Source organism: Nelusetta ayraudi, unplaced genomic scaffold (assembly GCF_046127955.1).
Source record: "Nelusetta ayraudi isolate G7.1 ecotype Tasmania unplaced genomic scaffold, CSIRO-AGI_Nayr_v1 ptg000102l, whole genome shotgun sequence".
NCBI classification, from domain to species: Eukaryota; Metazoa; Chordata; class Actinopteri; order Tetraodontiformes; family Monacanthidae; genus Nelusetta; species Nelusetta ayraudi.
The window spans coordinates 230,001-287,500 of record NW_027466152.1 but is presented as its reverse complement, the minus strand read 5'-3'; the positions used below and the strand labels follow the sequence as shown (position 1 = coordinate 287,500).

General features: G+C 47.3%; 1 protein-coding gene across 2 annotated transcripts; it reads right to left on the bottom strand.

Moving 5' to 3' along the window:
* Nucleotides 1-4,111: 4,111 nt before the first annotated feature.
* slc39a10 (solute carrier family 39 member 10) lies at nucleotides 4,112-26,221 on the bottom strand. 2 transcript variants are annotated; one of them, XM_076048484.1, is made up of 11 exons: nucleotides 26,074-26,221; nucleotides 20,439-20,544; nucleotides 15,809-16,930; nucleotides 15,314-15,491; nucleotides 10,127-10,302; nucleotides 9,727-9,891; nucleotides 9,249-9,357; nucleotides 8,847-9,152; nucleotides 8,018-8,098; nucleotides 4,769-4,959; nucleotides 4,112-4,307 (listed from the first exon to the last, which is right to left on the bottom strand). In XM_076048484.1, exons 2-11 carry the CDS (start codon nucleotides 20,442-20,444, stop codon nucleotides 4,155-4,157), a joined length of 2,487 nt encoding a protein of 828 aa, XP_075904599.1. In that variant the 5' UTR covers nucleotides 20,445-20,544; nucleotides 26,074-26,221; the 3' UTR covers nucleotides 4,112-4,154. The 2 variants fall into 2 exon arrangements, with proteins under 2 accessions (XP_075904599.1, XP_075904601.1); XM_076048486.1 differs by lacking the exons at nucleotides 20,439-20,544; nucleotides 26,074-26,221 and adding an exon at nucleotides 19,421-19,543.
* Nucleotides 26,222-57,500: the final 31,279 nt, after the last annotated feature.

Genomic DNA, 57,500 nt, shown 5'->3' with positions numbered 1-57,500 from the left:
GTGTGTGTGTGCGTGTCTGCCTTTGAAATGCAAACGCTAACAGCGGATTGTTGTGCGAGCAGACGTGCATTTTCCGCTGCGACTCAACAAAGTGTTTTTGTTTGTTCCGGGTTTGTTGGTAGCGTGTTTTTCCAGCGGCCCAGTTTATCCCTTTAACATCAGCCCGACTTCCTGGAAGCCCCCAGAGGCGTCTTCCTCCTTACTGCTGCGCTTCTTTTCCTGTTTTCTTTTCTTTTTTTTTTTTTGGAATTAATATCTACGAAGATGCATTGGGAACTTCAGCTCGGTGTTCTGTTGCTATTTTCCTTCTGAATTCGGGAGAAATCCATCAAAATAAAATAAAAAAAAAAATCGACAAACTGCGAAGGCAATATTGTAACAAATGAATCCCCAAATCAGAGCAAAAAACTACAGTCAAATGTGAAAATATCACAAGTTTCTTTCCCTCAAGTCATTCTTTTTTTTTTCCCTTTGGTAGTTCATCACAGTGGTGGGGAAACTATTTGACTGGTGGGCTTGTAAAATGTGACCGAGGAGGTAGCGGAGCAGCAACCACATCCATCACGGCGGCTCCTGACAGTCGTCACTCTCATCAGGAGCTATTGTTGTTTTTTTTGTTTTTTTTTCCCTCCTCATTCTTTTCTCGGCTCATCAGCGACGGCGTGACGAGTTAAATTTGCCACTTTAATTATTTCACTTGTCAAACGTGCCGAGTTGATTAAGGCGGCTAATGAAGAAAAACGCAGCTAATCACACAGGAATTTATCTCGTCATGTGACCCGACGGCTCCCTGCATTAAGATAATAATAATAATAATAATAAATGTCCAGTTCATCATTTGACGACAGAAGCAACATTTGACTCTTTATCGCTGAATTCCTGCAGCAGCAGCAGCAACTCGTCTTCCCACACGGCTGTTTTCTGCATATTTATTGATTTTATCAATAAAAGTTTGTTATTTTATACGCAGAGAGAGAGAAAAAAAGGTAAAAGTAGGTGAATAAAAAAATGATTCTCTTTGACTTCCTGTCAAATCTCTGGTGTGACAGAAAGCTTCCTCACTGGCGGAGCACAATGAAAAACAAACTTTTTACGCCCCCCCCCCTCCTTACAGAAACGCAGCAACAAAACAGGAATGTTTAGGCCGTTTATTGTCCATTCTGAACAGGGGAGAATGCAGCACAGACAGGCAAACAGCAAAAGGATGTCACATTTTTTTCTTTTTTTTGCATTGTATACCCAGACGACGAAATGAACAGAAAGACACTCACAAAAAAACAAAAAAACAAAAGCAACAATCATGGACCTTCATCTCACGTTTCTTCATCGTTTCTCTCGTCAGGAGCAGGAAGAGACGCTCAGTGGGGCTCAGCATGAGTAGGGCTGGAAGTTCAAGGACCTGGAAGATGTTGATAAAAAAAAAAAACTAAACTAGAAGTAAATAATGTTAAAGAAAAGCAGTCCAAAAAAAAAATAAAATAAAAAAATGAACAAAAAAAAAAAACTCATTTCAAGAGATAAACTTACATTCATGTTTAAGTTAAACACCTGTGCGCATCGACAGCAAGTTTTGTTTTTTTTTTTGAAAAAAAAAAAACAATGGTGCGGAAGAGAAGAAGAGGAAGAGGGAGAAGAGAATTTTTGCCGTATTTGAATTTCTATTCCTTTATTTTTTTCGAGATGGCGGTTGACACAAAGTGCAATTCGCCCCAAAGCACATCTCTCCTTTCACAACAACAACAACAACAACAACAACAAAAGGCCGTCCGCATTCGAAGCACAAAGTATGAAAAACAACAACGACAAGAAAAAACAAGACACACGCACACTGGACGCGATGTCGGTACCGTTTGACTGGTCATGCCTGATTCACACAGCGAAGACACGAGACGACGGACGTCACACAGTGACATGATTAAACGAAGCCGCTGGTTCTCTGTAGTTTGTCTTTTTTAAACTTCCTTTTTTTTTTTTTTTTTAAACGCGCGCTTCGGGTGGGGGGTGGGGGTGGGGGGGGGGGGCGCTGAGGCTAGTTAGCTTAGCTTAGCAAATGGTGGCTGCAGGGGCGGGGGGCAGCCAATGGAATGTTATGGTGAGGGGGAGTCGGGGGCGGGGTCAGTATCAAGCGCCAGCCACTGAAAAATGCACTCTGGCCAGTGGGCCTCATAACTAATGAGGAAGAGGAGGAGGAGGAGGAGGAGGAGTAGGAACGCTGTCTTCTGATTGGTCGGACTTGCCGTCAGCACATTCACAGGTTCCGTTGCAAAAGCACAACTACAACTACTATTATGATTATTATTATTATTATCATTATTAGTTTTTTCTTATGATTAGTATCATTATGGTGACTATTGAGGTCTTTTTCTCCCCGGCTATTTCCCTCACTAGAGCTACAGTACTGAGAGCAGCAGCTGCTGCTGCTGCTGCTGCTGCTGCTGCTGCTGCTGCTGCTGCTGCTGCTGCGGCAGCCTAAAACCAATCTAGAGAGTCTTCACCGAGAAAGACAGCAGCTCGTCTTAGCCGCTTCATATTTTGAAGCTACTGACTCTTCAAAAAAAAACTAAAGGAGAAGAAGAAACGACAATGATGGAAGAAATCAGAGGCCGACAGATTGTCCGGTCCTTCAGACACGACTAGTTTCTAAACAACAGAAAACTACAAACTTCCTATTGGAGGCCTCGGCGGCCGAGGTCAACTCGTCACTCCCTGTTCTGGTCTGGTTGAGGTGGAATTAACTTCCAGTTTACAGCACTGGTTGGTTGGCTCTGGACCTTCTCCATGCGTGGAGTCGGGAAAGAAAAGACACGGAATGAGATGATTGTACTGGAGAATGTAAACACGTCGTCGTCATCGTCTTCTTATTCGTGATAGCCGTTAGCCGAGTGTGTGAGCTGGCGGGTGGCGCACAGCTGTTTCCTCAAGAGTCGAGTTCACTCTTGGTTTTTGCCGCAGTGAAGGTAAGATTTTTTTTTTTTTTTTGGTCAGTGGCCATTTCCATCCATCCATCCATCCATCCATTCTCAATTGCTGCACCTCCTGCTGCTCTCCTGCAGGTGGCACCAGTGTCCGGCTACGACCTGAGCCACAGGACAGAGAGGTGGGACGGGGCAACTTCCAGGGTGGGTTCTGGAGAACCTTCTCGCTGTGAGGCCACTGCGGCGTTTGTGATTCAAGAAAACAACAACAACAACAACCAAAACAAAAAATGAAACAAAAACCAAAAAAAAAAGCACCATTTGCTCGTCACTACTTGGCTGATTTTGCAAATGCCAAATTCCGTGGTCACAGTTTCAGCGCATCGCTTGTTTTGCGCACCAAGTCCCTTTTGAATGGAAGGAGAAAGGTTCAAGTGCAGTACCGTGACTGGCCACTCGGGGGAATTAAAAACAAAAACCTTCCAGCAAGAAGGAGCTTTTCACCGCCGTCCAAGTCGCCTTAGTCGGAACGTCTGGAAGGAGGCGGAGCCCGTGTGACCGCGGCGCCCTCCAGTGGCCAGGGCTTGGCACAGAGACGCACAACACATCGCACACATTAGGGGGAGGAGGTGGTGATCACAAGTAAGATGATGGATGATGGATGATGGATGGATGATGGATGGATGATGATGGATGATGGATGTGGCGTTGAAAGATGGCGTAGGCGGACGTACGAGCCACAGACGATGACGACACGCTGATGATGCAAAAGAGGCGGAGCTGCTGCGTGGGAAGGCCAATCAACTACCAGCGGCTGTTTGTTTGTTTGTTTGTTTGTTTGTTTCCTTTAGGATGAAGTTTAACGGGAAGAGGAGGCCGTCTGTGTTCCGAGCACAGACTCGCTCTCTCTCTTTTTTTTTTTTTTTATCTCCCCCTCCTGGTTTCACAGTGAGCGGACAGACTGAAAGTGGCGGAGGAGGGAGGGACGAGGAGGAAGAGGAAGAGGAAGAGGAAGAGGAAGAGGAAGAGGAGGAGGAGGAGGAAGAGGAGGAGGAGTGTAAACATTGGCCGCAGCTGCTCTGGAATGGAGGCGGGAGGCCGTGGATGAGACTCACACTGCTGCATGCAAGGCTGAGTGAAGAACAATACTGATATGTCCAAATCTTCCCCTCCCTCCCTCCCTCTCTCTCCCTCTCTTCTTCTCTTTGTCGGCCGCCGCCGTCTCCTCCTCGTTCTCGGCTAAAAGCTAAATTCAAAAACGATTTGGTCCTCAAAGATGGCGATGAGCAGCATGATGCCGAAGCCGGTCAGCATCCCCAGGTTCTGCAGGACAAAGTGTCCCACCTGGCAGCGCTTGTGGTCCTCGCTGTCGCCGTGGAGCATTTCTGGCAGCTGCGGGAGACACGGAGAGAGGAGACCGTCCCCAATCACAAACAAGCGGTGTGGTTTCCACCCCCCAGGAGCGACGATCAGTCTCGAAGGCTCCGCCCACCCACAAGGAAACGCTCAGTCCCGCTAAGCTAGTCGGCTCTTCTGTTGTTTTTCTACACTTTGCAACCGTGTCAATTTTCATCAGATGAAAACATTCATGCAGGAAGTCAGGCACTGGAAACTAGCAGTGGATCCGGTCAGCGTTCATTATACCATTGGTTACTATGGGCTGTATTCACTCAGAATGCTAACAGCTACCAGAGTGAGCGATGGTCCGCCGGCTACCTGGCCTTCATTCATTCACGTGTCGATTTCACGTTGATTTAACAGGGACAAACGCATACATGTTTGCGGTCAAGAACGGTTGCTATATTTTCCTCTTCGGTCCACTCTAAAGGGCGAGGGGGCGGAGCTCAACTCACCATGTCGACCAGCGCCACGTAGAGGAACATGCCGGCGGTGGTGGCGAAGATCCAGCTGGTGACGTTGTGCGTGTACTGGCCCACCGCCGTGCCGATTATCATGCCCACGTAGGCCATGAGCGCCGACAGCAGGTTGTAGATGATGGCCTGCTTCACCGACATGCCGGCCTTCAGCAGCACCGCAAAGTCTCCTGGAGGGAGAGAGAGGGAGGGAGAGAGAGAGGGGGGGGGAGGGAGAGAGAGAGAGAGGGAGGGAGAGAGAGAGAGAGATAGTTAAACCTCTTTGCAGGCTTCCAACAGGCTTCTTACTCCTGACGAGAGCTCGTATACGTCGCCCGTCGTCGTTCCTGAAAAGCTGAAAAGGAGAAGAGAAGAAGCGACGAGGTGTCGACGCGTCCAATCCGTGTTTACTTCTCCGCCCCTGGATGTGTGAAAAGCTCCGGGTGGGGCGCAGCTCGACGCGGCTGCGGCGCCCCGATCTGTCGCTTTCAACTCCAAAGTCCCGACTCTTTTTACCGAGAGCAACTTTTTCAAAGCGTCTCACCCCCCCCCCCCCCGCCTGCTGACGGTCTTCAAGCAGGAGGTGCAAAAAAACAAAACAAAAAAAAAACCCTAACTTTCCAAGGAAAAGTCTCTTTGACTCTCCTGCTTCCCGCCCGGCTGCTGATTACGCATGCATGCCGCGGCCTCTGTAACCTCTTCAATCACGGCTGGCTGGGGCCAAGCACGAGCCCAGGCCTCCTCAGCAGAAAAGCCCCGGATTTGGGAGAGGGATAGAGAGAGGGAGACAGAGGGAGAGAGAGAGAGATACAGAGGGAGAGAGAGAGAGATACAGAGGGAGAGAGAGAGAGAGAGATATACAAAGAGAGGGAGCGAGAGGGAGAGAGAGAGGGAGAGGGAGAGAAAGAGAGGGAGAGAGAGAGAAAGAGAGAGGGAGAGAAAGAGAGAGAAAGAGTGAGAGAGAGGGAGAGAGAGCGGCAGACCCACATTTCTTTCAACCAGCGACCTGCTTTCCTCACTAATTTCCACAGCGACTATATTAACGTTCCAGTCTCAGCCGTCAATCAAAAAAGCCAGAGGAGCCGCAAGCGGAAGTTGCGAGCACACACACACACACACACACACACACACACACACACACACACACACACACACACACACACACACACACACACACACACACACACACCTCTCCTCAATGCGCCCCCCCCCCCCCACTCCTCTTCAACGCACTGAGGAGTTTCCTGCTTCCTTTTGCTGCATCCGAACCCTTCAGAGGCTCCGACACGCCTGCCACCGCCTCATCTACCGCAATTAACACAGCCGTCACCGCCAATTAGCTTCACTCTGGGTGGTTAAAGAACCCTTCTCATCATCATCGTCATCATCATCGTCGTCGTCGTCGTCTTTGCCACCCAGCTGCCAGGCGCAGGCGTCGCTTTTAGCTCTTTTTTTTTTTTTGTTGTTGCTTTTCGCGCTCCAGAGGAGCCGAGAGGTGCACTCGTCAAACCGCCGACTTTGTCTGACAAGCAGCCCTACAGGGCTGAAGGCGCGACTGCAAGTGCTCCTCAGGAAGAAGGGAAAAAAAAAAAAAAAAAAAAAAAGTACGAGGACGAGGAAACAAAACCGGGCGCCGGATCAACAGGAAATGTGAAATTGCGCGGCAGAGGAGGATCTCTGGAGTCTTCCGCTGTGGTTAACCATCTGGAAATGAGAGCAGCGCCGAGTAAAAATAGCAGCAAAGGGACGGAAACGTTGGAGCGGAATCAGATTTCGTTCCTGGAGTCTCACTGATGCCCCGCAACAGACAAATGTTGAAACAAGGCAGACTTTCTCTCTCCTGCAGCGGCGCTTAAACGGAACATTTCCACCTGTAACGACTTTTGACAGGTTCTTTTTTGTTTTTTTCTCCGCCTTCCCACTCCTGCTCCTTAAAAAATAAATAAATAAATAAATAAACGAGAATAACAACAGTAGCAGCAGCAGCAGCAGCCGGGGCCGCCGGCAGTCAACACTGATGCACTGATGCATGCAGGGACATGGCGATGATCACTGGCTGGCTCACACAACTCTGGTGCTAATTCACCTGGAGCTCAAACAACAAGGCCACAGGAAGGACGGAAAAAAAAAAAAAAAAAAAACGGCAACGGTGACAGAGCATCGTTAGTCGTGATCTGCGGCGGCGGCAGCGGCAGCGACGGACGGGTCCTAGCGTCTGCCGGCACTCGCCGGCCCAATCTCCCACTTGTCACAAACAAACAGGTGGAGGAGCAGCGGTGGCCAAGACTCAGTCAAAGCCAATCAGAAGCCTCGAGGAGGGGAGGCTGCTGCTGCTACTACTGCTGCTGCTACTACTGCTGCTGCTGCTACTACTGCTGCTGCTACTACTGCTACTGCTGCTGCTGCTACTACTGCTGCTGTGGCTGCTGCTACTACTGCTGCTGTGGCTGCTGCTACTACTGCTGATGCTACTACTGCTGCTGCTACTACTGCTGCTGCTGCTACTGCTGCTGCTGCTACTACTGCTACTACTGCTACTGCTGCTGCTGCTACTACTGCTGCTGCGGCTGCTGCTACTACTGCTGCTGCTGCTACTACTGCTGATGCTACTACTGCTGATGCTACTGCTGCTGCTGCTACTACTGCTGCTGCTACTGCTGCTACTGCTGCTGCTGCTGCTGCTACTGCTGCTACCGCTGCTGCTACTGTTGCTGCCACCGCTGCTCTTTTTGAGCACAACTGAATTCAAGTTTGTGTGACTGATGAGACAAAAGACACTCGTCTGTTGAGGAGCAGCAAGAGCAGGAGGAGGAGGAGCGAGGGGAAGAGGAGGAGGAGGAGCAGGAGAAGAAAATAGAGTAAGAGGAAGAGAAGAAGAAAGAGGAGAGGGAGGAGGACAAAGAGGAGGAGGTTAAGGAATCCCCTGAGGTGGAAAGGGAAGAGGAGGAGAAGGAGGATAAGAAAGGGGGGGTGAAGGAACAGGGTGAGGAGAAGGGGGGAAAGGAAGAGGAGGAACAGGAGCAAGAGGAGGAGCAGGAGGAGGGAAGTGGAGCAATGAGAGGGGAGGGATTTTCATATTTTATTTTCAAGTCTCGAGGGGGAAGAAGAAAATGAAAAGTTTTGGCCCGGCTGAGAGGAAGAGGAAGTCAGTCAGACGCCTCGTCCCGTCATCAAACACCAAGACACGGCGGCTCTGGTGGCTCTGAGACACACTGAGTGTGTCTGCAGCAGGTGTGTGTTGTCACTCACCCAGCTCGTGAGGTAATTCGTGGCAGAACACGGCCACCGAGGTGCTGATGCCGCCCGTCAGGTTGGCGCTGAAGGCGGCGCCTGCGGTGGAGAGAGGGAGGGGGCGGAGTTTAGTTTCTGCCTGTCAGGACGCTGCAGAGAGTGACTCAGCGTTGACCTTTAAACCACAGCGGTCGTTTCTGAGTCGGCTGAACCACAATGACCAAAGAACACAGAGTGACTGAAAATATTTGTGTATTTTTTTTTTCCCCCTTTCTTAACACTGCTGTGCTTCCTATATCTATAATATTGTACATTCTACACACTGCCTCGCAGAGGGGGTTTTACAATAACAGTGAAAAAAAATAGTTGTGTGTTGGATCATTCTCAGCAGGAGGTTCCACAAGTCTCCACGTTCTCTGATGTGCTACACAAAACCTGACTGTGCGGGAAAAAAATACACTTTGGCAAAAATACTTGAATACTTGAATGGGAGGATGGATGGATGGAAGAATGGAAGGATGGATGGATGGATGAATGGATGGGTGGAAGGATGGTTGAATGGATGAAAGAATGGATGGAAGGATGGATGGATGGATGGAAGGATGGATGGAAGGATGGATGGATGGATGGATGGAAGGATGAATGGAAGGATGGATGGATGGATGGGTGGAAGGATGGTTGAATGGATGAAAGAATGGATGGATGGATGGATGGATGGATGGATGGATGAATGGAAGGATGGATGGATGGATGGGTGGAAGGATGGTTGAATGGATGAAAGAATGGATGGAAGGATGGATGGATGGAAGGATGGATGGATGGATGGATGGATGGATGAGGCTCTCACCGATGGCCATGCCGTCGCTGAAGTTGTGCATGCCGTCGCCCATGATGACCATCCAGGCGATGCTGGCGATGCCGGCGTCCTTCATCTCCTGGTCCGAGTGGCAGTTGCCGCCGTGCGAGTGTCCGTGGCCGTGCTGCTTGCGTCCTCCGCCCGGCGACTGATGATGATGATGATGATGATGATGATGGTGGTGCCCCTCCTCTTCCTCCTGCGCCCGGGCCTTGACGGGCGAGTCGGGCGTCTCCAGCTTGCTGAGCTGCGTGTCGTTGTGGCCGTTGTCGCAGGAGGCGCCGCCGCCGTAGGTGTCTGACCAGAGGAGGGGGAGGAGGGGGAGGAGGGGTCGATGAGGAGGAAGGAAGCAGTCAATGAATAAAGGAAGACGGTGACTTTGCCGCCTCTCACCGTCAGTCAGCGGCTTGAGGTGCAGCCACTCTGCGTCCGAGCGGCGGTTCAGCTTGTGATCCGACAGCTTGCGGCCGACCTTGCCCTCCATGCTGGCTTTCTTCCTGCCCTGTCAGACGAAAACAACAACAACAACAACAACGATGTGTTCATGTCCGTGTATCATTCATGCAATCCTTTCTTCAGAATAAAACCAGAACCAGAAAAAAAACGGAGAACAAATCGTTTTTTCCAGTTCCCAATTTTGCGTTCAACTTGAAAATGGACAAAACTGATGACAGGCGATCGCCCAATTTGGATACTTTGACTTGAGGCAAGGGGTTTGACCCAGAAGTTTTCCCCTAGATCTGCATGACAGCATTTTTTTATATGCACGTGAGAGAGAGCAGCAGGTGGTCTGATAAGCACAAGAAGCAGCAGGAAACCAAAAAGGAGGTGCAGAAGCGTCTCCGGCTCCGTCCGTCCGGCCCGCTCTCACCTCGTGGTCTTTGTAGTGCTTGAACATGCCGATGCAGTGCTCGATGATGAAGAGCAGGTAGATGCCGGCCAGGGCGGTCAGGCCCTTCCACACGCCGTCGAAGGCCGTGGCCAGGTCGCCGCTGTGGCTCGACGCGCCCTCGCTGTGGTCGTGGTGGCCCTGAGACTGCAGCCGGCAGGAGGAAGAGGAGGAAGAGGAGTTCAGTGAGTCAGTGCACAGTCTTACCGAGGAGGAGGAGGAGGAGGAGGAGGTGTAGATCAGCTTTTCTCAACTGGTGGCGTGTTGAGATTATTTTCTGATGTCCTCTAATTTCACTGATGGTGCACGAGTTGAGTCCCAGGAAGACGACGCAACAAAAAGCCAAAGACCCTCAAAAATAAAACTGCACGAACGAACTCACGTGAGGCAGCAGGTGAAGGAGGGCGTCGCCGCTGAGCGTGCCCACCGCCAGGGCCACCAGGAACGTGAGCAGGAACTTGAAGCAGGACTGCCTGAGGATGGGGACGAGCACCACGCCCAGCAGCGACAGCAGGCTGATGATGGTGATGGACACAAAGCCCGACAGCCACACAATCACTGGGAGAGGAAAAGAAAAAGAGGACGACGACGACTTTCAGATGTTTTTTTTCCTTCAAGTCTGATAGAAATCTTTGCAAATTCCCAGAATTCATTTCAATCATCGCTGCGGAGAAACTGAAAGGCGATTGGTCGTTCCTCGGACATTCCTTCAATGCCGGTTCCAAAACAGCGAGGGTTTTTTTTTTCTACTTGTATCCAGCAGGGGGCAGTAATGAATTGATTTAATCAGAGGAATTGTATTTTTTTTTTTCCAACTGCATTTCAAACAAGGATTTAATTTGTAGCAGCGACATGCAGAACAGGTTTCACTTGAACACGTTTTGTTCAGTTTCACAACCACAGTGTACAGAAAGACAAACAACAATGACAGCAATAAGTGACGCTGGGTCTATTCAGTGGGAGGGTGGGACATTTATAGTGCAAGTGAATTGTTTAAAAAGCACATTTGATTGTTTTTTTGGAATTCTGAGGAGTTCTGATCCATCTTGATATCTTCGACACGTGGCCCCTTTGTCTACGGCTGCGTTACAGCATTGCTGCCATCTAGTGCAGCAGCCCTTTATCTCTGCAAAAGATGAAGCTCTTTTAATTATGGAAGACGCACTTCAACATAGATCCCCAAAACCTCATTTCTGTGGAACAAAAGGCCGGACGGTGGTGTCTGACCGCTGGCCGACGTGTGGTGCGACAACCCGACAGCACCGATAAGGCTGCAGAAAAAAAAAAAAAAAAAAAAAAAGAGCCAGAGATGAGTTCAACCCGGGGGGGGGGGGGGGGGGGGGGGGTAGTGACTAATGACGGTAAACACACTGCCTCTCCTGGTCTAATCAGCCCCAGGTGGCACCCATCTCCCGAGGAGACAGTGCAGAAACATGTCGGGGGCTTGATGGAGTGGTCTTCAGAGACTCTGAATCAAGCTGTTACTGTCCCATTAACCAGCTGCAGGATTAAAAAAAAAAAAAAAAGAAAAAAGAAAAGACTGAGAAAACAGGAGGCTGCAGTTCCACAGGGGAGAAATACTTTAAGTCAAGAGAAGAGGCAGAGCCTGATGCTCCAGTGCTGATTACTTCACCACTCGTCATTATTAGTTTGATAGAAACTTGCCAAACAACACACACACACACACACACACACACACACACACACACACACACACACACACACACACACACACACACACACACACACACACACACACACACACACACACACACAACCCTCTGAGCCATTTGGCACTTTGGCGGTGCTGATCCCTGCAGTCTGGAGGTGATGACATCACAATATAAACAGACAGCACGGCTGAACAAGGTCAAAGTAAAATGTCAAACCGGACAAACTTGTGCTCCAGTTTGGGACCCTACTGGTTTCACTTCCACTCGACGGGTCGATGGTTTCACACTGGCCACTTGTGACTCGCTCAGGAAATCCAAACAGCCACAGCGGGGGAACTCTCGGGTTCAACTTGTTTTTCCAGGTCACCGACGAGCGACGACGCGGCAACCCGACGGCGAGCTCGCCAAGTTTGGAGATGAGTCGACAAAATGCGGTTAACCAGAATGAGGTGAACTCAGAACAACTTCAGATGAGCTCTGAAGCTGTGAGGATGGGAGGACAAAAGGCGCAGCACGATCTGCGAGACGAGCCCGGGACTCGGGGGACTCGCTTAGGTCCCCTAGTGGAGGTGCAGTGTAACATGCGGCCATGATATGAACTTATGTCACTTCTAACCTCTTTTTTTCATCGATGTTTAGTGTTTTATTTTTTATTTTTTAATAAATCACTGCCTTTCTTCCAGTGTGCAAAACTGAGGTCAAAGGTGCCTTTCGCTGATTGATTTTCTATCGGCTGAGGGAGCGGAATGATGCGTAACTCCTCAGGGGAAGGACGGCAGGGGGGCGACTGTACATCCGTAACACCCCTGCAGCTCATCCCCCTCTCCGTCTCATTATTCTCAGACGGTCTTTTCTTTTTTCCATCTGTTCCTCTAGCATGTGTAGGTGCGAGACGGGGAGGACAAAGGGAGTGGTGGTGGTGGTGGAGGTGGGGAAGGGACAGTGGGAGATAAGAAGAAGAAGACCCACTGCTCTATGTCTTCTCTCCAATTACACGTCCCCCTGCGAGCCGTGGCTCAGAGAAATGGCCTGTGGTGTCGCTGGGGTTCTCTCTAATTGGCACAGCGCAAAAAGAGAGAGAAAGAGAGAGGGGGAGAGACAGAGAGGGAGAGAGAGAGAGTGAGGGATGGCAGGGGAGAGAAAGCCACCGCAAACTTGCACCGTTCCCCCGTGGACGCTGGCGGGAGGTAAATGAGAGGTAGCACGGCGGCGGCGGCCGCCTCTGGTTTGCGTCATCACTGATGACCTGGCAGCGCCGCCATTTATTTCTGTATTTCTTCCACTAATGAGGAGCCTCCGACTTCATCCCACTGTCGTTTCTGCTTCATTAGCATTTTTACGAGCGCTGCCCACCTGTGGCTGCCGGGCCGCACGCCGGTCATGTGACGGTGGTGCCTGCAGAGGGTGTGTGTGTGTGTGTGTGTGTGTGTGTGTGTTAGTGAGAGAGTTTAACTATTAAAGATTGAAGAGGGCACATGGTTTAGGAAGCGTACGCTGACCTTTCCAGCTCTTTAACGAGTCTGTTTAGTGAGAGTAAGGCTGGTTTTATGAGGTCTGAACAGATAAAACTAGGAAGTCATTTATTTATTTATCTATTACCCAAAACAAACGTAATGTCGTTCAAAATTCATTTATCAAATCTGGAAATGCCTGTAATAGGTCCCCCTTTAAATCCTGGAGAATCTTAGAAAACATTTCTTTTTTTTTTTTTTTAACATGGGATTTAAACAGGAAGATTGGCCGTTTACAGTCCTGCAGCCTTGAGGTCATTAATTCATTGAATTCAAAGAGGAAATAGTGACGTGTGTTGCTTTATATTTAGACAGAACACAAGTGCACACAGTGGAAACAGACTTTAAACTGTTCCTTTCTGAACCACACACTGCACTCACATTAACAACATGTTATCCATTAACCAAAACACTTTGATTTTATGATTTGCATTCTCAACGACAGAGGGGGGAAAAAAAAAAAACAACCAACCAAACAAAACGTGACGCCGGCTTCACACCAACCTTTACACTTAATAGCTGATCTCTCAGCCCCTCGTGTGCCTCTTCCTCTACGAGTGTAATCACTCCAGGCGATCTGGAGAACAAACGGAAGGAAGAGCCGCTCGCAGGAAGCCCGAAAATGCAAAGTGAAGCAGAACCTCTTTGTTTTTTTCTGCAATTGTGTTTGCTTTCATGGCGGCTGGCAATGAAGCCCAGAGAGCAGCTGAAGCAGAAATCAGCGGCGCTGAGGCAAAGCGGGACGAGCCGGGCAACCTCCACTGAAATGCAGGGTCGATCAGACTGAGCTGCATGTGATGTTCTAGTCAAGGCTGTCACACATTAAACATATTGACTTCAGCCAAGTGATCCACACACACACACACACACACACACACACACACACACACACACACACACACACACACACACACACACACACACACACACACACACACACACAGGAGTGACTACAGCCACAGAAGAGTCTCACTAAAATAAATATATATATGAAAGTGCTGAAGAAGAAGAAGAAGAAGAAGTAGAAGAAGAAGAAGAAGGCGAAGAAGAGGAAATCACTCGGGGTTTATGCAAGAAAAAAAAAAAAAAATCTATGAAAGCGTTGCCAATAAAATGTCTTAAAAAAACCCCACCACATTTGCTCATTTTTTTTCTGCCCCATCAGATATAGGACGCCTGGCAAAAAAGGCACAAACCCTGAGCTTTGCTGCCATTCATGGAGCGGATGAAAGTTCCGATTCAAGTGTTGGGAGGGGGGGGGGGTGAATGCTGAATTGAGTGCCCGGCGGTGGACGACCCTTCCTTGCGGCTGGAGGCAGAGGCACTGACCATCACAGGCCCCTTCTCATAATCTGAGATCAAAGTTTCTATCAGTGCACTCTGCTCCGACAATCAGCCTCCATCTGATGAGTGCATTCATCGCTCGTGATTATCAAACAATGGCTTTTTTTTTTTTTTATTATTTGCAGGGCCCGGAAATGTAAATTGCGCCACAGGGATATAATTAACCCGACTCTTGCTCCGCTGATCAGTGGCCACAAATCAGAGCTGATTTCACTCCACGGTTCCGCGTTAGTCTGAAAGGTCGTGGCGACGCTGGGAAAGCCACGTCAAAGCGGCGAGCGCAAGTCTCGCAACAAAATGAGAGCCGTGTTTTGTTTTGCGGCTTACAATTGAGATCGCGATTCGTTAGTTATCACAATAAATACACGACAAAAGGGAACATGACAAAAATATACAAGTGCGACTCTATAGTTCTGCGCATGCACAGCGGTTCATTTCATTTTGGGGTGGCGTGTGTTGGGTTAGTTGCAGTTTAAAAACACTGACGCCTGCCGGTTTTCCACCGCCGTGCATCACATGGCACACTGTTAAGTTGCCATTTGTTGAGGAAAAAAAGTAGGAGTGTTTTCACGCAGCCGATGCCGCGCATGAAAACATGTCAGAGTCGTCCTCATTCACGAATGTGAGTCTGATAAGAGGCACGAATGGAGCTCTTTAGATTCTAACACGAGGAGTCGTGCAGCCCGAGCAGAGGGACACGCCCACCGACTGTGTCCCCTTCTGGACGGTGAGCAGCTGCGACTGCACCTGGCTGGGCTTTAGGACCAGGCAGCTGCCAAGGCTCCTCCTGCTAGACTGCACACACACATCTACCCACTTCCACTCTGAATGGGAAACGGGTTGCAAACCTGAGTGAGGAAACGTTTTTGGAAGAATCTCATCGTTCCTCAGCGGCTTCTCACAGTCAGAACACACACACACACACACACACACACACACACACACACACACACACACACACACACACACACACACACACACACACACACACACACACACACACACACACACACACACACACACACACACACACACTCTTACTGGGGCTGTGAGGCTGCAACTTGTCCTTCTCCATGTCCATCTGGTGGTAGTGGCGGATGCAGACGCGGCTGTCGATCTGGTAGAGCAGCGCCGGACACAGGTAGATGAACTGGTTGGGCGAGATGAGCGCGTCGGGACTGAGGCCGTGGTGAGAGAGCAGCTCGGTCAGGTTCAGGCACTGGAAGGGAGAAACGGAAGATCCGGTCTTCAGACCACACGCTTGCTTTGAGAATGTTTTTTTTTTTTTTTTCTTTTTGTCCTGGTTGTTATGAAGATAGAAACTTCATTTCATTACCTTAAATTGAAATGTAAATATTTTTCTCCACCTTCATAACAACCAGGTACCGGAGTTGAGCGAAGACGAAAGTTTCTTTCATCGAAACTTTCTTTTCTCTCTAAACCACAGTCAGCGAGTCACTGAGGTTTCCTTCTCACGTGACAGGATGTTTACCTCAAAAACTGATCAGAAAAACAGTGGGCGGAGCTTAAACCCACCTCCTCGTGCTGGTGCGACATTCCTCCTGGATGCCCCAACACGTCACTTGGGGCCAGAGTCGGTGTGACGGCCCCTCTCACCGCCTCCCTCCTGTCTCTGAGGGCGGCGCCGTGCTCCTGGTCCAGTGGCAGCGCTGTGGGAGAGAGGGTGGTCCCGCGCCGCTTCCTCTGACCTCTGACCCGCTCCGACTTCCGCTGCTTCCTGGGCGGAGTTGCTGCTGCTGCTGCTGCTGCTGTGGGGGCGGGCAAGGACGACGGCAGCTCCAAGTGGGTTGGCCCATCGCCGTGGACGTCGTCGTGTTGGTGCTCGCTGCTGCTGTTGTGGTCGTGGTGATCGTGTGGAGGCGGAGCCTGCTTGTGCTCTGACTCGTGGCCGTGCGTGTCCTGCACGTGCGCTCCGTCGCCGGCCTCTCCCCGGCCGTCGTCGTAACCGTGTTTCTCATCGTGTCCGTGAGCGTCGTGGTCCTGATCCAGTTTGTGGTCGTGACCTGCAGCCGGACTGGCGCCGATGCTCTGCCTGCTGCAGGCGGTGGGAGATTGGTCTTTGTACGGGGGCTGAGCGCCGGGCTTGTGGTGTGCATGGCCGTGCTCGTGCTCGTGCTCGTGCTCATGGTTGTGGTCCTCCTTGCTGGACGAGTGGGAGTGAAGGCCCTCCTTCACCTCCAGCAGGTCCAGGTGAGCGACGTGGTCGTGGCCCAGGTCCTCGTGGTCCACATCCACCGTCTTCACCGTGCCCAAGCCCAGGCTGGACAGGAGATTCTGGAAGCCCTGGTAGTCCAGCAGGCCTCTCTCGCCGTAGCGGCTGAACAGCTGCTGGATGTAGTACTGCTGCTCCTCCTCCGGGGAGTGCTCGTGAGAGCCCTCCGACTCGGGCGGAGCGCTCGCCCCTCGGACGTAAGGCGCTTGGGAGATCTGCAGGTCGCTGTGGTTGTGGCCGTGGTGGGCGTGGCTGTGGTTGACGTGGTGGTGGTGGTGGTGGCCGTCGTGCTCGTGGCCGTCGTGCTGGTGGCCGTGCCCCTGCCCATAGCAGTGGGTGCACTGATGGAAGAGGAAGGTGAGCACGCACAGGAAGCAGAACTTGGTGTGCAGCAGGACTCTCATCGTCCTCTCACTTCTGGTGCCCTGCAGCAGCAGAATCAACACAAACAGAGACGCAATCAACGCAAATAAGCTGCTGTAATTTCTTGATGGGGCTCTGTGTGTGTGTGTGTGTGTGTGTGTGTGTGTGTGTGTGTGTGTGTGTAGGCTGCCCAATGCAGCATCCTGACCATTTCATTTGGGCTGTATTCTCACAGTGAGCATATTTCATTTTGATTGGACAAAAAAAAACAAAGGCAAAAAGCAGTTACGATGCTTTCAGAAAAGCATCTCTGATGTTTATTTCATCATGGCTAGATTATAATTATGGGCAAAAATCCCACAGAAGGGAAAAACTGCAGCTGGCAAGCGGCAACATTCACGTCCCACTGCAGCGTGTGAAGCCGTCAAAGACGTTTGAAGTTTGCTTTATGACGGCCGCGTGTTCCAAATACTTAAATCCGGACGGCGGCGGCGGCGTGAACCTTTTTCAACAGCGCCATTATCAAATCACCTCGGTGAGATTAAACTGAGTCAACATCATCACGGAGTGATAAAGAAAAGGTTTGTCTGATAAATGGAACGGTGCGTTCTGAGATAGGCGCCTTTAAAATTGCTAATGCACTCCGAGTCAAGGGAGGCAGAGAGGAGAAAACGCAGCTTTCCGCGCAAGTTTCCATCAGCGTTGCCTTTGCAACAACACACCAATCTCCAGGACTCACTAGCGGTCAAAGGTTTGCAATCGCAAACCTTTTCTTTCATTGTCGTGACTACTGACAGCGCAGTTTCTCACTGAAGGCATCAAAACTACCGTACGTATCAACACCGATGGAATTACGGAGGAAACCATTAAAGTGTAAAATAACCCAAACAGCTTTTATATTGAAATTCTGCAAAATAGCCACCTTTCATAAAAAGCATATCTAGGGTTACTGAATGTGTTTTTCTTTGCTGCATAATTACTTTAGCTTTTTCATTTAATTGACGTCTTCAGTATCTATCTGCAGTGAAGTTGTAAGGATGAAATAAACAAATAAATAAATAAATAAATAAATAAATGTATGAGAAGTTGTGTGCAAACATTTGGCTGGTAGTGTAGGTTTACCAAAACTCCTCAAAATCAAATTAAAAATTACAAGACTACGAATCGCAAACTTCAGACATAAATGCCCCCCCCCCCCAAAAAAAAAGCCCCCCAGAGCTGCTACCTGCTCGACCCAGGCAGAACCGATGTAATCAGGGAGCCTGGCAGACAAACAACAACATCTCTCATGAGCTTTGTGCAACAAATAGGCTGTTCAGAAAGAAAGAGAAAAAAAAAGAAGAAGAAGAAAGGCCCGCAGCAGTAATATCATCTCAGTCAAATGATCCTCATAAGGTCTGTTGTAAAGCCTGTGGGTGGCTGATGGGCTCTGAGTGGGAACAGGGCGATGGGTGCAGGGCCAGTCAGTGAGAGATACGAGATAATGGAGAGACGGCCAACACCAGCTGCAGAGGTCTTTGGCAGGCAGCTTGTTAGCCTTGTGAGTTCAGACTCGATGTACAAGCGAGCGCATCATGAGGGAATGTGTTGTGTGTTCTGTGTCGTGCAGGCCGGAGATACTCGGTTGCATTTTTTTATTTTTTTTTTTCCCTCAAACAAAAAACAAAAGGCAAAAAACAAAAAGCAACGCGGGGGCGATGGACCCTCTGCACTATGATGGAGGCCAGTGGCGGCAGATTTCTTCTCACTAAGGGCTTGTTGAAGCAACAACAACAACAACAACAACGACAAAACAAAAAGCACAACGGAACAAGATGTATTTCTCTCTGAGTTCACTAAAAGGGGGGAGGGGGGGATCTATATCAAGCAAGACCTGAGAGCAGAACACAGCGCTGATGTACTGTGATGGACTCCTGCACTTGAGCTTCTGTTAAAGCACAAAGAAAAAGTCTTCAAAAGTTCAGCCATCAATACGACAACTTTGAATGCTGACACGAGACTCAAACATGACTGAGAAGAGTTTATGGTCTCCAGTTAAAGTCTTCCTTCTTCCTCCTTTATGTGTGTGCAGATCGGCTGCTTCACTTTGTTACTTGTGGTATTAACTGCAAGGTCTCTGAGGTGCTTCTGTATGAGCGTTTGGAAAGAAAACCAATGTTGGAAAAATAAATTGCTGCATTAGAAATAAAAGCATTGCCAACTCGATCACAAGAGAGGGTTTTTTTTTTCATTTGATCAAACTCAGGCTTCACGTGGAAACGGCATTCAAAGCCTTAATCACTGTGCAGATTAAATCAAACGCTCATCAGCGGCGCAGACTTGAATTACACACACGCACATATGGGCACAAGGAGTTAGAGAAATGTGAATCCGTCAGGTAAAATACAGACAACAAGCTCAGCGTAGGAGCCAGAGAAGCAACAAATACTGAACTTCGGTACCGAGTTAAGCAGCCAATAAAACGCAGACTGAAGGTCAAGATCCTCGTGGAGGCAGAAAACAACTCAAAACCTCAAAATCTCGAGAGCAGAAACGGGGAATCGAGTGCTCACCATGGATGCTGGCTTACCGCCGCGTGCCCTTCCAACAGCCCACAGGGAGAGAGCGTGAAATGTAGTTTGGCCCGGCAATGACGGGCGCTGCGACTGCTTGGCTGCCAAAAACGTGCTTCCAAGGCCGACTTCACGCCGGCTGACAAGGCAGTGTTTATAAACATGAGGCAGCAGTGACCTATGAACCCTGCAGCAGATAGGCTGTGGCAAAGGTTGGGCCTACTTAGCAGAACACACCCTCTCTTCTCCACGAGACCGGAACAACAGGCGGCTGTGTTCTCCTGACTGCAGCCTGTGTTGGTTGCTGTATTTTCTTTTCTTTTCTTTTTTCTTTTGAAGAGAATTCAATGCGACGGACTAATAGTGCATAACACAAACTTACAACATACATTATAAGCGTGACACAAGCGGCGCAATCCATTAGAGATTTGTGCTGTTGATGTGAAATTCTGCTGCACTTTAAGAACATTTCAAGAAGTCTTGTGCACAGCAACAGACCAGGAAGGCACATCTCAAAATAAAAAGTCCAGCAGACTAATAAAGTGGTGCCATAGAATAACTAAATTAAATTAATCCAATGAGCATGTACAGATTGAGTCCACTTATTAAGTTTCTTTTTATTCATGAATCTGTGCCAACAAAGAAACAACAACAGAAAACAATGAGCATTTTTTTTCTCTGTATGTTGTTATTATAGGCTTATTTACTGATTTAAGTGATTGTGTCAATTAAATGCTTTGATACACTCAATGGAAATAATTGAATTAGGAGTCATTGCAGCTACGACGCAACTTAAAGGGAAATCTGACAGAAAAAAATTAAGTATTTAAAAAGAAAAAAAACTAATTGTAATGTTTACACACACTACTGACGCATGATCTCCTTAAAATTGACCCACTTAGTATTTTCCCCTGAAGTCGTGACCCTCTGAGCTGCTGACGTAATTATTAACTCCGTCAACACCCCCCCTCCCTCCCTCCCCCACCACTTTAAACTGCTAAAACGACAGTGGACTCACCAACATTTGTGCGCTTCTTCTGGGGCCTGGGCCTCGTCCTGCTGCTGCTGCTGCTGCTGCTGCTGCTACACTGGAGCAGGGTCTACAAACTCGTATGTAATGTGCACTGCCAGAGAGAGGAGAGAGAGGGACAGAGACAAGAGATCAGCGTGAAGATCTGGGCTCGTCCGTGATGAGTCCATCATCCCACAACAGGCGACGTCTTGATGATAGCGTTGACCGAGGCACTAATCATGTTGTCACACGGAGGTTGAGTAATGTGACAAAAGGCTTTGCTGAGGTGATAAGGGGATGGGGGGTGGCTGCCAATCAAGCTTTAATTGTTAGCTCATTAGCACAGCTGATAGGCGAACTCTGTGTTTAAAGAGCCTTGACTAAACATTTCGTCCGTTTACAACGTACAGCATCCGCGTGTCTCAGCGATCCATCGGTGGGACTTTGTGCAGGAAGTGAGCGGAGAGACAACGCTGGCGGCGACTTCAGTCACACTGACTCACCTGCAGCCTTCATGACTTCAGTGACACCAAGTATTTCAAACACACACACACACACTACCAGTCAAAAGTTTGGACACACCTCATGAAATTATTATTATTATTTTTTTTTTTCTCTTTCCAACGTTCTCCACCGTAGACAGATACAGACGACATCAACTATATGAGCAAGATAAATGTAATTATGCAGCAAAGACAAACGCCTTAAATAACTCTAAATATGCCTCTTATGAAAGGTGGCTATTTTGAAGAATTCAAATATAAAACCTGTTTGTGTTCACATGTAGTTTTGATGCCTTCAGTGAGAAACTGCAACGTCGACAGTCATGAGAATGAACGAAAAGACACTCAATGCATAGGGTGTGTCCACACGTTTGACTGGTAATCTACATCTTTTCACGTGATTAAATAGAGGGCACTTTTTCTGGTCATTGAAGAAGAAAAAAAAAAAATGTGTGAAGGAAAAACATGTGATGCAAACCAAAGTTAATCATTCACAATGAATGCAGCTGCGGCAGTCCACAGGTCCGAACAAAAACTTTTGGAGTGGAACTAGAAAAGACTGTCAAAGGACTTTTGCTGCACTTATATAAACCGTAGGAGGAAGAGAAACCTCGTGTTTGACATTTCTGAAACTTTTGTCTGTTTTTTTTTTTTTTTTTTCCACACAAAAAAAAAAAACACATACGTGTGTGTATGTTTTCCACATTCCTGACAACAGCAACCTCATTATTTCTTTGGGTGGAAGAAAAAAATAAAGGCTTGGCCTCTAAGCTGCTTCATATGATCATCACATGACCCTACACATTCTTCTCAAGTCCGGGGAGTGGTGAGTCCGGGGGGTCGTTCAGTTCCAGCAAAAGCAACAGAAAAAAGGAGGAATGCTTTGAACGCTTGATGCTCACCACTAAATCTGACTATAGGTTTAAACAAAAGCAACACAAAATAATCTCTCTCTCTCTCTCTTTACCTAGTTAGATTAAAAGGCTTCAAGAGCCAAGTGGGGAGATTAGACTGAATGACACGAGAATGAAAGAGGTGGAAAAAAAAACGCCAAAAAACAGCAAAGTGTCCAAAGTGCAAAGAGAAGGCGGCAGCAGCCGTGCGGACACTGGGCTCACCGTGGACAGGCATCCTGCTGGGTCTGCTGGAGGAGTGGACAACAGTCACATCATCTCTCCACATTTAAGGAAGTGAAAAAAAAAACAAAAACCCACACAAAAACGAGATGAGGCAAGCATCTTCAGTCGACAGTCACCATGAGACACTTATTCGCTTGAGGGATGACACTGCAAGCTGTTCACGGCTTACTCTCAGTGTCTGTCGGTCGCCCGCCGCGAGGCCGCATGCTGAGACGTCACCGATGCCGGCAGACAGACAGACACCGAGGATCAAGCGTCCACTATGCAGGGTGCTCATTTGGACCCACGAGAGCAGCAATTCTCTGGTTAAGAGTGGCCGTGCTGTAGAATTAGTCACAGTTCTGTGGGTTTACTGGTGGAAAAAAAACTCCTGACTCAAGTAGTGGGGGAAATTCTGTGACGGCGCTCTGACGGAAACACGCGGTGTTTCAATCAACACAAATAGGTCAGTTCAACACGATGAGGACGTTCAACTCATGCTGAATATTCCCCCAACATACTTGTACAAGGTGGAATACGTGTGTTTTAAACAGTTAAGCTCTGATGCCAAGACGTCGTCGCATATCACTTTTTAGGATGGTGAAGGCAATGGCATCTCCCCACCTTTAGCTATAGACAAGTGATCTCTACACAACCTGAAGTCTCCTATTAAACGTGACACACACACAGTTTGCAATGAAATGCCCCTTCCCGCGCACACGACCAAACATGCTTGAAATCCACCCAGACGCGCTGACTGCTGAGGTGTGGCGTACACACTACAGCCACTGAGTCATTTTTGGTAATGCTGCTGCAGACAGAAAGCGCAATAAAAAAAAACAAAACAAAGAAACAAAAAAAAAAAGGCGGAAAAAAAAAATGCCTCCAGAGTTCAGTGTGACAATGCGCAGGTGTGCAACTGATGCTCTGTGGCCTGGAAACTTGCTCGTATCAAAGCAGTGAGAGACCGCAAGGCAAAAATGTGCAGGCAAGTCAACAGTAAACCATAGGTTGAATGATGCATTTAAAACAGAGAGAGAGAGAGGGAGAGGGAGAGAGAGAGACTGAGAGAGAGGGAGAGGGAGAGAGAGAGAGGGAGCGAGCGAGCCGCCTGACTTACCTCCTATCATATAAAAAGCCAGTCGAAGCTAAAACGTTCCCGGAGGCACTAAGTTAACAGGTTCAACACTTGGAGGCTTTGAAGGCCACACAATTGGCTAATTTGCAGAGGGAGGAGGGGAAGGATGAGGGTGGAGGGTGGAGGGGGAGTGGCGAGGGAGAGTGTGTGTGTGTGTGTGTGTGTGTGTGTGTGTGTGTGTGTGTGTGTATGTTTGAGCAGTCGGGGAGCCTTGAAGCGGATCAGCTACCTTAGAAACTACTGAGGGTCTTTTTTTTTCTTTAAATTGAACTCAAGTCGCCAAAATTGAGCAAAGTGTTGCTACTGGTTAAAATGGAGAGAGGTTGTGCATCTGTACATATACAGTCCTCTCTGTGACATCTAGCAGGGATACTTGTAGCTAATCAACCAACCAGCACTGATGTGCAGCAGTGGTGTGAGTCTCTCCAAGGAAGGCTCTCTCTTTACATTGTGCTCCACAGCAGAGTGGGACGTGTGTGTGTGTGTGTGTGTGTGTGTGTGTGTGTGTGTGTGTGTGTGTGTGAGTACTGAACTCGTACACAATGTGGACGGTACTCAGGCCAGATTGCACATCACAGTCAAGTGACTACTGCTGTTGCACTTCACATTATAACTGAGACCAGAAACATTTAAAAAAAAAAAAAAAAAAAGAGCAAAAAAAAGTTCTGCCTACCGAAACAAGTCTGGAGTGTGGGAATGGAGCCACACATGGAGCAGGCTGTTGATATTGTAAGCAATCAAGCAAATAGACAAGGCCAAAGGCAAAGCCGACGTTAACAAACCTCTTATTAGTGTCGTGCATCAACTGACACTGTTGTTGCTGAGGAAAAATAGCATCTACACACAACTGCTGCACATAAAAAAAAGGAAGAACCAAAGACTGTTCACCTCCCGAACCCCCACCACTAATCATGTGTGGTGGGGGGGGGGGGATCAATATCTGGGGCATAGTGGATGATTATCAGTTTAACACTGAAATAATTACTAATTACTTTTATTGTCAGTCCAATTAAAATACCAGACAGGTACACAGCAGAGAAGGAGATGTCGTTGTGACTGGTTCAGGCGGCTGCAAAACAACATGGTAACATTGAAAAAAAAAAGGCAATAAATTATAAAAAGAAAAATACAAATACTGATGAATTATTTTAGAAAAGAGGACAAATGCTGATTCATTATTAAGTTTTTATCAGCAGTGCAAATGAATGTATTATTGAATGAGGGTGTAGTTGGATGTCAGTTTGAAAAAAACAAAACAAAACAAAAACTATTTTGTTCGTCTACAGCACATCAGATACTTGACATCTTGGCTGCTGACGCCCAGTTAGTACAGCCTGACTGGGTGATGGTTGACCTGCTGACCAGCGACTTAGCAAAACATCAGACAACAAATACAGAAACTGCACTCAGAACAGTGACTTAAACACAAATATGAACTCATGATCCACTCGCTGAGCTCACAAGTATCTCATTGATACAAGGAAAACACTCTACATGTTTTTGTTTTTTTACGTCATCATTTGACCATGTGATTGTATCTCTATGTGCTGCAAAAACAAGTGTAAAGCTGTCAATAATGTGAAACGGGGCTGTATTCTTAAGGATCGTTTACCAAACTCTCAAGTCTGTACTAAAGTAACAAGCTTATGAGGACAATATGACCACTGAACCTTTTCCATGTTTCCAACATTGAGGCAGTGCATTATGGGCTCATTATCACACCAACAAGTTTACTGTATGGTGCAACGTCCTTTCTTTTCTCAGCTGCAAAGACATGAGAATCTGGGTTTACTCCAGTGGCCTGTGCATGTCCCAGATTATTGCATCACAGTTTGACATTGTTTCACATTTAACTTTACAGACCACAGAGAAGTTCCAGGCTTCCCGATTTGTTTGTGGCAGTTTCATTGTTCAACCACAATGTTCACTTTGCGAAGGAGGAATTAACTCTCAAATAATTGCACAAAAACAAATTGTGACTTGCTGAAAACACTGCTTCGCCGAACCGTTATGCCCTGCATCAACGCGTAAAAAAAAAAAAAACACCCCAAAACTATTGTGATTACTTCACGACTTGAATTGAGCAAACAATACTAAACTTTAAATAAAAATGCCATCACAACGTATTCAAATTGCACACCTGTCTTTATTTTTTAATCCCCACATTACGAAGCCAGTGACATATGGTGCGAACATGAATATTCACGAGGCAAGAAAGTGCACGTGTGCAAGAGCAAACACACCCTGTTTAGCACACTGTAAGGTATAATCACAACCTGCTGCCCACACATACACACAGAGAGAGAGAGACATCGGTGTTGCACTCAACTTCAAAAAACCTTTCAATTTTAACATTGTGAGACTAAAACACGTCATCGGCACAGCCCCGAGGAGCTTATACGCAGCACGTGGTTGGTATAAAGCAACGTGGACCAGCACAGCCTGCTTAGCCGGTCGAACGCGTACAGACGCCATAAACTATTAAATTCGCATCAATAAACGAGTCGAGGTGTTCAAAACCCAGCTAAAACCCTTCTAGGCTACTCGCTAGTCCGAAGAGAGCAACACGAGTGAGTGTTTTGGTTTTAAGTCGCCCCCCCCCGCCTCTCCCGCAAGCTTAATGCTAATGCTAGCGACAGACTGAAGGAAACAATTCGACGAGCTAAAGGCTAACGCTAGCGCCCGACTCGGCTGGAATTGAGCCACACGGTCGGCGCCGAGAGACAGCCATATATGTTAACTGCGTAGTCCCGAACAAACAAATGGTTCGCGACGGCGACGAACGGCGGCGAGCTCGTAATGACGAGCGCGGACAAGACAAACGCTTGCCCGGGTCCATGTTGTGGGAGTGAATGGTAACAAATGGGTTTTTATATCGTTACCTCACTCGAGTGCCGTGTGCATCCCTTCTCCGCTCGGTACCAAAAAAAAAAAAAAAAAGAAAACCTCTCCCGACGGAATGACGTCAACGTAGACAGGGCCGCTCATTTAGGTAGCGCGGCTGCGAACTTTACGTAGAGTGCCTCCGTGGGCACGCAGCGAGTCCGCGCAAACTGCGTAGTGCACTGAATGGAAGGGTGGACGCTTCTCTCCGTTGCATTGTGTCTGGGCTGCCTGCTGACCGGCAGCCGCGTGGAAGCAGAGGCGCAGGAAACGCGCCACACTCCATGTGATCTGACGTAAAGAATGTCAACATATGCCTCGTCGCAATTCACGCGAAGTTGTATTTTCGTTTTTTGTTTTTTTTTTTCAACCATTGCGGTTTGATGTGACGCATTATAATATAATAAAATAGAATATATAAAGAATTATATATGTATATGTGTTATATCTAGAGAGAGAGAGAGAGAGAGAGAGAGGAGGAGAAGCCTTTATTAAGCCCACAATGGGGAAATTTTATGATAGCAACACAATAGAAAATAATAGAGATTACATTGATTAAAAAGAAACAGGAACTAAAATAAAATGAAATTAAATAATTGAGAGAGATCTATATATGAATATATAGATCAATAGATCTATATATTTATATTTATGTTTCTTTTGGTTTTAATCTATGTACAGCACTTTGGTCAACTTTGTTGTTTTAAAATGTGCTTTATAAATAAAATTGAAATTGAATTGAATTGAATTGAATTGAATTGAAATTGAAATAGAAATATATAGTGTTATATATAAAACACCAAATGTGCAACACCAAACCAAATAACAAATACAAACACACCAACCCAAATACATATTTACATGTTTAACTTATAAAAACACAACATGATTACTCAATACTTTTAACATTTCATAGAAGCGGGTGTATCACGCAACTGCACCACCACTGCGCCACACTGTGTGATCATTGCATGATAGGACAGTTGTGCTCAAAAGTTGGACAGAAGGGGTGCAAAAAGACAGTCGAAACATTTGTACTGAAATCAGATCAGCAGAATGCATTTGTTTACAAAATACTCGTATGATTTTGTATGTTGTTTTTTTTTTACACAACAATTACTAGATTCCATACATTTGAAAATCACAACCTGCTTATATATAGCTATGAAAAATACAATCATGAAAATGCTTCTTTTTTTTTAGTATGTGTAAACACACTGTGTCAATGTTACACTTGAGCTTACTGCTTCATGCTTTATCGATTTTCCTCTGATGGACGATTCAAATTATATTTTCAGCCAGTCAATAATTTCATATCCATCCGCTCCAAGCCATCCATCAAGCCCCACACACGGGCCAATTTCACGCGTCATCCTATTACGCCGCAGGGCCGAGGCCACACTTTGGACCATTGACTTTCACTGTGCCTGTGTGTGTGTGTGTGTGTGTGTGTGTGTGTGTGTGTGTGTGTGTGTGTGCGCACACCACGGGGCAGGCTGTGCGCAGGTGAGCGCCAGGCGCTTTGATGCTCCGAGCCGGTGCACACCGGCCACTTTTGCTCTCCCTCCACCACCTGGGTCTATAAACTGTGGCTGCTTTCATGTTGGCCGCCTGCCCCGAACACAGAGAGAGAGATTAATATCAAGTGATTGGCAGCCGTGTTCTCGTTTAGCGCTCCTGTCACGGCGCCCCGGGGTGTCGTGAGTGCTGAAGCAGTAGTGGAAGTGCCATTGTGGCTTTTTTCCGCCGCGTCGTTTAGCCGGCGCCCCGCCCGCCCGCCTGGCAGACAGTGGATGAAAAGTGCCAAACGCCACACTGAATTATGAGCTGTGCTCCGCCCCGGCCATACATACGGCCCAGCGCAGGGAGCCCTTTCCTGCTGAAATGCCTCTTGCTACAGATTACCGAGGCAATCTTTCCCTGCGACAGCGACACCAATGGTTATGTTCCGCGGGCAATCTACCCTGCCAACGCCGCCGCCCTTGCCCAGTGACCTGCCTGCTGGCGTGAAAGACAAAGCACCGAGCGGCGGTGGCACTGCCCATCTCCATCACAGGGTTTAAGCTCCCGATAGGTGATTTTCTTTTTTTCTTTTTTTTCAACCCACCTTTTTTTAATGGGGACAACAAGGCCCCACTTTTCACATCAGCCCCCAGGCCACAAAGACTGGAAGGGCTATCAAGTGCTCCATTACAGACACATGTGGGATTGTTTGCTGAGTTATTATAAAGCAGAGTCAAACTCAAGCTCATCCATCTTGAACGCACCACACCGCCGCTTGGTGCAAACGTCCACTGGGGATGAACTTTCCAGGACCTTTGTGTGTGTGTGTGTGTGTGTGTGTGTGTTGCGAGTTGACATTTTGCTGATGTAGAGCAGTATTGGCAGCCCAGCAGCTCAGCAGCCCTGCTGCTGCTCCATCCTGGAGAGCAGCCAGGGCGAGGGAGAGAGAGAGAGGGTGAGTGAGAGAGAGGGTGACAAAAAGAGAGAGAGAGAGAGAGAGAGAGAGAGAGAGGGAGGAAGTAAGAGCAAAGACGTAGCAAGTGACAAGTTTTTAAATATCAGCTCATTAGCCACCTGTAAACCCGTCTCGCGGGGGCTCGTGGAATTTTCCCATTCCGTCCTAATTGGTTGGAGGTTAGCGAGGGGCCACTCCCACTTGCGCTTGTTTCCTCTCTGGTCGGCCGTACGTGCCAAAGCTTTAATGCACAAAGAGGATGGGGGCGGCTGAGCAGCAGCCACGCTCTCGCTGTTGCGCCGCATGCGGTGGATCGATGCACGCAGAGCGGCAGGAAAGTGCACAGCGAGCCGAACCGTATGCATTTCTCACTCCCTTTAACAACGTGAGGATTCCACAAGCCGCCACTTTTACCCATGGAGCAAATGGTTTATTTTTTGGAAATGCACCAACTTCGCAAATTCCAAACATCCACATTTTTCCTTTAATCTTTAGGAAAGATATATATTCTATAGAATTCTTTATTTATTTATTTTTTCACATCCAAGCTGTTACATATAAAAAAAAAAAAATGACCGTTCTAACATGCCAAGACATAGCAAAACCGACAATATTGACAAGTTGAAGCTGAAAAAAATCAACATGCAACATACAAACAAACTGAGTGAAACAGAATTAGACATGAGCAGCGATGGCGCGGCGCTCGTCTCGCTCCTCGCCCTCGCTGGGGTGTGGGGGGGGGGGGGGGTGTCACTGCTTAACTGAAGGCCCCCTCTGATGTTTAGAAGTCAAGGCCTTTAATAATATTTTCTTTTAACATGTTATATTTATTAGGTTGGGACCCCGTGGTCTAAATTAAGAATACATGTGTTGCTCGACTAAACATCAAAGCCGGCGTTCACTCTGCTCAAAAAAAAAAAAAAATAAATAAAATAAAAGGCTTTTTTTTTTTTGGGTCACTTTGGCAGAGGAAGTTGTTCTCAACCTGGAATGGCATGCAGCCGTGTTACGCAGCGGCGCATGTTCTGTGTGTTCCTCATTACAGGCAATCTGTCGAGACCTGGCCACTGATCACAAGCCTCATGTTTTTCCCTCTCAGTAGACGCTGCCAAGAACGAGGGGCAAAAGTTGTCTTTAGACCCCTTTGATACAGGTGAGCGCTACTTTTACCCCCCCCCCTCCCAACGGACCATCATGGGCATAGAACATAAACGAAAAGATCATCGGACACATCAAGCGGAGGTCTCAGCACGCAGGCTGACTCTGTAGCGTCGCATCCATCCTTTCAAAAGGCCTTTAGATCTTATCCACCTTGTTGACAGCGCCCCCTGTCTACAGGGAGGGTCGAACATGGTCATCACGTGATTTCCCTGAGAAGCTCTGGCACCGTCCATATGGACGTAGCCGTTAACGCACCGTCGCTGCTTCCTTCGTGGTGTTAAAAACCAAAGCGCGTCTCCTGCAAACTGTTCAGTGCATTATGGCAAATCTTGAAAAAAACAAAACAAAATATGTATAAGACATAGCGGCTGTTCAATTCAGAATGTGCCCCATTAGAAACTCAGCGGATGTTTCACCACTTCCTCTGTATTGCTACCACGCCACTGCCCTTTTCTCACTTTCTCCTGTGAAGGTGCAGCATGGAACAAACTGCTTTGCTGCTTTGTTTTGAATTTTCACGTGCTGTGCAATCGTTCCTCAGCATCTTTCCTTTTAACAGACACTGTGAAGGTATGCAAGGTGTTTCTCAGCCCTCCTTCAAAGGACCGCGGCGCTCGTTCCTCCACAGGATCAGTTGCTCGCAATAAAAGAGCATTATCAATGCTTTTCAAGCCAAGTCCTGTGTTTTTTTTCCCCTCCTTCTTCTCTTCATTCACAAGACGAGAGCTTTTGATTCCGACAGGCCTGACATTTTTCTCAAATTCAGCGCTGCCTCTCCTGTCAATAGCAGCGGCTGAGTTGCCGCTCCTCCTTCCCTGAGATGTGGCAGCGAACGTCGGGAGCACATTTTAAAGGCTCCCCGCTGAGATCCATCATTTCAGAGCTGCTGAAAATCTCTCGTTGTCACTCCAGTCGGTGCCCATCAAAGTCGACGATGCTTTCCGCTCTTAATGACGTGCCACAGCCGAGGTGAAGACGCTGTAGTCACTTTGATGCCGCGCAATAAAGAATTGTTTTGTTGCCATTAGTGCCCACTGGGAATGTGCACAATTCGCATCGTTTCCCAGTCAGATGAGCGTTTTGATGGTGCGCCACCGCGCTGTCATTGAACTCTTGGGCTCCACTGTAAAACTGTAAAGCTCCCCATGCTGCAAAACCCCTTTTATTACCCGCCTAATGAGAACATTTTCCCAAATCATTTGAAGAGTGACTCTTTTTCTTAACTTTTGCCTGCGATGCCATGTCGATTTCCCTGAGAAGGATTTATAAAGCATTCTGATTCTGGTTGGAAGGACAAGCACTGGCTTACACTCTGCTAAGCTAAAACAAACAAACAAAAAAAAATGCAGTGATGAATCACACGCAGGCCTCTGAGATTAATACTTAGCGGTAAATACAGATGTATCTGTGTCATCTCGGGCTTCGTAATTATGCATGAAAAATGAGGAGATTGCTGAGCTTTTATATGGAAAAATGAATGTACGCTGGCTTTTGATTTACCCTCCATCATCTCTCCGAGTTCCGCAGTTCTACAAGAAGTCGTGACAAATTTGACATATGTCACATTAGCTTTGCTGTTTTCTTTTTTCAAGTTATATATATATATATATATATGTATATACTTTTCAAAAAGTTTCCAACCATTTCCATCTCACCCGCTGGTATTCTCTCTATCTTTCCAGCTTATACTTTGACACCACCCCAGACCTGTTTCTTTGAATATCACACGGAAAAATTCATAAGAGCCGTCATGGTGATGAAGGCTTCGCCGTCAGTGTCTCTCTTCACTGCCGGCTTCTTGTTTTTTCGCTCTCGTCCGCTTTCTGTTGCCATTCCGGCCCACAGAAGACAGAAGACAAACGCAGGCGTTGCGTGTCATGTACGCACACGCTTCCAGTTGGTGATCAAACGCAAGCTGACGTCTTGTGTTATTGCTGACATGAAAGCATGTTCATGTTCTGCGGGAGCGGGACATTCCTTTTGGTCTTTCGTAGCTTGCAGGTGACAGACGAGATGAGGCGGACTGATTCTCAACCCGGCAGGCGGAGGGGAAAGAATGACATTTGACATTTTTGTCTTTTTAAAACTTGTATTGCAATTCTTTGTTGTTTTTTTACAGCGTCTCCAAAAGCGAATCAAAGATACAGCAATGCTGTGACTCCTTCTCAATCCAGTTCCGCAGAATTTTCCAAGCGGGCCTCACAGATGCACAGGGTGATTTGATACGTGCAGATTTCATCACAGCAAGCCCAATCGTTACCACACTTTTATGGGTTCCTGCCACACCTGCAGAAGGAAGCGCTCACTTATCGCCCTCAATCTGTTGGTCATGATTCATTAGTTCAATATAGGAAATTGTGACTTGCACTTCGCCATGAGCCTCAGAGCCACGATGCTCACAGCCGCCTCCCTTAATTCTTCATTTCTAACTTGTGAGAGGAGAGCAATGGATGCGTACGGATGCCTATTCCGTTTTATCCAGAGCAGCCGAGGGTTCACTGTGACAAATGCTGCTCAGCCATCAGTGACAGAGTGAGGTCTTTGCCATTTCCAAGTGCAGACCGTGTGTGTAAAGGACCCCGCTTTAAAGATAGAAAACATGTTGGTCTGAGTTTGTACTCTCTGATTGATTTCTCACTCGGATAATTGCAGACTGAGTGCTGCGACAGATTGCAGCCTGCCTTCAAATTGATCTCCGCGCGGACAGTCATCTGTTGGTTTATGCTTGTCGAGATTATGCTTATTAAAGCAAACTCATTAATTAACAAAGGCATAAAAAAGTTTTGGCTGCAATGCTGTCAAATTCATTATTTATTCTGGAAAGTCTGTCAAAGTCTAATTATGCTCATCCTCATTAATTTCACATTTAAAAACATAATTATCCCTTTTAGAGGAGGAGGAACGTGAAAATGTGTCTCTCACCTTATTTGTTTATTTCTGCAAACAAAGCCTGGTAATGTAAGACAAGTAATTGGAAAAAATGTACTTAAAAAGTTGGTTAATTACTGATTTGCATGGCAGGTCTTATTTGATTCCACTACACAACTGCAGAAATGAGACTTTGCAGCTGCCTTTTACTTTTGACTCCAACTCAAATCCAATTCAACTTTCCCGATTTTACTTGAAAGCATCGTTCCGTCTGGTAAACGTTACAAGATGAGACTATTTGTTTCAATCTGGGTCTGTAAAGGCCGTTTCAATTACGAGCCGGGCTTGATCCCCGTCCCGGAAACCGCTCCAAAAGAGGACGGCACGGGCCAAGCAGAGTTCATTTGCATTCTGGCTCTAAGCTGCAACTTAATGGCCAGTACATCAGGAAGTCAGCGTGACTGCCAAGACAAGAAAAAAAAAGAAAAAAGAAGAGGGCAGGAGGAAAAAAAAAAAAAACCTGATCTTTGTAAGGAAGAAAAGTTCAAGTTGCTGTAAAAGTCCTTTTTAGCACGGCCCCGAGTTTTTCCACAGTATTTCATGATGTCCGATGACATTTCGATAAGAGGCAAAGGTCCCTCCGCTAGACTTCATTAGCCCGAGTCTAAAACACACAAAGTCAGATAACTCTGAGTTATTCCTTGTAAAGGTCAAGTGGGTCTCATTAGTGTGTGTCCGGGCAAATTTGGAATGCGCTGGAATTAATTAAAGCGAGCGGGGGAGCGATAAAAGGTTCTTCTAAGCCGTGTGGCAGTGCGGTGTAATCACACCAGTCCGACACTGATTAGCTTGTCGGGAGGCAACGCGCCTGTTTCACCAAAAACTGAAATTCGACTTTTTCCACAAACACAAAGACTGTGGGGGTGCAGCGCTAACAACGGACAATGTCGTGAGAGGACGCGTGTAAATTCTGCGTGTGTGTGTGTGTGTGTGTGTGTGTGTGTGTGCGAAAACATTTTCATGCATGCTCACTTTGGGAATCGCAGCCCAGGGAAGGACGATTGCATTCGGCTGGAAGAACTGCCGGCCGCAAAAGCAAAAGCTGCTCTCAGCGCAAATACATTTGAGAAATGTAGTCGTCATTTTTTATTTTTTTTTTACAATAATGAGGCGTTTTACTCACAATCACGAACTCCTGATCCGCTGTGGTCGCGGCTCAACAGCAGCGACTTGATAAGCGGCGAAAGAGGATTTGTTCAGTGAGAGAGGAACGAGATGTCTCTGCCCGTGTGACTCACAGTGTTTGTAAACTTTTTCCTTTTCCCTCCCCAGACACCGCCGTCGCCGGGCCGGGCCGGGCCGGGCCGGGCCGCTTCCCCGCAGGTCACCATGTGAATTACATCCTGCGACCAGCTGCTCCGTCCTGTCAGGAGTGTTCGGCGAGAGATGACGATAGAGAACAGTGAACGTGAATTCACGTGGATTCGCCCTGGCACTTTGTCGAACGTAGCAGAACGGCGGTGGTTTAACACACGCGGAATAGAAATAAGCAGCCACACACACACACACACACACTGAGGGAAGATATATGACAATATACTGCATGCATGAGAGCTGAGCTGCTCTTCCAGCCCGACGCTGGCGTCGCCCCCCGGCTGTTTCCAAAATTATGCGCCACTGTTTAATCAAGAGCGGCTCAGTGAGGCCATGCAAACGGTTCACACACACACACGCACACACACACTCATGCTTGGTGCGTCTTACCGCCACACGGCCGGCAGCAAACGGGCTCTTCCCGCTCCAGACAAGTTCTACTCAAGCATCGTCACTCCACGCACACATCCACAGGGTGTTGCAGAAGATGACCGATTGTAGATTGTCTCGCTCTGACTTGCACAGCGAGAGATGATGTTGTGTTGTTGCACAAACAAGATGACAAATGGGACATTGCGCAGTTTTAAATGAATTGCACGGTTAAAAACAGGAACACGGAGGGAGAAGTGGGTGGTGCACAGCAACATTGTCACGCTGCGGTTGGTTAAGTCGGATACTTGTGGTGCGTGGTGTTGTTTCACCCTGACTCATTGTTTAACGGTATTTGGCTCAGGATTTCTTTCTTGTATCACATTTGAGACCTTTTTAGGAAGTTGATGCTCACAACAATCCACCCCAGCAACATCTAACTAACTGTGTGCCTGTATTGTAGCAGATATTAAGGTAGTTTAAACCATGACCTGGCCTTCACCAGCAGTGTCGAATGGGAAACAGACATTTTCACATTTTTGACTTTATAGAATAAATGACTACTATACTACTATATATATATATATATATATGTATATATATATATATATATATATATATATATATATATGTATATAAATATGTGACCCCCACTCATCCAACCTTTCCAAATAGGTTCTCATTCTAGCAGTCATTTTCCATAAATGCACTCAGGTGAATCTCCACCCATCGTCTCTCCCAGGGAATGTGGACGCCTTTGGCTTCTGTTATTCCTTTAAACCACTTTCCTCCATCTTTTCTCCCAACATATTGCAGACCCTTCGGCCTGCTGCTGCTGACTGACTTCAAGAAAAATAAAATACAAAAATTGAGTTTTCTTTATTCTAAAACTGAGAACATATTTCTCTGGGGAGCTCATCTGGCGGTGGCGCCGGTTCCACGTCGGCTCTGACACTCTGAGGCAGAGCAGCCACTAAATAGGGGTGCGGGGCTGAGACGCGTTGCTCGCTTCACGTCTTTCCAGTCGCACAAACTGCGCTGACTCAATGTCAATATTTTCCAGCCCTTTTGAGATCAAGTGTTTAATGCGCGGACATAATAAACACCTGTGTGTGTTGTTTTCACCTCAGTCGGTTTGTGCGTGCGCCAGGGTTGGGTTCTGAGGCTTGTTTAAATGTTCTGTGCCTGAGATGTGAAGCCTTCTGTGTTTTTGCAGGTGTAACCAGAGTGAATCCACTCCCGTATGCGCCAGCGTGGCGTCGGCATGCTGCAATGCATCAAAGTGATGTGAAACATCTGCGCACAAGACTTTGTAAGAAATGCCTCCCGCACCTTTCTGTTCTCCTCGCCCGCCTCCTCCTCCTCCCCTGCCTCCTCCCCACAGGACTCACCAACAAAATATGGCAATTTTCTCTCTCAAATGGAATTTCTTTATTGTCTGAAATGCAAGCTAACGACCATCTGGGCAGAGACACGCCGCTGCCAATAGACAAGCAGCATCCATTGTACAGTGAGAGGCAGAGTGAGAGACTCCTCCCTGAGCATTTTGATAGGCAATTTAAAACCAAACCGATCACATGAAAAAGCATTGATCATAGCAAGCAAACAACTGCAACTGTCCCGCTGCTCTTGGCGTTCACACACGATGCAAAAGGCCACGCCTGAGAACAACGCAGAGGAATCCATGGATCCGAGTCCAGCGGCCGCTGCTAATCAATGGATGAAGTCAGAGGCTGCCGCAGCGTCCGCACTTTGAGCACGACCGGCCGCTTTTTCCAACAGCGGAACAAAGACCTCCAAACCCCAAAGCTTTTCTTGGTGGAGACCTTTTCCCCCGCTTTACTCCCAACTGGCTTTGGTGGAGTTCAGTTCCACAATGCAGCAAATGAGGGCTGCGTGACAGACGTCGGGTTTCTCCCTCAACAGGCAAATGTGACACAAAACGCTTTGTCCAAAGTTTTTTCATCCATGTGCTTATTTCTAATTTTTCCTTTCCCCGACGCGTCACAACGCGCTGAGTGCAAAACATACTTTCTGCTGGGGAAAAGAGTTCCAAGAGTTTCAACAAAGGTTTTTGACTGTTCAATTCCACTCTCAGGAGTACAAACGCAGCCCAGGCAGAGGCAACTTTGGCCAAGTTAAGAGAAGATGATTAATTACTTGTCCCAAGATTAGAAAAGTTACCATTCCCCCCCCCAAAAAAGTTAAAAAATTGAAACCTCCCCTGCCCTCCTGCAATAAAACCAATGTAATAACTTGCCTGAATTAATGATAGCTAATATATTTAGACAGCCTACATTTGCCATGCCAGGCTCACAGCTCTTTATTTAGATGGCACAACATGAAAGAAGTGGCTCAAGCTTGATAAATTCTAATTCCAAGCAGAAATACACCCGATTAATTATGTATAAAGACAGTTTGGCAGAGCGTGGACGGAGAAAAAGCCAGAAGGAGAACATTTCCCTGACCCACAATATGTTTGGGGGCCCGGTGGGACATTACCCCGTTCTCTGTAAAGTCATGGAACCATTTTAAGGGCAGAGTAAATAAATAATGGAACAACAAGCAAAGCGAGGACGAGGCGGCTAAATATTTCATCCCTGCAGTCGTGAAGCTTTGACCTAAAATTTGGACGGCAGCAGCAACAGCAGCAGGCCGGTGAAATGAAACAAAAATCAATTCTATTGTTCCCACTGGAGTGTAGTCGTTAGTTGGAGGAAATGGAGGAAGCACCAGCAGCTTTACTTTCATTAGATGCAGGTGTTGATGCCACAAGGTGAGGTTGGTTTGGAAATTCTACAGAATAAAAATAATTTCTTTTTTCTTTTTTTTTCTTTCGACCAAGTCAAAAATTAGCTGCACAGGTTTGGAGTCTTTGGACCGGACCAATTAGTTCTCCTCATGGCGCTGGGGGTAGAAGCACTGCTTCATAAAGTGCCGCTGCCGGCGCTTAATAACAATTTGCCGTCCAGTTCGAGGCGCAGTCCTTTGCAGAACCGACACCATTAACCATCATTAACCTTCTCCAGCGCACCCGGCGCCCGACTCCATTCATCTTGTTAATGCCGAGTGCTGAGAGCCGTCAGTCAAGTCTGACGGAAAGAGTGGAGTCTGTCACTCCGGCGGCTGCAGTTAAGGAGGCACTGATGAAGTTGGGGCTGGTGGCGGCGAGCTGAGATGTGATGTGGTGTGAAGACTAATGACGGAAAAAAAAACTTTTTTTTTTCTTTTTTTTTGAGGGGTGTTTGGATAGATTGAGAGAAAGAGGAGATGACTTCTCAGACAGGCGTGAGCCTCCAAACAGGCCCAGCGCTGGCAATAAGTTCATCTAAAGTCACTTTCCAAGCAGTGTTTACATGAAAACAAAGTTCAACATCTCGTAAGTTTGAAAATTTGAACAGACAACCAGAAAAAAAAAAAAAAAAAAAAAATCACAAACATTTATTTGTTTATCTCCAAACTGGATGGTTTGACTTGGTGGAAAGTTTCTCGCCTATTAAAGAAATTTTGATGTCATTTGTGGTCGAGCACAGACCAGCGAGCAGTGGCAGCGGCACGACTGCTCATCAGCTGCTTCATTCATTCATTCAGTCATTCAGTCGTGGCTCAAGCTGAGGAACTATTGTTTGTGCGTCGCCCCTCCGGTAGCCATACACACAAGACACACCGCCTCGAAAAACACATTGTCAGTGGCGCTCATTAATAGTGGTGAGCGGTGGCACTATCTAATTAGGAGGCTCATCCATCAGCTGTAACAAGGCCTGTCACCGATATTTAGTTGGGCATAAAAGCCGACGCGCTCCACTTTACATGCCGAGCGAGGCGTCACGAAAAAAGAGAAAGAAAAAGTGCAACTTTCCAATCTTGACACTAATGGCTTTCCCATAATATGATGAATGATGTGTTAAAGCGCTGAGGGGGACACTGGAAAACTGGGAGTGGGGTGGGGTGGGTGGGGACAATCTGCAAAAATTCACCGTCTTTGTAATTCCACTGGAGGAATCTGGAAGGCAGCAAAGAGGAAGAGCAGCTCCGGGGGCCGGCCGAGTGTTGACGTGTTGTGGCTGCGGCCGACCGTCATTAGTGTCTGAAGGCCGGTTCTATTAATCATGAATTAACTGGACTCGGTTACGAGGGCTGGAATGAACGTCCGTGCATGTCGGGATGAGGAGAGACGGCGACGGACAACAACTGATCCAATTAGCTGTCGCTCTTTGAATCAGGCTGTGATTCAATTCACGCTATGAGCGTCCAGACGGTGTAATTACAGCGACGCAGACCTTCACAAAGACGCAGAAGTTGCAATAAATTGAGATTGATTATGGAGACAAACATTCTTTTTTTTTTTAAGTTCAACACACTCATTAAAGGTCCAGTGTGGAAAATCTGGCCTGATTTACCATTTTTGTATTGTTAAAAGGCAAGCTCAGGAGAGGGAGGGGCAGCGAAAGAGCACTGCAATCTAACATGTAAATCAAATCTCCAAATGCTACACGCTTGACCTTCAAGGGTGTTTTTTCCAACTATCCAGGGTCTTGTTTTAATGACACACAATTCCGCAAGGAAGACGGACCACCATGTCGTCCGGGATAACGTTCGCAGCGGGAGAAAATGAGGCCAAACAGCCGTCCCTGGGGTTCTCAAGGTTGGACAAAACCCAGTAGGTGTCCGACCTTGATCAGAGGGAGAATGAGGGCACAGTGGGACCTGAGATTTGCAACGCACCCAGTGTGTGAGCGAAGGATCTGGGAAGAACCTGCAGAGGGATGACGCACGGTGCAGGAACTGGTTGCTAAAAGAGCCGAAATTCCTCTGTGGAGGCGGAAACAGCACTCGCAGGAGGACTGAAGACCCCCTGACCGCCAGGACTGGACTTCTAAAAGCACTGGTTGGTTAATGAAGCCATTAAATATTTTAAAACAGGTGTGCAAAAAAAAACCCAAAAAAACATGCAGGGTTGATCAAATCACGGGAATGTTGAAGTACACAAAAGGAGCTTTTTGTCTATTTTTCAAGCAGGCCACATTATGCTAATTACTGTGGCTGCAAAAGCCTGTGATTGTTGCTGAGAGCTGATTTTAACCAAGTGAACCATCAGCGAGCGCCGCTGCTGAAATGTTTGCTGCTGGGAGCCGGAACCACCGGGAAATTCTTTTTGTGTGTGTGCGTGTGTGTGCGCGCGTGTGTGCGTGTGTGTGTGTGTGTGTGCCACTAATGAAGCCATTCATTTGCATGTATTACATTTGGTGGTGTGAGGTTAATGGCTTCATTAGACGACGGATCAACATGCAGGCCGTGTGCAGCAGGCTTTGCCCTGCGTTGGCTATATGTCATGCCAACAGAGTCTTATTAAAGCCAAGGAAACAGATTAGCGCAAGCTAAAGCGAGGAACTGTCCTCATCGGGGGGGGGGGGCTGAAAAAAAAAAAAAAAAAAAAAAAGCGATTTGGTGAAGCAAGCCGGTTCTGTGGTAATAATTAAGCGCCCTGCGGGGATGGTTCTATTACTGACATGCATCTTGGTTAACAGGCGAGGGAGATAAAGTCCTCGCATGGTGTCACGCTCCAAAGCTTCCAACAAGCTGCACGTTTCAAACATACACGCGCACATATATTCAAGCATGTGCATACACATCACACACGGAGGAAGAGCGAGTGGAAACTCATCTGTATTTGTTGGTCCTGTGCCTGCCAGTGAGGAAAATAAATGTTGCTTTTGGAGGGAGACTTGAGCGCTGCTGGCCTCCGCTAATCTTTTGACACTTTAACCTGGGCCTCGCACCTCCGGGTGCTTCGGAGTTTTAGAGAGTGCTTGTTTTCCGACCTTCTTCAAACATATACATGTTCATATATATGGATACTTAAAAACAAATTACATTCAAATCCTGGTTCCCCAAAGCGATGGCTTACGAAGAAAACGCAGAGCCAAGAATTGAAGCAGCAGAGTTCAGTCCCCTCGCTCCATCACAGGTGAAGCTCTCGGCCGCACAGAGAAGATGCCGACAACACTTTTTTTTTTTCATTTGATGTGACGATTGCAAGGCTCTTGTGCCCAGCTGCCACTCTGCTGGTCCATCTGACCTTTGACCCAAAACACCTGAGTGCTGGAAGCATACTTATAGTTCCAAATGTGCTGGTAGAGATTCCCAGAGAGTGTTTTGTTTTTTGTTGTTGTTGTTTTTCTGTAGCTTCAAATGAATTTTCGAGCCCTGCTTTTATTTTTTTCTGGAACTCTTCACAGGTTCCTCAGCGAAGGGCCAGGTGTGAGCTCAGTGCAGCGTGAAATCACTTCAGAGGTTTAGAGACAATTATGAAGCCGGCTTTTTAAAAAATGCCGGGCGCCGAAACGTCTCTCTTCGAAATATGAGCAGCCACGAGTGCACTCTCTCTTGGCCTGCGATGTTTAATTCATGCAAGCGCGCGTTTGACTGATTCCATTCCAGGTGAGTCTGCGACGACCGCGGCGGCGGCTTTAATCGAGTCGGAGGGCGGCGAGGGAGCGGCGGCACTGAAAATGAAAATTAAACCTCAGATAGCGGCCACGTTGTGCAAACAGCCTTTAAAGCCGCCGCTGACGTCGAGGGCCTCAGGTTGAAGTTGTGATGGTATCGCAAATGAAAGTGTGATGTAATTGTCAGGTGACCAGATAAAAATTCGATCAGGGTCAAATTGCTGTGGGACCAAAAGCGGTGGCGGCTCTCCTGGATCCAGTGATGAGCCTCTCAGGGGTTTCCTGACCTTTTCAAGACCCTTTCCTCACTCTTTCATTTTCCCCTTCATGTTTAAAACACTTCAGGTATCCCCTCTACTCTCCCTCCAGTCGATTTATCACACCGACAGGAATGTGAGAAATGAAAAGACAGAGCCTTGTTCACCAGGCTGCGAGATGAGTTCTATTCACAAATTGCCACAAACCAAATGTTTGCAGCTGTGGGTAAAAGATAAATTAATCTAATCTGGAAGCATTTTGATTTCGCATTCATTTACAATGTGCAGACAGGAAGCTGGATTTTGCGCTCCAAGGAAATAGGATGTTTGAAGAAGGATTTGTTGTCTCGTTAGCAACGGCGCTGCGCTGTAAAATGGAGCTAATGAGCGTTGTTCATATTTGCTTTTTTTTTTTTTTTTTTAGACAGCCACCTTGCACACTTGAACAGGATTTACTCGCCAGTCTCTTTAGCGTTTGGGTGACTTACGCTGAGACTTGGGGCAACTCTTCCTGAAGATTTAAGATAGGATTGATATCTGGGAGCGGCTTCAGTTGAATGCTTGTACGTCTTTAGTTTGTCTTTCAATGTGGGGCCCTGTGATGACCTGGCAACTTATCCAGGGTGTCAGCCTGGCACAACGTTGACACCTGACATCATTAAGGTCAGCTGATCCCAGTTCTAACAGTGAGCTGCAGCGACTGAGGCCGGTGAAGTCAGCGGTGGCGGGCGGTCGGCCGACGATGATTGCTGCTTCCGCACCACAATAACATCCTCCTCCGATGTGAGCGGAGACCAGAGATGACGGAGAAAAAAGGCCCAGAATCAATAAGATAAGGAACGCCGATCAATCAGTGGTGGGCGGGAGTGGGCTGTGGGTTGTGAGGTGTGTGTGTCTGTGTGTTGGGGGGGTGGGGGGGCAGCGTGTGGCAATGTCTCTGGCATGTGGCACGCTTGATTAATCTGGCCTTCACCGGGGCTCCCATGATGCATTGTTCCACGACTGTCTGGAGACTTAATTTGCTGCGGCCTCCGAACCGTCTCCGTCCCTTCACAGCCTCCTCGCAGTAATGTGAGTGTTAATAGTGCTGCCATGGTGCTTAATCACAAAGCCTCACCAAGTCAAACCTCTTTGTGCCTGTCGACAATGAAGGATTTTTGTTTTTGTTTAGTTTTTTTTAGGGGCGGCGGGGGTTTGTTGCTGGAGTTTTTTGACGCTCGTGTTTCTGAGCGTTGTGCGAATCAATGAGAGAAAAAAAACAAAAACCACGCTCTATTGTCGGGACGTGAAACGCTGCTGTTTTATTCCACCAGCAGCTCCCGCGAGCGACGCGTGAGTTTAACAAATGAGATGAGGTGTGTAACGACAGATAAGGAGAACTTCATTAGAGGCCTGTGGGGAAGGAGACGGGCAGCAGCGGCGGCGGCGGCGGTGGCGGCGGAGGCGAGTCAGCGGGGAAAGACACGGATAATAAATGGGCACCGCGGAATTTAAGCAAACTCTTTGAAATCCACCAAAACAGCCACAGCGACAGCGACGGCGTTGATTTTTGCCAGTGATTTTCTTTCAGTGCGTCAAATGCAGTGAATGACGCACACACACGGGGACTGATTTCCCATCAATTATGGTGAAAAGCCAAAAAAAAAGAAACGGTAGAATTGTGGACGCTAACTTCTGTATTTTCAACAGAGCAAAACATGACCAGCGACAGTTCCAGTGAGTTTTGCTGCGATGAAAAGTTTATTTCAGGTAAAAAAAAATCTTCACGGAAACGTCAAGAGAAGTGGACTTCTGGATGTGGCGGTGCTAAAATGTTGCCACCTTTTGGCAACTTGAGGCACTGCAGCCAAGAAAAATCCCATGCAGCCCAAAATGTGTTTTTTCCTCATAGAGTGCCAAACAAAAGTAAACTGCAGACAGTACAAGTAGAAAGTACTGGACAATAAGCTATGAAGGAAGCTGATAGGAAGACTCAGACCAAGAATCATTCCCAGCGTGACGTCACTGGACTGGTCTGGACTAGGCTAGGCTGGGCTAGGCTGAACTAGACTAGACCTGCATCTGAGCTCCAGTGAAATCTGTTTTGAAAGGCCTCTCTGGGGAGAAAAACAAAAACATCAGCTCGAGAGTTTTTTTTTTTAAAACGGCTGAATTTGAAATTATGGAAATTGTGCCGATGGATCTTTATTGCCGCCTCACTGCTGTCCCCCCCCCGGGGGGCCACGACGAGCGCGCGGTGGACCGCAAAGCCTGGATTGGCGCTTAATGGTCGGCATCAATATGGCGGTAATGTCGTTTGGTGATGCATCCCGGTCGTTACGAGCGCCGCCGCCGCTCGGCTCGTGGTAACGACCGGCGTGTCAGGGAAAACAAATGCCATTACGCCGGCGGCGCCGGTATTAAATATAGCCGTTATTCCTGCGGCAGGCGAAAGGAGCAGCCGGCTGATTCCTAATCGGCTTCTTTCGGATGAGAGCGCGCCGTGTGTGACGTGTCTCACTTATTACATGAAGGAACCGGCGCGACTTCCGCAAGTCTCCGTGAAGACGGATGGGTTCGTTCAGCCGCCTTCGCTAAAAGAAGAGAAGAACCAAATGAGAGAGAGAGAGAGAAAAAAAAATCTAAAGTACGTGTTTATTGTATACACAGTTAAATAATGCATGTGATGAAAGTGTGGTTGGGGAAAGGGGGGGGGGAAGGGGTTGATAAAAAGGAAGGTTATAATGCAGCGAAGCAGCGGGAAGATGAGGCGGAAATAATTTAGCACGAGACCGATTTGGTTTCGTTTTTTCCCGCACTCGCCACTCGACGGAAATAACGAAGGATGAGGAGCGAATGAAGAAACGTTTTATCGGCCGCGCGGCTCTTCCGTCTTTGAACTGACGAAATAAATAAAAGTGATTATTATAAAAACCAGGCCTCCAACAGTCCTTCCACACTTCAGCCCCTTTTTATTGGTTCCCCAGTAGAAATGGTTGCCTGGTGTTTTTTTGTTGTTGTTTTTTTTCTCCCTGTGTTGTCAAGAATAAAGGCCTTGTGTATCCCGATGTGCAATAAAAGGCGCATCCCATGAAACCGTTAGGATAATGAGGGAGGCTTTTTTTTTTTATGGGAACGGGGTTGCTGGGGTGTCACTGTGCAAGCGGAGCCTCGTATTTAAAGAAAGTCCTCTGAGGGAGGAATATAGGGACAATATAGGTGTCTTGATCAGGTGCAGAATAACAAAACAGCTGCATTGGCTGACATGCAACAAGACTGGATGCACACGTATGATTTCTCTCGTCTCATAAGAATTTCATCCGTAGGAATAAAAACTGATAACTTGTTGTGCCGGTGCTGGGATTGATGTCGCTATATATAAAGTATATGTCTCTTGGCACGCACGGCAAGAACACAGCAAGCAGAAGCTGCTGAAGGCACTGAGATGGGTTTTTTTTTTTCACAAAGTGGCCTGAAAAAGACAGTGAATTACAAAAAAAAGCTCTATAGATGAGGGGAAAATGTCGCAGCACATTTTGCATGCCATTTCCCGCATTTGACCATGATTTGAGCTCGCCACATACCAATTACCACCGCCAGTAATCACAGGCTGGACGACATTCTTTGTGTTGAGTTTTTTCTTTTGTTTCGTTAATGAGATGTTAACAGCCCTAAAAACAAAACAAAACAAAACAAAAAAAACAACTCAGTTTCAGGTGTAAAAGCAGGATGTTAGAAAAATAACAAACTTTGGTACTTGCAATTTTGATTTAATAGAGTTTGTGGTTTGGTAAAGCAGGCCTCTAAAAAGGTGATGGGTATAAAACTCCACATAAAACTCCACCACTCCACATGCTTTGGCATGCTAGGAGAGACTAGGACAGGCCAGGACAGGCTAGGACAGGCTAGGACAGGCCAGGACATGCCAGGACAGGCTAGGACTGGGCAGGACAGGCCAGGACAGACTAGGACAGGCCAGGACATGCCAGGACAGGCTAGGACAGGCTTGGACAGGCCAGGACAGGCTAGGACAGGCTAGGACAGGCTAAGACAGGCCAGGACAGGCTAGGACAGGCTAGGACTGGGCAGGACAGGCTAGGACTGGGCAGGACAGGCTAGGAGACAGCAGGACATTCATGGACAGGCTAGGACAGGCTAGGACAGGCCAGGACAGACTAGGACAGGCCAGGACAGGCTAGGACAGGCTAGGACTGGGCAGGACAGGCCAGGACACGCTAGGACAGGCCAGGACAGACTAGGACTGGGCAGGACAGGCTAGGAGACAGTAGGACATGCCAGGACAGGCTAGGACAGGCTAGGACAGGCTAGGAGACAGTAGGACATGCCAGGACAGGCCAGGACAGGCCAGGACAGGCTAGGACTGGGCAGGACAGGCTAGGAGACAGTAGGACATGCCAGGACAGGCTAGGACAGGCTAGGTGACTCTTTCAGTCACGACTGAAAAGACTCAGCAGATTTTTTTCTCTGTGATGACAGGCACACAGACCGCTCAATGATTTGTGCACCAACTTGCCTTGCCGACTGCTGCAACATAAGCCCCGCTGTGAATCATGGGTAAAATTGTCCCCCGCCGTGACTTGACATACACTCATCTGTCCACAGGTCAAACAGTCCTTCACCCTCAGTCTCTCACTCGCAGCTGTTCTTCAGCGATAGTAGCGCTAAAAAAAAAAAGAGGCAGAAGAAGAAGAAAAAAAAAAAAAAAAACCTTGACTCACAACTTGTTATTAATATGTACGTTGTCCGTCTGGCTGCTCCAGAGGATTTAGGGTAATGAGGGAAATTGGCCAGTGGTGCCCTCCAGCTCAGATCATCCTCTATCAGTTCTGCTCGAGAAGTCTGGCTCTCCTGGCTAATGAGAAATTTGCCGGAGAAGCAGCAGGAGCGGCGACTCAATCTGTCCTCTTGCAGCACCGCAGACATTACGGTGCTATTAGTGTTCAGACAGGTGGAGGAAGGAGGTTTACACCTCTGCCTTTCCTCCGCATTAGACAGCACCCAGCTACGCGCAGTTTCTCGGCAAACGCAGGCGCAGGGAGCAGGTGTGCCTGATAAAGTGGCGGTGAGTGCGTCAAACACATGATGCTTTTGTCCCCTCTTGTCCTTGAGCTCTTCCTCGGCCTTCTCTAGTGTGCAGGTGCGCCTCATAAAGTGGCCTGGAGGATGTGGAGCGCATGATACTGTTGTCCTCTCTTGTCCTCCATCTCTTCTCGTACGAGTGGAGCCTTGTCAGTTTCTCAAGCGAACGGTCGGAATCCTGAGCGGATCTCATCGCAACCTGCAAAAAATTCTGTTCTGTTCTTAGATCGTCGTATCAATATCCTTCATTATTGATTGTGGAAATTAATGCACCTCACAGCCGGTGCCTTTGAAAATGTGCACATTTGGAAATTTGTTGGAGCACAATAAAGATTTTGAAAACACTTTGAGTTGATGTTACACTCTGAGTGTTCATTTCCTTTTCTCTCCTTTCCAGTGAGCCAAAGACGCTGGACTGTGCCACTTGTACACCAAGGCCGAACGGGCAAAAAGCCTCTTGAGTACGAGAAAGAAATCCCGAATGCAATGAAAATAATCAAAGACCCTGAAGACCAGGGATGCAAAACAAACATCAGCCATAGTGGATTTAAACTGGCACCTCCTTCCAAAGCAAGGCACTGATCCTGCACCCAACAATCACCTGTTGTGTTTGCAGATTCAAGTTCAACCACACGGTGGCGTTGCAGTCACCAGTTTATGGTGTGACATCCCGTCACGTAAACAGAATCTTAGCATAATTGGCCAAACACTTTGAAGTCGATTGACTGAAGCGACAATGTTTCCAGACATGACAACATTTTTTACTCTCCTCCTCCTTCTCCACCTCCTCCACCTCCTCTTCCAGCTCCTCCCCCACCTCCTGAATCTGGGTCACCTCGGAACCGCTGAGGTTCGTTCCTGAGTTCCCCTCTTGAACAGTCTCTCTTCGCTCCCTTTGCGTACGGACCGCCGTTCATTAATCACCCTGAAACGCGAGTATTCCCAGCTGCTCCGTGTCCCCTCCTGAGCCATTCATCCTCCGCCATTTTAGCCAATTTAATAAAGATGCTAATTGTTCGTTAGGTGGGGGATGAAAAAAAAAAGAAAAACTTTACGATGGCTTTATTAAATGCTTTCGCTCCCGGGATGATTTCCTCACCTTTCAGAGCCGCTGACTTCCTGATTCAGTCGGCTGGCTCTGGGTTCTGGGTGGCTGCAGGAGGAGACTTCAAGGGTGGGAGGAAAAAAAAGAGAAAGAAAGAGTAAAAGGAAATAAGGGGGGGGGGGGGCATCATTAGGACTTTCTTGCAGTGCTCTTGCTGCTAATTACATGCAGTCTCCAGGCCTCTGAGGAGGACGAGGTGTTGCTTCACTCCAACAGTCTTGCCGGTCATTTTTCTCTCTGGCTCTTTGTTGGTGATGTGGATAATGAGCCACCTGTCTCACTGGAGTCGCCGCAATATTTCACTCCGTCTCCGGCAGCGCCGGGGAATAAAATGCCCAGCGTGGCGCTGGAGCGCAGTGAAATATTCTTGACGTTTCACCTCAAAGTGCACATTTCCACTCTTCCTCTGCCTCTCCCCCCTTCTTCCCTTTGCAAATTGTCTTTCATTCTTTTTTAACCTCCTTATTTAAAAAAAAAAAAAAAAAAAAAATCCTGATCTCATCTCTTTCTCCGGGTGCGGCAGAGATGAAATGTGTTTCTGAATAATAGATCGTTATGATATCTGAGAGCTTAGAACTTGATCCATAACGGTGACAACGCTGTCTCGCCGCTCGCCTTAATGAGAGACGTCAGTCCAAGCCGCTTTTTCTGCCACTTGCTCATATTATCCTCCGTGTTTCTCAGCCACTTTGTCTAGTTTATTAAAGGGACAATACGTCTCTGAGCAGGTCCCACTTAATATTTTGCAGACCTAACAAATCTCGTCGTTATTGCGATTGGTAATTATAATCAGGCAGAGACAGAGTTCCTCTCCAACCCGCTGTGGCACATTTCTCTTCCTCCCTTCCTCTCTCCCTCCCTCCCTCCCTCCCTCCTCGCTCGCCCACTGAGTTGCATAGGGGTCTTGGCGGAAAATGCAAAATGCAAATGTGAACTTTGCAAACCGACCAACTTTGATGCCCGGGTCTCCTCGGTCGGCCGAGGAGGAACAAAAGCAGCGGCGGACTGACGGCGTGCCTGTTTGTTGTTTTCGGTTGGTGGTTAACAATGGCGGCGGCGGCTGTGCGGGCAGATAAGAACGGAGGTGGTCGTGCTAATAACTTGGGTCAGTGCGTGTTCCTTTGACTGGGGTGGCTGATGATCAAGGGGTTGGGCTGCTTAGATGTTCTGCAGACAATGTGGCCTGGATATTGTCGAGCTGCTCCTTCAGCTGGAACAACAATCATCTCAGGATGTCAGCCCTCTGTGATGTCACAAAAAAACAAACAAACAAACACAAACATCCTATTTTTAAGCTTTTTGTTTTGCCCTTTTGGTGACACGGTGGTACAGTGGTGAGCGCTGTCGCCCGACAGCAAGAAGGTTGTGGGTTTGATTCCGGTCCTGGGGCCTTTCTGTGTAGAGTTTGCATGTTCTCCCTGAGTCTGCTGGCTTCTCTCTGGGTTCTCCAGCTTCACTCCCACACTCCAAAAACACACACGTGAGGTCACTTGGGAACTCTAAATGGTCCATAGGTCTGTGGGAGTGTGAGTATCTGTCTGTCTCTATGTGGCTCTGCGACAAACTGGCAACTTGTCCAGGGTGTCACCCTACCTTCACCAGATTGGCTCCAGCAGACCCCCGTGACCCTGAACTCAGGAAGAAGCGGGTATTGAAAGTGGATGTATGGATGGATGGATGGCTGGATGGATGGATGGATGGCTGGATGGATATATGGATGGCTGGATGGATGGATGGATGGCTGGATGGATGGATGGATGTATGTATGTATGGATGGATGGATGGATGGATGGATGGATCCTAAACCTCGTCTGTGGTTCGTTTCCCCAGTGGACTTTGGAAATATGTGAGGAAAAAAAGAAAATTGAATATGAAAGCACAGCAGCTGCTTTCGAGCATTGACAACTGGTCGGATGTCTCACTGTCATTAGCATGCAGGATTAATTCCAGGCTGCCACGTGCCAGGCTTATAACAAAATGACTCTTATCTGACAGCAGATCAATAGAGGCCGATCGGGCCTTAATTGAGATATCAGCAGCATCTCTGTGAGTGCAATCTTTTCATTTTCAGATTACCGCCTCCTTTCAAGGCCGAGGGAACGTTTTGATATTTTGATATTTTAAAAATCTCTTGTGGCCGTCGCAGCGTTGCAGGCCGTCGATGAATATATTTCCTTGAATGCAACTTGGCCAAACACTGAAACCAGTCACTGCTTTATACCAAACCAGCAGCTTCTGATCTGATTGGCTGACAGGGCCGGGCTGATGGTTCCGACATGCAAGCCGTCTGATTGGCTGACAGATCTGTCCGACTACCGTAGGCGAGCCGCTAATAAGCCGTTTTCAACGCCTGCTGATGCTTTTATAACAGGGTTTGTGAAAACGAGGCGGCGGGCCAAGACGGAGTCTGCTGTCAGGGAGCGACGGCGCTGCGTGCTGACGGATGGGCCTGACGAGTGACGCCGCACGCCGGCCTGATTATCGCCGATCATTAATCCATCCATCTTCATCCCGGGAGAACAGACTGGCGCAACAATGAGTCTCATCCCGCCAGCTCCTTCTGCTAAATAATTGCATAATGCGATCATGATCAATTGTGCAGCGCTGGTTATTAAACAAAAAAGCTGCAGTGCTCCTGTCACGTTTCAAATCGTGTGGAATTCCATGGCGAGCGTTTTTTTTGTTTTTTTTTTAGCCACAATTATTGATTTAGCAAAGTCTATTTTTGCCGGCCCCTTGTCAGTAATCAGATTTTGTCATCCTGACATTCTAGTTGCTCAATACCAATGGCTTTTATTTTCGTTGTTGCTGTGTTCATTTCTGGAAATGTTGGCGAGGCATGTGGTGAGAAGTTCAAGTGTTGGTCACTGAAAGAGAAAAAAATAATAATTTAATCATTTGATCAAAGGATCCATGGAGCCAACTCTCACTCGCTGCACCTTGTTCATCCACGGCCCAAAGCAACTGACTGCTGTTCCTCTTTGGCCTCCAGAATTTCATCCAGTCAGATGGAAAAAAAAAAAAGGAACAGAATCCAGCAAAGGTTGATTACTGAGAAATATTGATGTGCATTGTTTTTATTTTATTATTTCTGATGAGGGGGTTTGGGCACAATAAAATGAAGGTACACAAATTTAAATTTCTTTGAATACTACTGCTTCTAGCATTACTACTACTACTACTACTACCACTACTACCACTAATAATAACAGTATTAATACATTTGGATAATAAGATCTGGGTAAAACCTCAAACACAATCTACCGAGCAATGGGTGAATATTTTCTTTGCCGAGTCATTTCATCCCTTACCCGTCGCTGTCCGTGGTGCTGAAGAAGTCTCACCCAACAAACTGACAGTTTTATCTCGGCTCTGTGGCGAGGCAGCTCTAAATACGGCTCGACTGTATCGCAGCCCCGGCACTCCATAGGGTAATCTCAGATTCATGATCAAGGCTCCGCCGTGCACCCGTGGAAGAGCGAAGAGGATCGCACAGGCGCCGCCGCACACCGCCGCCATTCCGAAAATATCCCTGTGATACGTCTCAGATCACTGCGAAGCGTCTGTGCGACAGGAAGCAGATCAGACCAGGAAGCCGCCGCCGCCGCCGCCGCGCTAACAAGCACTTAGTTTTGTGTCGGGACGCTCACGGACCCACAAAAATAGAGGCAACTTGTTTTCATAACAAATCACTCATAAAGATGCGATAGGTGGAGCATCGATCAAACTTGACACTGAGTGATGGGACGTCTTGCATGGTGGCAAACTGAGCTCATCAACACACACCTCGAAAATTAGCCACACAGATACAAGCCTCCATCACGCTGTTACACTCTTACGCATTTCCATTACAGTTCTTTGCAAAAGAGATATTTCTAAAATTTCGACAAAGTTCAATTGCGATTTGCAGGTGTCTCCATTGAACGGTGTGAAGCGCATAAGACGTAATCCTCATAAAATCATTGGTCAGTGAACTGGTCACGTGACCCACATACGTTCATTCTGCTGATGTGTAAATGCGAAAAAAGTGTTTCCATGACACTTTTGCGATATCCTTCGATATGCATACGTGTGAAAAACCACCTCATGAGAGTCAAAACCTTTCAGCCATATTATTAATATTATATATTATGTTACCAATGGATGGATGGACACAGTGCCACTTGAAAAGGGTTACAGTTCAGATGTGGGTGAACTTGTCCTTCGTTGATTCTTTTCAATCGCATGTTTCAGAAAAAGGAATAAACATGAAAAGATATATGCTTACACAGTTCCAGTATTGACCAGTAGGGGTTCAAAGACTTTTATAGCATCCTCTCTAAAACAGCTGTCGAAGCTTGGCCTCTTAGATGTGTGGAAGCTCTGTGATTGGTCGGACTATATTCTGCCACTCCCACCTCGGCTGCAAAACTATGCACACACTCACATGCACATGTTCGACTTTAATCCAAGAGAACACCCCCCCACCACCACCACCACCACCACCCACGGTTGTTGGCATGAGCGTACGTTTGGCTAATTTAACAGCTGCTCTGCTCCACTGCGAGGAGTCACATGGTCTCGGCGCCGCCTTGCAGTTGCTCTCTTTTCAGAAGAGACAGATGTCAGCAAAAGTTGTGAGTGCACCACAGCGTGTTTCAAGCCCCAGGAAATGAGACATTAGTGACTGAGAGTTGTCTTAAATAAAAGGGAGCGTGTGTGTGTGTGTGTGTGTGTGTGTGTGTGTGGTGTCAAGAAGGCTGTCATGCTATCAGCAGAAATGTAACTCGGCTCCCTGATCTGAAGGGATTTTTTGAAATGCAGCGCAAGACATTTTGCGTTGCATCTTTTTTGTGTTGGAAAGTGTAAAGAAGCAACTGTAGAATTCTGCTTTATTCAAGGTGAATTTCTGAAGTGGGTGTTCAGGGACCCGGGGACTCTTCCTTTCTCTTGGCTGTGAGATTGTTGCTGAATTAAATGGCACAATAAAGCAAAAAAAAAAAGGAAAAAGAAAGAAAGAAAAAGAAAAGAAAAGCTCAAATATTTTTCAAGCAGCTCTTGGAAATACATAACAGCTAATTAGAATCACAGTTCAATATGAGGCCATGGCTTGTGTCTCATTTCTATCTTTTTGAAAGGAATTAACAAGAGCAGAGTCTCTCCGCGCTGACGAGAAGGCTCTGTGTTTTCCTCCTCCTTCCTCTCCACTATCCTGAGGCAGTAACACTGTTTCAGTTCCTCTTCCTCTGTGTGTTTCCCGTCACACTTCACATCACTGGCTCACCACAGTTTGCAACAGAGTCACAGACCAGAGTTGACAGACCGACAGACAGACCGACAGACAGACAGACAGCGACACTATGAAAGTGTCACTGTCTGCTTCTGCTTGTGTCGCTCGCGCAATTAAAAGTTTGTTGTGTGGCTGTCAGCAAACAGCTCACACACACACACACACACACACACACACACACACACACACACACACACACACACACACACAGTGGGCTGTAATTGCGGCATTTCTGCAGCCGCGGCTCCATTGCTCTGCACTTTGTGCGGTATTTCCGAGGCTCCCAGTTCAGCCGTGAGATCAATGGAAGCGGCGGCGGTGAAAACAGTAATTGCTGCAAATTGACGCGTGACAGCAGCATCTCGCCCGGCCGTGAAATACCAGCGTGGCGCCTTTGTTCGTGGCTGCTCGAGGATTTATCCATCAGCCGGCCCACCTGTCTAAATAGACTTCGAGAGGCGAAGAAAAATGCACAAACTTCTATAATAAAGTGCTCTGAACCACCTGCCCATGAAATGCAGCTCAGAGGAGACACCGTCCTCTGCCTCCTCCTCGCGCCTCTCCCACTCCCCTCTCCTCCCGTCCTCGCCTGCAGAGGGCGCCGTGGTTCTGCTCAACTCGGCGGCCACTGCATTTGTCAAGCGTTGTGTTGAAGTGGACCGAGGACAACAGCGCCGTGTTACGTCACTGCAAAAGCACCAACGATAAAAAAAAACAACAACCCAAAACAAAACAAAACAAAACACAAAATGAGGTTTTATATGGGTTTAGTATGTGTGCTGTCTTTTAAAGTAGAATTTAAAGTAGAATTTTGTTCACGAGAGAAACATCAAACTCCTGTTCAGAGCTCCGAGTGTTCAACCTGAGCCTGGTGCTCAGAAAATGATCACAAAATGACATCATCAAATTAGTTTTGCTCAGTTTTTTGTCAATTTGCTCCGCTGTCTCGCCAAACGATTAGTTTTTTTTTTTTTTTTTTTTTTTTGACTGAAAATAAATCGGAAATTAATGTCAGCATCATCACTTTCATTGGCTAAATGCAAGTGAGTGTTTTTCAAACGCTGGACCAGGAGGGAATTCACAATCATACACGACCCATTAATTCTCGCGCACAGAAACTCACCCGTCATCTCAGCAGAACAAATAACTAGTGTGAATAAAGTCGGGTAGATTTTCCAGGCCTATTATATCATCATCATCATCATCATCATCATCATCAATTATTATTATTGCTCCGCAATACATGCAAAACAGGACCACCGTCGTGGAACTCGTGCAGATATTCCTCTTCAGTGTGACTCCCAAAATTAGAGGAGCTGAGAAAACAACGGAAGGTGTGCAATGCTTTTGATTTGCGACAACAATATCGTGGAACAAATTTTTAATTTAAAATGGTCAGTCTCAAGCCAAGGTCGTTGGAAACGAGCTGAACTGCTGGACGTCCTGCTGCAGATCATCAGGCATCATCATCATCACTGTTCAGAGTGCTCACCTCGTGTTGCCTCTCTGTCTTCTGAGATCCAGTTGGGCCGGTTCTTCTCTGACCTTTGACCTCTGGCAGTAACGTCACAGTCCTGTCTTGCTGGCTTTTTTTTTTTTTTTTTTTTTTTTTTTAGCCTCAGCAGGTCCTTGGCCGTCCTTCTGCAGCAGCGGAGAACCATTGAGAACCTGCTGCATCCCCCAGACGCCTCCTGTCAGGTCCTTCACCAGCTCAAGGATGCGTCTTAAAGCGGGAAATATTATACAGTCAATATCAAAAGGTCGCCCGGGTCCGTCAACCCGCACAGCACAATGCGGTTCTTGCTTTTAATTAATGTGCTGCGGCTCCGTCTTATGGAGGGAAAGTCGTCGTGGGAAATCATGTACACGTGCGCCGTGCACTCACGTGCACGCCTTCTCCCCCCCTCATGCACCTGCACTTGTCTGAGACAAAGCCACGACGAGCCCTGCAACGCAGCCCTGCAGGGTGCCGCCCGGTCTGTCGTCCTTCAGGGGTCCTTTCATTTTCAACAACCTTCTTTTGTCCTTTGCACTTTGCAACAATAAAAAAAACCCTGAAAAAAAAAAAAGCAAAGTGCTCCACAACCCACTGTGTCTCCGCGGTAGGACCACACACACACACACACACACACACACACACACACACACACACACACACACACGGCAGTATGGCTGACTTCATGTTTGCTGTTTTTCTATTTGCGATTCAAAGACGTGTTTCCATTCAGTGGGTTGGGATTGGTTACAGTTGCCGCTGGTTGCTACCTGTGGCCCCCTGGTGGTCAGGTCGGCCTGGATTCAGTGCTTGAGGGTGTTTTGTCATTTCGCCGACATGCAGGAACACAATTTATCCAAAATACAACAGAACCGCGTGGAAATATTAACAAAGTTCTGCCAAGTTAAGAGCAAAAAAATAAAAAATAAAAAAAAAAATACTTGAAGAGAGACGCTGTGAACTAAAATTGGTTATTTACTGTTGCCTCTTAATTTTTGGTTGCCTCAGTGGTATTTTTTTTTATTTTTTAACCACAGTTCTGGGGTTGTTCTCTGTCATAAATGGACCTGTGCGTTAGTTAAGTTGATGGCTTATTATGATAATGTCTCATTATGCGCATTTCTCCTTGGCGAAAAGTGCAGAATTAATTCGGAGGAAGTAGGAAAGCTCTCGCTCGGCTGAAAACCCCCTCAAATTTGTTTAATAGCCTTGAAAATGTCTTTCTGAAGTTGTTTCTTTCTGTTTTTCTCCTGAAGCGCTTTGGGTTTGTTATTTGAGATGTTTTGAATTTAGCCGAGCACAACATTTAAAAGGAAATCATCGGATGACCACCTGTTGTGGCCTGTTAAATGAAACATTCAGCATTTAAATCTTTTGGCTAATTGTTTTATTCAACATAATATTGTTTTCAACAGGCTGTTGTTGTTCATATATTGACAAATAAACACTTTTCCCACATATTTCTTCCTTTAAAAAAAAAAAAAAGTTACTGAGATTGGACAAAATAAACCAACCAAACACCCCCCCCCAAAAAAAACTGTCAGTACTAAACAACTACTGACAAAAGAGTTACATGAAAAACAAGACATCTTAATGTTGAATCTCTCCAGCAGGGACGGTCGTAGTTTGTGTGTGTTGATCAATCTGGCAAAACTGTGACACAGCACACAAAAAACTGTTACTGTCACATGCAAAACGACAACTGAGTGGAATTATTCGTGCAGATGAGAAACGGGGGGGGGACTCATAGTAGTCCCTCCTCATCTCTCGGTGGCCGTACGAAGGTCAGGTGAAGGTTGAAGCGCGGGATTATGGGAGCTCAGCGGCCGGCCGCCGTCCCCCCGCTGCAGCAGGGTGAAGTTAATGGCTCGGAGAGGAGTGGGAGGTCTCCAATCTCCCGCCGCAGGCCGTGAAAACGCACATGCTTTATTGCCGACTGACCCTCGCAGCGAGCAGCCGCAGGCCTCGCACCTGGTGGTGTAGAGGAGGGGGGTGGAGGGGGTCTGCCTGTATTTACAGTTAATGTTCCGGTGTTAATGAAGCCGCGACGGTCCAGCGGCCATCCAACCGCCCCCACATCTCTGTGCACATCACTGCAGGTTCCCATGTTGGTCGCTAGCTGCGTCTCCATGACAGTTTTTCACAAAATAAAAGCAATATTTCTCAAATTTCGACAAAGTACAATTTGCGATTTCCGGGTGTTTCCAGTGAATGGTGTGAAGCGCATAAGCCGCAGTAATTTTCATCTTGATTTTGCAGAGGACGGAGGTACAAAACATTTTATGATAAGTTTGCATTTCCATGTTGACAATTAAAACAAACCTCTGAGACTGAGGAACCCGAGGTGGCGCAACCAAGACGAGACAAGAACCGCGCACAGACAGGACTATTTATAGAAGAGGTCCAGGGCAACACAGGTGAGGACAATCAGGGGCAGGACCGGCAACGAGACACAGGTGCAAATCATGGGACACAGACAAGGTGGGAAAACAGGAAGTGGAAGTAATGTTTCCCGAAGAAACACAAGGGAAGTCGAGACTATCAAAATAAATGAGGAAATACTAAAAGTCGGTCAGTTGACTTCAGGTGATGAAGGGAGGAGGAGCGGAGAATGGCGAGCAGCTCAGGAAACACAAACACATGCAGGAGACTGATGGTTTGATATTGGGGAATCTCAGTGTTGCGTAAACCTGAGGACTCCAAACACAGGGCTAAGACCCGCGGCCTCCTTTTGTGTCGCACCGGTGGGAAATAAAGACACAACCAGAAGAAACGGAAACGTTTTCCACAAAAAGCCGACATTTACTGTGATTTGCCTCAAACTCAATCCACACGTGGACTCTGAATTTAAGCCATCCCTCCAAAACTGAATGATGAAATTGTGACGACCTGCCAAAAGAATATTTGCACCGCCAGAAAAAAAAAAAAAAAAAAAGTCAGCGCTCTGTCATCAGTTTAATAAAAAGAAAAGTTTCACAAGTGAAAGTCCTGCAGACTTTATTTCCATATGTTTCAAGGATTAGGGCGTCTTCTTCTTCTTCTTCTTCTTCTTCTTTTTTGACTGCAGTGCAACATCAACTCCAGTATTTTTCCAACGCGCCGTGACTTAAAAATGCACTTTAGGCTGCTGTTGCTGCGACCTCGCCTCTCCGCAGCAATGACCTTTGCAGAGGAGTTTCCCCCTCAGGCTGTTGATGATACTGCGGCCAAACTGTGAATCTCTCAGCATCAGCCGGGGAGGAACACACAGCGGGCACCAAAATAAATAAGTAAATAATAAAAAAAAAGATGCAGCTCTCTTAGATGAAAATGTCCACACAATAAACACCATGGAATGGGAGTGCCGAGAGCCTCCAGCCACTGACTTTAAGTTGTGAGTGTCAAGAGTTGAGATGAATGGCTTGACAAACTGGAGACGAGGGCAACGTGTGGAGCTGCACTCAAACGCAGCTTCATTCCGACCGTCAGTTCAATTAAAAAAAAAAAAAAAAGCCTGTTTGAACTGTGAGTGGACGTTCCATGCAAAGATAACAAGGCGGAGT

Coding starts and splice junctions, on each gene's coding strand:
- slc39a10 (XM_076048484.1), bottom strand. Junction 9,892..10,126: donor TCCTTCACCTGCTGCCTCAC/GTGAGTTCGTTC, acceptor TGCCGGCTGCAG/TCTCAGGGCCACCACGACCA. Junction 9,358..9,726: donor AGCACTACAAAGACCACGAG/GTGAGAGCGGGC, acceptor TTCGTCTGACAG/GGCAGGAAGAAAGCCAGCAT.